This window comes from Anguilla rostrata, chromosome 4, assembly GCF_018555375.3.
Source record: "Anguilla rostrata isolate EN2019 chromosome 4, ASM1855537v3, whole genome shotgun sequence".
Classification (NCBI taxonomy): domain Eukaryota; kingdom Metazoa; phylum Chordata; class Actinopteri; order Anguilliformes; family Anguillidae; genus Anguilla; species Anguilla rostrata.
Window position 1 is genome coordinate 32,840,041 of NC_057936.1, and position 60,948 is coordinate 32,900,988.

Genomic DNA, 60,948 nt, shown 5'->3' on the forward strand with positions numbered 1-60,948 from the left:
TCCCTTCCTCAGAGGGGCTGCAGCCAGTGACAAGCTTGGCTTTGGTTCACCTTCTGAAATAGTAGCACCACTTCTTGATCTCAGTGACTTCTAGTGCCCAAACTGCATTTACTTTATTTGAAATGTCTTCTCATAGCGCCTTTTTACACACTGGTAAGACACTGTAGCAAAGTAATATTTGGCTTATCTCCACAACCAACAGCAGTTCCACCAAGTTTTTCATTCAGGGCCATCATGCAATGTGCATTGTCAGCCTCTTATAATTCCACCATCGCAATTAAAATGAATAATGTGCACCTGGGTACGTTTGCATGCCATGCCAGTAGATACCTTGCACAGGTGGGACCAATTGCTCACATAAACAATTCTGAATCTGAACCTGTGTTAGTAGATCCGGTCCAAAGTCTGTAAAAATGTATTAAGAATTAGCTGTGAAGTAATATCAACCGGACACTCCCTTGATTGTTTTCTCTCTGGCTTTTAATAGCAATGGACCCAAATGAAATCGTAAGTCAATGACAATTTTTGGAAGGATATTATGGGCCTATATATTTTTTATGAACCCTTACCCCCCATTTGGAATATTGGGTTCAGCTGGCTAACTGCCTCTTTTATACTGTGCAGTGCACCAGTGTAGTGACTGAACCTGCTGACCATAGCACTGCATAGGTAAAGCAGCTGATGGAGGCAGATGGCAGGCATCCAGTCAGCTATAAGAATTGTGAAGGATGATGAGGTGACTGATACTCAGCCAGCTGAAACCCTTTGTCCTTAAGTGAGACAATAACCAGTCATGAGTAAGTCCATGGGTCTCCGAGCTAGTTGCATTAGCATGGTCTTTCTTCAATCCATGTATCTGAACTCATCACTGAACCTCACAAAAAATGCATTAAGTTATGTACAGTATATGTGCCACTTGGGAGCTCCCGTTCTTAGCCTGTTATGTTGTTAGGACAGCGCACTTAAGTGCAACATGATATGATAAGAACTATTTCTTATGAACTGCCTCTGTGTATACACCAGATTATTATTCACCATCTCTTATTGACAGTCTGTTGAGTTCTACTGTCAGGGTTTAAGATTTGTTAGTTCAGGTGGTTTAACACATCTGCTTTCATATGAGGGCATGTTTCTGATAAGAGGTCATTTGCTTAGGTTCTGTCTTGTTGACAGGTGTGAAAACGTGTTTCATATCACAGTTTTAAGTAAATAAAAACAGTAAAATGAACAAGAACCTGACTTTGCTGTAGTTTCACCAGGAAAGTGCTATCAAGCTTTGCATGAACAATTTGTTGCTGATCGGATGGTTTGATAACCGCTGTTTAAAAGCAATTTACCATCAGGGGCAGATACTTTAGGCTGTTAAGAATTTTCCAGAGGTTTAGCCCATGCGCATTGTATTCCTAGTTCATTATGTTAATATGTACTGAGAAACTAATCGATTTATGCCTTATTATTATTGCATAATTACACAGTACTTTTGTATTAATACAGCATACACTGGCTTCAGTATTTGCTGAGAGAGTACGTTATCTTTGCAAGCCGGATTTACACATCTACCTATTTTACATTTGGAAGCCATATTAGCAGTTGTAGAAAATTATTTAATTGTTGTACTGAAAACTAGTACATAACTGTATAGGTTTCTAATATTTTTTCTATGGTTGAGGTAAAATTGTTTCAGTGTTACAGAAGTGGCCAGATATTTTGTGTGGAGCCTGTTTCTGATACCTCTTTCACACCTAACCAGTCACCCGTGAATGACCTGTGTTTGCCGTTAGTGTGAACGTGTCAACCCATGTTATCGAACCTGGGTCCATGACCCTGGTCATGACTTGAGTTTTCTTGGATTTGACACAGGTTTTGACACAAGTTATTCTACGTGGGTTTCAATCAAGGAACCTCATTGGTTACGGTCGCTGTTTGTTACTGGGTTGAGGCTCACAATAGTAGCCACTGAGGACAACAGAAAAACTCTTCATCTCTAGATATTGGTGGCGACTTATAGCCCTCTCAGCCAAACATTCCTGTCTACTCAATCACATAAGCTTCCATTAGGTGACTGAATAAAGTAAAGAAATGCAATAATGTCAACCCTGCTCAGCAGTGACGTGTACAGAAGTAAACGTGGACCCGGTTCTTGTGTGAACAGTGAGGACCCGGTAATTACACATGCCTATAGTGTGGAGTGAATGGGTCAAATGCAGACTGAACCCATGTTAAATGTCCTACGTCAACCTCAGGTCTTGTGCATGAAAGGGCTATGAGGGAGCAAGACGAACATGTTTCATATTTTCATCATGCAACATAAACAATGGTACTCACAACACAACAATTATTTTAACATCTTGATTCACAAGTTAATAGATGCATTAACTGTTAGACTGCTCCCCCTCATATGCGCCCTCACTATATTGTCTTATGAAATAGCAAGAACCATCACTAGCTTGCACTGAACTAGCAGTTCACAGTGGGAAAGCCAACAATGTTCGATATAAAAAAGTATGCAAAACAGGCCAAAAATAGCAGTCACTGAAATTGAGATGAAGGTTATGGTACAACATAGGAAAAAATGTTGTAATGAGGGCCATCTTCCACTTGTTTAATTATAAGTTAATAACTTAGACCAGGATTTGTAACTATAGAATGAGCATAGCCTTTTTAAATGAGACTACCCTCAACCATTTAAGCAATCGTGACGATTAAGGAATCAAATTCTTGAAAATGCTGTGTTTTGACTTCACTTTCTCAGTTCCAATATTTCAGTTCTGAATAACCTCTATTCCAAAAGTGTTCATATCTCATCTATTCCAATGTAATTGTAGTTAACATATTTTCTAATAAAATAGCCAACGTAATTTTTTATTTTTTTGCATCAAGTAAATGAGCAGTGGCAAGTACAGTGACTGGTTGTCATAAAACAGAAAAATCCATAGGCTCCCATGAGACGATTTGTGTTACTGACATTTTTTATAGCTGAACTTTACATAGTTTAAGTAGCTACAATCATTCATAAGCTGTGATTTCTACTTTATAAATTGCCTGCCTTCCTGCTGGTATACTTATAATGTTCCTACGAAAGTCTTATTTCCATCCAAGGTTATTTTGCCTCTGTGTGCTTGGAAACGCTTCTACCAAACTGACTACCAGAAGGCTAAAGAAGATTTTAGCAGGGGGACAGGAATAGCTTTGAAGTTCTTAGTCATTGTTGATCCTGTACAAATTCTGAAAATCAAAGCAGGGCTCAAAAGCATATCTAAACTATTAAAGACTTGTGCTGCCAAACGGTGTGCTGATGGCCACAGCAACACATATGCCAGAGGTTGTCCTTTTAAGCTAAAACCATTAGCCTCCTTCTTTTTACCACCAACAGTGGGACCTGTTGAGTTGGCAAACACAAAAGTCTCTCAATGTGAAGTTAAATGCTACAGTGTGAGCATGACTTGAGAGGCGTCCTTGAAGAACTTGACAACCCCAGATTCTTTGAGCTCACCCTATTCTGACCTTATAGGACATGTGATAATCATCTTCATATGCCTGAGATATTTTAAAGCACTCCTCAAATGAACCAGAAATGAATTGGCAGGCATTCCATAACAGCAAGAAATTAATTTATGACTTGTTTATTTCATTACTTAGTCATTGCCCAGTAGGCCTATATTCTGTCTGAAAAGGCTGCGTTGGTTTTGCATTTGACTAAACAAATTAAACTACGCTTTATCTGTGAGCAAATTCATGTCCGCCGGTAGATTTTTCATTGCTGTTTATTATTCTTGTACTTGTGATGAAAGTATACATGTCTAGCCATACATTCATAATCACTGTAGTTCATTACTATTACATTACAGGCATTTAGCAGATGCTTTTATCCAGAGCGACTTACATTGTGTCCAATTATACTGCTGGATATATACTGGAGCAATGCAGGTTAAGTACCTTGCTCAAGGGTACAACGGCAGTGTCCTACCGGGGAATTGAACCTGCGACCTTTCGGTTACAAGACTAACTCCTTAGCCATTATACTACACTGCCGCCCGCAAGAGTTCACTCTCTTCATTGTAACAATAAAACTTGGAGATGGGAGGAGGTGACCCTATGATTCACAGGTCCATAGACCAATGCCTTAAGTACCATTCAATGCTGCTACCCAGCAGTGTAGCTGTCTCTTTCCTGGTGCCCAGAGGGATTGTTTGAGTGTACTGAAGTCAGCAGGGCCTGAAGCTGAACACCCCTGACTGTGGGATTATTCTCTTCACCGACATGTACTGGCCTCCTTGCACTCAGGGTTAGAAAAGTGCTAAATGCATGCCCCTGATTTAACTCGTTCTCTGCAGTCAGCTGTTTCCTACTATAGGGCCTGTCAGCTCTTTAATGGTTATGCACAGCTGAGCGTTAGAGAAAAGATGGGGGGATGGACTCATTGTGCCCTTCCTCCGGATTAACACTTTTCATTTTTCCCAATATGTCAGTATTACATACATCCTTGTGTGAGTGTATGTGTGTGTGTGTGTGTGTGTGTGTGTTTGTGTTAGCATGCACGTCCACACTGCCCAAAAGAAAATGACTTTTGCAAGCAAATTCCTCCAGAGCAAGCATCCTCCCATGGGAAACCACTGTATTCCCACTATATCACTATTATCTACCATCTAGCCACTCTCTGTGCTGTTCAATTGTATGCAAATGCATTATTAATTTTTTTTTATTAACTAGTGGTATAACATTGGAGCACATATTCTCAGTGTCAAAAATAGGACTCCAGCATGATGCAGAGGAACAATCAAAAGAATACATTACATTACAGGCATTTGACAGATGCTCTTATCCAGAGCGACGTACAACAAATATGTACAACAATACATGATACAAAAACATTTACTGAGATTAGCTTAACATCCGCTGCACTCACTGAGTCCACTAAGTAAACAACGGACATGCCAGCTTTGCTCATTTAGTGACACATAATCTATTGCAGGACACACACCGCCTACTCACCATTCACCCACTTATGGGCAATTTAGAGTCTCCAATTAGCCTACCTGCATGTTTTTGGACTGTGTAGGAAACTGGAGCACCCAGAGGAAAGCCACGCGGACACAGGGAGAACATTCAAACTCACACAGAATGGCCCAGGCCGTATTCGAACCAAGGACCTTCTAGCTGTGAGGTGACTGTGCTACCCACAAAGTATGTTTGGTATAATTGTCTTGCCATAGGGTGAATTGCCATCCAATGAGTTTGGAGGCATTTGCTTGAATTTGAGCAAATAAGACGTGTCTGTATACTTCAGAATTTGTTCTGCTGCTGCTGTCAGCAGTTACATCATCAATGAAGACAAGTGAGCCAGTACCTGTGGCAGCCATACATGGCCAAACCATAACATCCCCACCACCATGTTTCGCAGATGAGGGGGGGTGCTTTGAATCTTGGGGAGTTCCTCTTGACTTCCACACTCTGCTCTTGTCATTCCTCTGATACAAATACATCTTGGTCTCATCTGTCCTCAAGACCTTTTTCCAGAATTCTGCAATCTTTTAGGTCGTTCTTAGCAAACTGTAACGTGGCCATCCTGTTTGTGCAGTTAATTAGGGGCTTGCATCTGGTATTATAGCCTCTGTAGATCTGTTCATGGTCTTCTATAGACAGTAGTCAGTGACACATCCAAGTGTTTCTGATGTAAGGGCTCAGAGCCATTTTTACTCAGCGGCTTAGGCTGACATCACAATCACATGATCATGGTTGGACAGACTGATCACATGGTGACTGGATGCAGTACATCTGTTCCTGTCCTGTGAATGTGCATTTCTGTCTCTCTTTGCCATTCTCCTCTTTGCTGCTCAACAGGAGAGATATGTGGAAAGCAGGGTCTCAAGATACAGGCCTAAAGAAAGAAAGGCCCATCTGTAAAGGAACCCATGGAAAGACACACTTTCTCTCTCAGTTTATAGTCACGATCAGCGGTTTATAACTCCACATAAACATGTTAGCTACAGTGCAAGTAAGCTAAAGAAACCATGAAGGACTCTATTACTAACATTAGCCAACAATCAGCCTTCCTTTTAACCAAGATCTGTGCATGCAGTCTCTCCTGCTCTAATATATACTCAGTCGATATATGGTCTTGGTAAATTTAGAATGCAAAGGTGCAGTGAGATTAACTAGACGTAGCTAACTTAAGTAGCTCTTTGTACACGCCATTCCCCTGATTTCCAGGCCATATTTAACACCACATGCTAAAAGCTGATTCATAATTTTGCTCTAACAGAGGAGCTTTTGTCCTCTTGCTCCATGTGTGCAGGTGAACACACAAGACACACACACACACCATATATTCCGTCCTTTAGCCTTTTAGGATTTTTGTTTAAGGCGTCTGTTTCTTAGTTTAATGAATTATGTTTTCTGTTTTATTAAAATTTGCCATCAGCCGGATTATTTGGATAAATGTTTGAACCTACCAGTTCAAAGACCGTATGCATTTTGTGATATCATTAGTAATTATTTTAATATTCAATATTGAAAATTGTAATCGTGATTTACTACATACATTTTATGAGACTGATTATACTTGTGCACCAATTAATTTATATATTTATGGATTGTTGAAATGGACACATTTTAATTATCTGTCCTCACTTTTGAGGACAGATAATTAAATAGCAATTTGTAGAGGTGTTTTCCCCTACACTGATCTGTAGGCCTGTTTGGGAGGTTTTTGTTCATTATGGTGAGAATTATTTGGTCATCAACCGGAGAGGTCTACTTTGGCCTACCAGGCATTTTGTGATTACTAAGCTCTCCAATGCTCTCTCTCTTCTCAATGATGTTTAAAACAGTTGATTCGAGTAAGCGTAAGGTTTGGCTTATGTCTCTGACTGTTTTTTAAAATATATTATTTCTCAGCCTTGCAATGGCTCCCTTGACTTTCATTGGCACGACTGTGGTCCTCATGTTGCGAACAGCAATAACAGACTTCAAAAGCAGCTTAAATTTGAGACTATAAACTGAAAGCTGTCATAGACCTACACTAACGAACCTTACTGCTCAGAGACACCGATCCAGTAATCTGTCTCAAACATTATGGTGCCCTGAAACGGGGGGGGGGGGCTATGTATAAAAGTCCAAGTACTGTAAGTGATGTAATTTCTACATGTATAAAATGTGTAAAAATACCCTTCGATAATCGGCATGATGGCAACCATATGTGAATTGTTTTATTGCATAACTAAAATTGTGGAGTACTGAATGAAATCAGGAAAAAACACATCTTTGCCAATAGCATTATGGTGTTCACTATGTACAGGCTTAATTATATGTTTATAAAATTGTCTGTTCAGTCACTTGTGAAATATTTTGTATTTTGAGGAAGGTATTTTGATGGTCTAACACTCATATCTATTCTAACCCTTGATTCCACATATGGACTGTAGTAAATTTGACTATTCAGCTGTTTGGCCTGCTCTTAGGGACATATACTAATACCGGTAACACAGATTGAGGATGTTACAAGAGGGAAATCACTGAAACGTTCATGCATTATAACCAGCAGCTTTGAGGATGACTCTTCACCAAAAAAGACCTTGAGCATGTACTTTCATTTTAATGAATTCAAGACAGCAGACTAACATTTCTACTGCTGACTCAAGGCCATTGTTCAGGCCCAACAAAGCACTCCAGGGGTGTAAGCAGCCGACCCAAAAAGCCTTGCTCCCACAAGCCCAATGTGATGCAAGTTATGATTGTCCTATTTTAAATAAGCCTGAATTTGGTTAACTATCTTTATTCAAATTAATGGTCACATAACAAAACACTGTCATTTTGTGCATCTATACTTTGAAGACAAACCACACGTATGGATTTCAATTTTAATAAAGAAGAGCCTTTAGACGTTATCTGTAAATTGGAAGTTGCTAAGTTAAAGGAGTCTGTCTAGTACAAAGCTCCATTAAACAAGGGGGTAGTAGCCCTGTGGACCAATATTTCAGTTCTATTTCATCCAAAAAATCTACATTTTGTATGACTTCAGGGTGTCATTTAAAGCAATTTATCATTCAAAGTGATTTACGTATATATCTGGGTATTTTAAAATGTATAAGTTGTTCACATGTTAACCTTTCATCTTTTACACATGTCTGCCTGTTTTTTTTATTTTCAAAAGATGGAAATTGTTCCTGGGTGTTCATAACTTTTTTTAAAGAAATTGTAAAGGACCTCGTGTGGAGAGAAGTTGGGGTGTGTGTGTGTGTGTGTGGGGGGGGGGGGGGTTGAAATATTTCCCCTGCTTTGGTTTTTTCACTCCATGTCATGTAATTATAACCCAAACATAGGAAGTGCTTTCAAAGAGAAAGGAAGATATACGTTTATTGTGTCTACTTGATAGAAACCTTCACAAGTGAGGTATCTAAATTGGCCTATTCAAGAAAAATGCCCCAAATGAGCTGTGAATGTTAACTTTCAATTCCATAAAAACGTATGTGTTTTTTACAGACGTGGGCCACAATGCTTCGTAAAAGCACAATTGGGACATTTTGGTTGAGTGTGAAAAAGCTCTGTGTTCTTGGCTAACAGAATGAACTATGGCAGACTGGAGCACATGAATGCCCATTTTACAGGTCACAGGTTCCATTGAGAGAGCTGACATTGTTATTATCTGCTGGTCATGGATGGGCCTAATTAATATTCCAATCATACACCAAGTGAGCCTTTTTTAAGCAAAATTATCTTCAAAGTATTCCTTCTTTCTTGGGTTTTCTACTTGGTGTTATATGTGTATGATTAATGTTGTGCAATTATGCAGAGTGTACTGGCATGCTTTGGTCACACTATTGTTCCTTATTGATACAAACACAAGTATGACAATATCACTCTCTCTTTTTCTCTCTCTCTCTCTCTCTGTCTATCTTTCTCTAAATAAAGTATCAATGTAAAACATGTATTCATACCCCTGAGGCATACTGTAAAACACTTACAACTCTCTTGCCTACAGTTCCCCTTATTTCCTTTTGACATCTCTTGTTTTACATGTACAAATTTTGCTTCCCCTACCTGTAGTCTATAAAAACATGAACTACTTGAAAGCAAAACCCATTTTTATGTGCAGCTTTAAATCACAGTGCTGATAATATTGTGGTTTATTTAGGTGTCTTCAGTAAAATCGGAATATTGTCCTTCAGAGAGTCGGACAGAAGCCTATTTATTTTCCCTGTGGATTTTTTAGATATTACATATATTCACTAAGGTAATCTACCATATAAAATGTTAGCATTTTCATTTTTATGTGTTGAATGTAATATCTGTAACACTTACAGTTATATTGCACTAAGCAGTGTAATTAACTGCATCTGTTGCAAGTAACCAAAGTGAACCAGTCTCATAAATAAGCGCAGCTAGAATTTTTTCTTTTTTCTTTTTTTACCAAAAAAAAACATGGGTTTCTGTGTCCTGAAATGAAAAAGGAAAGGGTAAAAAATATAATCAAGAGAACCTTTGTTGCTTGTCACCAATTTTTGACAGACCAGGGGACATACAATTCTTCAAATAAAACATTTTTGTTGTGGGCAAATGAACAAACCATTTTCATTTATTTTCATTGTAAAACAAAATGTAGGCTATTCATTCATGTAAGTGGATTCATTCTGTTATATTGGGGAGGTTTTAGATGCAAACTCACATTACGCTTGCTACCATCAGAGTCTCCTGACAGCGGCACTTCAGATGGGGGAATGGGCCGACTGAAATGTTAATTTCCTTATAATAAATCTGTCGTATGAAACTGTTGGTACAGGAACTTTGCCCCGAGGCTGCAAATTATTGCTTTATTCTATTAGGCTGTTATTACCAGCAATCATACAGCCCCCCCACCCCCCATAACGGGCCTCCCCTAAAATATAATGTACAAACCAGGAAAACATATGCTAGCAAACTGCTCCAAGCACTAGGTCTCCTCCATGGACCTGGGATTCAGCTGCATGGGCCCCCCCCCCCCACACCCACCCCCCACCCCCCAGCTGGCTCACGGCACATCTATTACCCAGGCCCATTTGAGCCTGGTCATGACATCAAAGAGAGATAGAAGCTTTCACTCTTTACTCAACTCTTTGACTATGCTTGGTGGTGGATAGGTGAGTTTCCCTCCATTACTCTTAAGCTCTTTGAATTTATGAGATGACACGTGCTGCGTACGTGTCATCAATTATTATTATTTGTTGTTATGCCACCTATAATTCCTGGAGTATTACAATGAAAGAACTAACAAATCATGTGATACGCTCCAAAGGGGAAATTATTTTATAATCATAATTTTTAAAGGCTTTAAATTATTTTTGTTTTCTTTTAATTACTGTGAGAATGGGAGTGGCTGTCATCGGTTTCGCCTGGGGTGTGGAGACCGCAGTTTTGCCATAAGTTTGCCGCCATTCTCAGTAGGTGGTTTCCCTTCTGTCCCAGTCTCGGTCCTTTTTCTTCCTTCGACGGAAGCTACAGCCCGAAGCTATTTACCCCAAGATCTGCGGAGTAATTACCAGACTATTTAATATAATGCCAAGGCAATCTGAAGGTGATAACATGCAATTAAGATGTGTTCTCAGATTAAAGAGTTGGTAATATTTATACAAGGGATCTCGCTTCTCCATCCCCAAGACAAAGTGCCCATCTCGCAAAATGTCAAACTGTAGTGATTTAATCTGATTATTTTCAATTAATATGCATGTCTCCCAGTTCTTCGTTCCCTGGCGTTATTGACATTGATAAATTGAGCTCATCTCGGCAGAATTTGTCCTGGAGACATGCGATTTTCGGTGAATGTCGGTTCTTTTTTCCCTCCTGTTTTTTTTCTTTCCTTTTTTAAAATTCTGCCTGCAAGCTGTGCATGCTCTAACTCAAATCCTTTACAGTCATTTTTTAGGATTAGGGCTATGTGTCATTTTTTTTAGTGAAACAATAATCTGAAAGGGCATCTTTACAGTGTGTTAAAATACAATTGGTGGCCATGTCATTTATCCCCCTGCTAATCCCTTCGAGTCCTGTTGGAGGAAAACAGACAGGCGTGGTTGACAGGAGCCCAGAGATAGGTGTTTATAGTGTTGCCCCACTGGGAAACACTGACTTGTGCCTTCTGTGTCTCTGGTGCCTGCAAGAAAAGCACAAAGCGGTGTGCGAGTCTGTCTGCCACTTTTCAAATATTTGTTCAAGCATCTGCTGCAGATGCCATCTATCTGAAGGTTAAAGTAGTTTTTATTTCTTTATTGCTGGGATAATGTAGGTCAGTTTACTTCCTACATGTATACTTACATCCACTTCATTTGCTGACTTAACCCTTTCATAGCAGGGAGAGTGAGCACTTCCTCCAAAGAGCTAGAATGACCATATTTGACAAGCGGTGCTGTCTGTTTCAGGCACTACTGTATTCATTGTCATTCAGTTAAACAGGCCAATGCTTTTTTGTTTGCTCTAGTGGCAGGTACACGTGAATAGCATTTTCTCTCAGATCAAAGCTGATTATTGCCGGGCAGTCTTTACGTACCTTGTGGGTTTCATGGTGGTCTCAGACAGAGCCACCAGTGGGGAGAAGAGATGTTGAGCGGGTCAGCCGGCGGCGTGCTTCTGTAGATGGGCCATTGTTCTGCCCTGCATAAGAAGTGATGCTTGGCTGATTCCTTTTTCTTTCTCCTTCGATGCATTTTTTTCAGTGTTTTTCCTCTGCCTAATTGTGAGTGGTCTGCAGCTGGACCAGAGACTGCCCAGACAATTCCATGCATCAAGTTCACATCCAACCACTTGCTTCAATTGGACTTTTTAGAATCCGACCAATCGCCATTGCCAATTGCCAAAGGGAATTGAATATGAACGGAGAGCAGCAGCTTATGTTTTATTATGAATATATATTGTGAATGAATCACTTGGATCACAGAAATGAATTCATGCACACTGTATGGGAGGGAAATGTTGATTTTTGATGTTATTCTGTATAGAGCGGTTAGGCTGCTTCTGCCTGGCATACACTCACTGAAACCCTAAACTGCCATGTTTTTAGGCAACATCAGGGAAACTGTAGTTTCTGTATGGGATTTTTCAGACATGTCTTATTTGCCATCAGCTCTGGATACTGCTCTTTCAGATGCTGCCTGTACAGCATTCTTAGATCACTTTCTGTTGGATGTCAACTATGTTCGGTGTTCTTAATCAATACAACAGCTAGGCATGTATGGTAAATAGGCCACTTCCTGTTCAGAATAGACCCTGTAAAGCGCTCTTTAACTGCATGCTGACCATTTCAGCAAAAGTGCAGCAACTGCAGAAATCTCAGACAAATGAAGTGAAGGATTTTCTTTCAAATCATTTCAGACTCACCGTATGAACAGTGCGGATTATCTATGCGCGCTACATGGTATTAAACCTTGAATCGATGCAGAGTGTCCAGAAAGCCTTTTTTTTTTTGTTTTTTGCTTTTCATTACATTTTCTTCCAGTCTTCTTTTGTTCCTGCGATAAAGATCTGAAATGATTCATTCAGCACCACTGCCTCTCACTGCTATAATTATACCACATGCATGTCAGCTCTCCTGAGTGCATGATCATTACTGTTCTAGCCTCACTCAGATGATAGGCTCACTACTGCCTCTGTGGCATGCAATGGTGGGCACCAGCAGAAAATGTTTGATCTTATTTTTCCCGCATGCAGAAACAGTCAGGTAGTCAGAACTGCTCACCTGTATCCTAAGGTTGTAGCAGTTGTTTCATGTTTGAAAAGTGCATGACAGAATGTTACTTATGACACATTTTTGTTCTGTTCTGTGAAAAACAACAGTTCTGAAAGATCTTGTGAATTTTAAGACTTTTTTGGTCACAACTGATAAAAGTAAAAATATTTTGGCTTGGTATTAGAAAATATAATTAAAATGGTTGCCTATTTCACAGCCTATGTGTACTATTGGCAACACAATATACCTTTTCAATTGAACGACCACATTTTTAAATTTTTAGAAACTTTAAAAATGATTTGATACACAAATGCATTTATTGACACAGACACAGGATTCAAGAGTCCTCATAAAAAGATAATTTTATCTTATTTTCTTTATAGGGAAATACATGTATTTCATTATTTCAGAACCCATTAAGTGCAATACACATTTTTGGATAAAAACATATTGGACTGAAATTTCAGTTTAATGACAGCCGTTATTAGTTCACCACTGGCAAACATTAATGCAAAGACACCAGAAGGACCCAGAATCTGCCCTACCTTCTATTAAAGAACTTTAAAAATGAACCTCTTTTATGATAAGCTCTTTTTTTCTGTTCTGCCTGTTTAGACATTTTTGAGATCAACATATCTGTGTCTTTATATAGCTTTGTGTTTCTCTTTGCATTGTTTTTGGGAAGGGAAAACTGCATGGGAGCATGTTTCATTAATGAAATGTGCACTTCCTCACAGCTGAATTAGTCTTTGTGTTTGGAATTGTCCTCTCATTAAACAAGTCACTAATCTGATCGGGGACTGTAGTTCTGAGAAATGGTTCGGTATGTGTGTGTGTGTGTGGTATACTGTCAGTTTTCCACCACACACACACACACACACACACATACACACACATACACATTATGGTCATAAAAATTATTATTAAGAAGTCATATCCATGAATGGGTATGTGAGTATGATTTATTGCACGAGTACAGACACATTTAAGATGCGTACATGAATGAACGCTTGATATATAAAGCTTCTTTTCTTCTTTTTAGAAATATCCTTTTTTTCCCCTTTTCAAAATTAACCCATTGTAAAGAGGAGGAGCAGAACGGCCCATTAATTGGCTGGGCAGGAGTTTGCTATGGGAAGGGTTCTGCTTGAATGAAAGCCGGGCAGAGAGCCAAATTAATAGAAAATCTCGTTCTCTTCCCCTCCAATAGCCCCGATGCTCACTCATCATTAAGAGAAGCACGCGGACCCTTCCGGATTTGATTTTAATAACACCAACATCTTCATTACTCCCTGTTTTCTATTCAGCCTCATTACTTAGTTACTCTAGAGTTAATGCAGTTCCTTATTATTGTAAGGTCATGAAAATCCCCTTTTATTCCCCATTGAAGGGCCATCAGGTGTGCCTGGCAGCCTTTCTTTATGGCCAGTGTCACAGCTAGGATGAGCAGCATTATGCATGCCTGGTAAAAGAGACTCTATTTTTACCGAGCCACATTAAAATAGCAAAATATGGAGGCCATTTCTAGGCCTGGTAATTATTTCCGAGCCCCTCACACTGGTAATATGTTAAATACACTCTTAACATCATCTGCAAGTGAGCTGATATTTCTAGAATCTTCAGCAGGGCCTTCCTTTTCCTATTCAGTGCCCCTTGATGGCAAACAAGCCTTTGTGTGTGCACAGAGCAAATACTGGCTTTTGTCAAGCACAAGTTCCTAAACAAACTGAATCTCACTAACACTGTGACAGATGACATTAAGACGACCTTGTTACTCTTTTTAAAAAAGAGTTTTTATTGACAATTGTGGAACAAAGAGAGCCCCAAGATAAAGAATAGTGTTTTATGACCCCTGCTAATGACACTGCGTCTTTTAGGCCCGGCCTGAGTGTCGCTGGATGCCGGAGGTAACCCCTCCATTTTCCTCTGTGTTGCCGCATCACCATAGCAACGGATATAGAAATCACAGAGTGACTCCTGGGAAGAAAAACATGGTGACACACAGTAGTACTTTGGTGACACATGAAGGCAGTGGGGCTTCATTCAGGGAAAACGGTCAAAGATGTGCTTTTGCCCAGCTGAAGGGGTGGATTTGACAGGAAGCATAACCGCTATGGAGTCAAGTAGCGGGTATTAAGATAATGATGCTATTTCCTCCGCCGTGTCTGTGGCTGTTTGAAGATGGGAGGGAACATTCAAAGCCTTATGCCGAGAAATAGCTTTCACATCGTATATCAACTTTATCAGTCTTTTAATTGTCTAATTAGGTATATAGACTTTAAGAATGAACTAGTATTTTGCTTGTGAAGAAATGCGCCGCTTGGAGAAAAGCCTTTGGATAATGGGGCACTTAAATCTTTAAACTGGGGATATTTAGAAAAATGTTTCATCAGACAAATGGGAATTACTTTGTACAAAGCATGGGAGGCCTCTACTGGCCGTTAAGGTTCTCACATCTGTCAAAAAGTAAACTTGAAACCAGTATGAACTGAAGGAAATGACAAGGCTGTTTGAATGCTTGTGTTAAAAAATCATAGAAAATACACCCTCCAACTCAGAATTAACCCTTGAAAGGTGCGTTGGATAGACCCATTAAGTTTCCAAGCACGACTTCAAGCCTCCTCTCCTTAGGAGTTCAGTTGGAAAGCTGGATTTTTTTTCCACTATCCAAGGGTCATATGTCTAAATCAGTTAACTTCCGCTGCACATTTTGGAAAACTATCTGTTCAAATAAAACTGTCAAAGGCTTCACATAGTTCATTGAACAATAAAAATCAATAGCATTAAACACTTCCGAAAGGCAAACCTAAGCATTTCTCGGGGGACCCAAATGGGCTCTTATGTATAATATTTTTGCGGACTTGTCAATAAAATATTCCAGAGATCGTGAATACTTCATTACGTCTTTGAATCCGATGTGTGTTTATTTTATTTTTTTTACCCAGTCTCATAGGATCCTTTAAAAATATTTGAGAACTCGGTGTTCACATAGCGAGTTGCAGGTACATGTGTTTTTTGTTTTTCGTACATTTGTGAAATTTATTCCACATCCCAATGCACTGACATGATTGGCCGTGCAAGCAGGTTTTTTTTCCTTGGTCTGTGACGACCTTTTTCTTTCCTCTTAGCGCTCCGGGTCATGCATAAGCAATTTTACCATTAGCTAAACCCAACTCAAACTGCTCAGCATAATCTTACACAAACAGACTCTAAAACCCGTCCGTGTGACGGTTGTGCCAAATCCCCTCCAGAGCTCGAGCACAGTTTAAAACTCTTATGACGATAAACAACAGCTCTGAGCGTCAAAGTGGACCGCTGCTCCAACCTTTATACAGCGTGACCCAGCCAATCACTACTAGCCCTCAGATGCTTTTTTTCCATGCCATTTTTTCTCTTGTTCCCTTGCCCGTTGTTCCCTGTGCCAGTTGACTTTTGCGGATGAATCTATGCGTCGCGTTGCCCTTTACAGTGTCACAACTGGCATCGAACTGACGCAGAGTGCATCTCCGTCTCGTTTTCTTGTTGAAATTTTTTAAAATATTACTCTTAGCTGTGCAATGTCTCCTTTCCTAAGAAACTAGCAAACATTTTTGTAACCATGTGGAAAAACATACACCTGCCACATCAGCCACATTCGCTTGCTGTGGTTGCAGTGGTTGTGATTTTTGGGATTGTTGACATGCCGTTAAACAGATTATGTGTTATGCACTTATCTGTACATTTAGTACATCAATCTGCAAAGGGTTGTTCCTGGATTGTGATGATCAATCTTTATTTATAGCTCTTAATATGTCACACTTTGGTTCATATTTAAAAATTCTTGTTTCCATTCAATTGTAAATACACCTTTATGTGATTTAGAATGCACTTTCTTGATTTATTTGCCTAGCTTAATAGATGGTTGAGAATATGGCATAATGTGTCAGTATATTTTCTCTCAAATGTCTATACAATATAATTCATTGTGTTTCATATTTCAAAAATTCCATAAAACCAGATTGTTGATGTAATTGATTATCATCTCCCCATAACTTCATCTTTCATAAATCTAATGCTGAGACAGCTTGTGTTAGAAATGAGAGAAGTCATGTTAAGATTTTCACATGAAGGGTTAAAGTAATTGTAATTGAGTGCTCTTAAAACCATTAATGATAACATCAGTCATAACAACTATGACAGCTGCTGAGGCTGGCTCATTCTGAATTGTCCTGCGAAAAACTGTGGATCGTTTTTGTTCCTCATTTAATTGGGACTCAATTTCCCAACACCCCCAAGAAAAAAAACCCCTCTCTCTCTCGCGCGCTCCCATTTTTTGTCCCCAGAGGTTCTTCAACCATGTTGACTGCAGACAGGTCCACAGCTAAGGTCTGGGGTCTCCAGACGAATCATTCTCGCTTCCCCTGTCCGAGTTTCATCAAAGTTAAAGAAATGCAGGGATCGCTAACACCTCAGAGGGTACCTCCGGCCCTAACAACCCCAAGGTTCTGGAATTCTTTGGACCAGACTGAGGTCATTTTTTTCCCCTTCGCTCTCTCTCCTCTCCCCCTAATGCTTTTCTCTATTAATCAGAGCTCACGGCTCAAACCGGTCTTCAGCTTCCTCCCGATCCTTGCTAAGCCTGTCATTTCTGGCCATTATTTACTTTAATGGGCTTTGGCTGATCCCTTATGAAGCCTTGGATCTGAGAATAATAAGGCCGAGGGTAGCGGGCCCAGACATGGGTGCAGGCAGGCCTGTAGATTAGCCATGGCAGATGGGCTTTACAGGGGTTTCCTGTGTAGAGGAGTGTTGATTGAGAGTGCATAATGAGAGAGGTGGTGTCCTCACAATGGACTCAGCCACCTCGCTGCACCTCTCGCGTCTAAACAACCCCATTTTCCGAGCCCCTCGGCTCGCCGGTTTTTTTTTTTTTTTTTTTTTTTCCCCCGAGGAAGTCAGAGAACAAGAACAAGCACAAAAGCAACTGTAAATAACCATGAATGTTAATCCAGCATTAATTGGTTCCCTCTTAGACGGGGTGTGCACTTTCGCTGAGTGTATTCCTCCGCAGGTCATTAAAAGGATAGCCCCTTCCATTGTTTTCTTAACTAGGCATCTATATTTTGGAGGGAGATTAACAGAAACATTTTGCTTTAAATTTTTTAAATGCATTGATTTTTATATTTTTATTTTTTTAAATATTTTTTTGCATGGAGTTAATATAAAAGCTTTTGTTATGATTTGTTTCTTTACCTTATATATGTATATATGACATTATCCAGTGGTGTATTGCAACGTAATAACAACAAAATGTCCTTTTTAAGCATAAAAGACTTCAGCTATGCAATTTCATAATACCGCGTTCATTCTACAATGGATATTGCAACTAACAGATATAATATTGCATGTTCTATATTTTTTTGTCTAGGTTGCACCTGGCTTTATTTTTAATTGACCATTTTGATTCTACTGCATTATTGTCATATAGCCCCAAACCCATAAAATGATATCTGAAAAAAGGTTGTTACTTGGAGAGCAGCTTCCTTTGTGGGAAGGAATTATATATATTTATTCTTTTCATCCCCTGAGCGTTGGCCTGTTTAAACACTTTCATCATTGCACAAGGAGTACACAGGGCACTGTTCTGCAAATGAACTGTTGAAACCTGGAAAAGTCTTCAGGTCAAGTTTGTGTACAAGAGTTTAATTTTTTTGGTGACTGTTTTCTCTCTCCCCCCAGTCTGAAAGTTTCCACACAAGAGATGCGGCACAATCCGGCAGCGCCAATTATCCCCTGCTTTGAGCGCCTTTTTTTCAACTTTTTCAAAACTTCTTTCACTTCGCTGTTGTCAACCGATGAAAGAAAAACTAACCACCATGTCAAGAGAACTCAGTTGCCTGGCAACGGAGCCACAGTTTAATTCTGATTTGCTTCAGGTCTTGAGTAATGGAAATTGACAATGTTAAGCCAGTCAGGAGTGTTGTTTGTCACCTCTGAAATGCAAACAAAACTACATTGTTTTCCCCAAGTACTGAGCATGATTGATGTATAGAGCTACAATAACATCATTCATTTTCCCTTGTGTTTTTGCTAGGATTGATGTCATATCTTTTCATGGCATATTAAATGTTTTCGAAGAGCATGAAAACGTGTTGCTTTTCATCTTGGGGAAGAAGCAGACTCCTAGAACTAGTGAGGTTTAATGATTCCATTCAAGTTGTGTCCACTCCACCCATAAATAATTTAATAAGAGGGAGGCCCATGAAGAGCCACTGTGTGTCCCATTGTAATCCTGAGAGAATAGACAAAAGCAACTTGAATATGACAGAAAACAAGTTCAGCTTTTAGCCTGAATGATTTTGATTCCTTTTAGAGGTGTTCATTTTGTCGGTCTGTGTTTTACTTTCCTACTTTTGGCACCGTTTCATTTGTTTTGTGTTTTTGTTCACATTTATTTGTAAATATATTTTAACAAAACTTTCTAATAACATTTTAATCCAACTGAAACAACCTTTACCAAAACGCTATAATGATTCAGTTGATTAAAAGAAAATGCATTAAACTTTATATTTCTTTATAATTTTAAGTAGTGTACATTTTGTGAAAGATAATTGATTCAAGGACTACCATTATTTTATTTAGTCTGTAAATACACATTTCTAAAGAATTTACATAATTCTTTTAACTGGAAAGTTAGGCCGCATGACATAGAGTGTGCAAAACATAATGCATCCATCACTCCACAGTGTATTTTCCAGCTGTTTCAAGCATTGTGGGAAAATAAGTAAATATCTTGACAACAAGGTTTAGTGAGGTTCTGCGCTGTCCATACTACACCCACTGCTTTCTATATCGGCTGTGCATAGCAAACAGCAGATAACTTGCAGTAATGTGATATAATAATTCCCGATTATAAACCTCACACTTGATTGGTAAGGGCAGATTGGTATGATCCCACAGCAGTATGCTATATGGCCCATTGCCTACAGTTGATTTTATTGTATCACTCTTCTCACAGGTGATGTAGATCCAGATCAGGTGAGTTTTTGAAAAAGTGACCTATTGAATTGTTTACATTTATTTGTATGTTTTTATTATTTATGGCAAATAACCTTTGTGCAAAATAAGTAGCCTTTATGCATGTAAGCTGTTGTATATTTCAAATGCATATGTGTTTTGGTGGAAATTAAGAGGGAACTTCTACAGGATGTTTTTTTAGATCTTCAATGCGTGATCTGCTTATTATAGAACAAATGAAAAACACACAAAGAGGGAAAGCCCGACGGTACGATCTTCCGAGCCGACAATTTCATCCGCTCCAAAGGAAACTTCTCAAAGGGCCGAGTGGCACAATGAGAAAGCCATCCATCATGGAGACCGAAGAATTAGTGTAAAATAAATGACACTCTTTCTCCGTACCATAAAAAGTTCAGCTCGCTATCAGAGGGACACCCGTGACAATAGTAAACACGCTCACATCAAAGGCTCGGGCGGCAGCATTGAGGAAGGCCGTGGTGGGCGATGAGAAAAAACGCCAACGGCCAGCCACAATGAAAAAAAAAAAAAAACATTTCTTCTCGCCCGTGTTAGTCTTTTTTCCAAATTATAAATCCAGAACTGTGCTAGTGCGATTCGCATTACTGCGAAGGACGGCGTGCCTTGTGGCGAGAAAGATTTCAAACGTAATCCTTTGGGTAAATAATATCCTCCCGCCTTCAGTTTGATACGAAGCACCTCCGTGTTTTGGACAAACTGATTCACCTCTTATCAAAACAGAACATAAAAGAGTGATGCTTAGTTGCATGAGATTAAGACTTTTATTTCCAGACGTTTTTCCAGAGTTTTTCGTTTTCCATGCTTTGACATCTTTCGGTGTATTTGCATATATATGTGCATGTGCATTTCTTCCGTCTCTGGTATGGGTGAAAGTTTGAAAGAGCACCATAGGGAACATGTACACTATTAAAATGGCAATTAAACGTATTCTGATATTCTAAGCTCTTTTCATTGTTATTTTGGTAAAACACAGATTAAGACATTATAAAGCATAAATTTACATAGCAAATATATTTTACTCAGCACGTGTGTTGATGTGTGTTTCCATGTCTATTACAAAAGTTCACTTGCTTCCTCTAAATACAGCAATCGTTAGGTTAGGTTGTTTGAATTCTACTGTAATATTTTTTTATTGGTCTTTGCGGCCAAAAAATCTAATTATTAAGACTGATATATTTGCATGTAATTAATGCCCGAATATATGGTGTTTTACACCTTAAATTTAAAACTCAGTTTTCGGTACAGCACTGCAATGCCTACTAATCTCAACCGCGTACTGTAAAATATCTCAGTAAGGACCGCGTAATAAATGCATATACATTTTCAATATGCAGTGAGGTGGTTAAATGATGTCTGTCATTTTGAAACAACAGTGTTTATACACCCCCTAACAAAACAATTGTAATCATGGGTATGCTTTAGAGAAATAATCAAAAGCCATACTGTCACGACAAGTAGCATTTTGTGGGACAAACATATTGGATGACTTTAAGATTTTCCACTGTCTTAAATGCTTTCATTCTACATAACAAATGGTATTTTGCACTTCTGCCATCTGTTCTTAATGAGTCCATTTTTTTGTCCCTATTTTCCATACTGTATTGTCTTGCTATACAGCCATTTGCATAATTGTTCAAAGATTTTCCTTCAAAATTAATATCCCGACTGTGAGCGTGAGAGGCGGAGGCAAAAACAAAACCAAACAAAACAGAAAATCACGGCAACAAAGTTTGTGAAATAAGGTGAAAAGCAAATCAAATTTTTCCTAGCACCATAGTAACCTAATCAGGGATAGCTTTATCTAGTAATCCACATTTAAACTTTAACCTGTAGGGGGGCTCTTTGTGTTGGTTAATGTAAGCATAAAAGAAGAGGCCAGGCTGGCTGGCTAATCAGATTAATCATATTTTTCAAGACTAAAAAGCTTCACTAAAAAGAATCAGAATGAGAGCTAGTTCCATCTGGGTTGAGAGAGAAAAAAAAATAATATAATGAAACAAATGTGTGTGACAAAAAGCTGGCGGAGAATAAATTAATGTTCAAAAGCCATTTTTTCTTTTTTTTTTCTTAATCAGTTCAGTCAAAGATAGAAAGCCAATGAGAAAGTTGGCTCATTACAGATAGCTAGCCTGTCAAGGACAAACTAAAGTGAGACATGTGCAGTCACTTCTGAAGTTAAAGCCATGAAGAGAGGGCATTTCTAAGCACAGAAATCAGGGCCAGCAAACTGATGGTCCTCTCTGATCTGCTTGGACAGCTTAGTTAAACTGCTTAAACTTAAACTCAGTCAAAAAAAAAAAAAACTATGGTAATTTTTAAAAAGATGAGTTTATATACTCTGCAACTGGTTTACTGTTTGAAGATATTAATGGTTAATAGTACCATCAATGTAAAATGATGATACCTGTGGCCATTGTACGTATTATTATACTTTATAGCAATAATGTAGGTAATGGACATTACCTTCATATTTGATATTTGACTGTACAGTATTTACAAAAATATTACTATTCACACACACACACACACACACACACACAATGTATCATTAGAATTGGTTGTCAGTTATCTCTAATACATACTGTAGATGTAAAAGAAATCAATGTCAAAGCACCATAAGAAGCTAAATTATGTGATTTTTACAGACTGCTTTGCCACAAGAACAATATTAAGCATTTTCAGGTCTGTCTCTAAAACAGCTGGACACAGAAACCTTTATACCTTTGGGAATGACACCCTTAAATCAAATTCAGTTTTCTCTTTCCCAAGTACACTGTTGCAAACAAACTAGCCAACAAAACAAACTAGGGAAATTATTCCATGCAGCGCTGTATTGATAATCTAATCCAGACAGTTTGCTGGTCTGAGAAAGTTGTCAAAGATGTGAACATGGTGTCCAAACATCAGTAAAGTACTGCTGGTAAGTCATGCTGTTTTACACATAAAGTCTGTGTTCTAATTTGTTTTTTAAAGGAGTTTGCATTACATTCAAATAACTTTGCACCCATACATATATCTTGGTTCACATTGTACAACAAATATCTTTATAAAATGAAATATTGTTCTTATAAAATCTTATCCATATGAACTTTTCATCCATATTACACAAGAAACATGATTTTCTTTTTGAGGGACAAGTCAAAACAGGCTACTTTTGTGCTTTTTGAAATTCTGAACTGTAACTTCTACTGTATACATTTCCTTAGTTTTTTTTCCCTAATTCACCCATATGATCTAATTTTAATAGCCTTCTCCTACATTCCTCTCGTCTACTTTCGACCTACACGCATTGTATGAGCCAGGCTAATTTCTGGGTTGGTGGGGCTTGTTTCTTCAGTTGCGTAATGAGTGTGTTTTTCTGAGCTTTCAATACAATTAAAAAACATTCTACATGAGGCCTGGAAAACTCTTATGGGCAAAATGAAAGAATATAAGAACTTATATTAAATAAAGAGCATCTAATAAAGACATAGACAAGATAACTTCCAAAGTCGTATATACATAAAGCATGTACACCTATAGCAAAATATAGTACATATGCATTTCATGTATACGTGTGAAGGCTGTAAATCATTATAATTGTTTCTTCTAACTGTATACCAAAAAGGATATTTTTTTTTACCAACAGATATTTTTAAACAGATTTCTCTCATAACAGCTGTTAAAACCAAACTTATTTTTCAGGAATGTCTGAAACTTAGGCGTGTATAAAAGAGAAGAAAAGAAATGCACAGCTGCAAATGGAATTCAAACAAATAGCAGTTAAGTCGGTTAGGGGAAGCCGCTCGGTGTGGTGCATGCTGAATCTGGACACTGAAGAGACGGAGCGGTGTTTGCTGAGGTTCTGGCCCGTTGCTCTCTGATCTGAAAGCCTGGTGGAGCACAGAGGCGAGGCTGGGGTCCCTGTCCGGCACTTTGGCAGGATATGACTCCATCTAGTGGCCCTTCTGGTCCATTCCCTCTCCTCCAGAGGAAATACGGCACTCCGCGCACAGACAAGTGTGACAGGCAGTAATCTGCTGGGGCCTGAACATTCCAGAACCCTGCTCCAAACCACAAGAAGTTCTAAAACCCAGTTGTGCTCAATCATGCCAGCTTTTCATCATATTGGGTCGCTCTTTTTTTTAACCTCAGCTGGCTCAGTGCTTTAAATACCGGTGCCGTACCTTTCAGTTAAGAGAAGATCTGGGTGGGAGAAAAAAAAAAACAATTTATGGGGCAACACTACAATGGAAATAATTACAGGGGCTATCGGCTGAAGCTTAGCCTGTCCCCTAAAGCTTATTATTATTCTAATATTGCAATAAAGTTGTCTGTCGTATTAATTTTCATGTGTCATCTGTACTTTTCAAAATTCGAATGAAGTTGTCTCGGTAATTTTAATTTAGCAGATTACTATATGTAAAGAAACAATAAACCAGCTAAGGCTTTTCCTCCATAATCATGCAATTTACTATCCCTCACAAGCCTTATTTGACAAGGCAATTTTCACAGTTATTAAGCTTCCGACACACTTGAAATAATCGTATTAGCGTTTTCTTTAAATTAGCTCGATTTCCGAAGGAAGTCTCTAATGCAGGGCAATGCACTGGCCTCACACAGAAGTTCTGATGTCTCCATTTCCTCTCCTCCATGCAGCAGGCATAGTAGGAGACGTAGGCCACCAACCACCAACCAATCATCAAAGGCCTGCCTTCCTATCAACGTCGAAAAGCAAGGTTGATGTTTTTTTTCTCATTTTAATTTTTCTTTTTCTTTCCTTTTTTCAGTTCATAATCAAGGCGTTTGTGGTTAATGGCGGTAATGAGCTAAGTGCCCAAGCGCCTAGTAGCTATCGGTGATTTTAATGGGACCGGTGGCTAGCCTGCTGTGGGGCGAGAGTCCCCTGTGCCCTGGGCCGAGGCTTCAGAACCAACTTTCACCTTGTTTTCACCCACGGGACTTCACGGGCTTGACATTTCGCTCGAGTGACATCGGTAAACAGTGTAAAAGTGGTGGGTATGAAGTTGGCGCATCATAATTCATCCGCATGAAATGGGACCCCTGACTGGGCGAGGCGGGGAGAAGAAACGAGAGCCTCCTCGCCGGCCGCCCCCCTCTGGCGAGGAGCGAGCACGCTGGAAACCAGTTACTTGTTAGGATACGCCACGTCCCGATACTTTTATCTTTGACCTTTGACCCGTCCACATCTGGAAACATAGTTTGAGCCAAACAGAAGGAAGTTTTCTTTTCTCTTTTCAAACAGTTTATAGAAGAGAAATGTTTAAGGCTGGACAATGTCGCCTTTCTCAGAGAGGGGAGCTGTTTTTACGGCTGCACTCGCACTGAACTCTGAGATATTGACCGTTAGCACAGGGAAGAGTACGCGTGAAGGCCGCTTGGGCCGAGGACACTGGGATAGTGTGAACAGTGCATTGTTTCTCTCCGCTGGATGGATTCCAGATTTGGGACAAGATAAACATCTTGTGGTGGGTGAGGGGTCAGGAATATAAAGCCTTTCAAGACTGGGCCTCTTTGATGTTCTTGGTTAATAAACACCCAGTTCATAGCCAATGCAAACACTCCATCACAGGATATACAGTGACAGATCTACTTGTGCCCTACTTTTACATTAGTTTTTCATTCAGTCATTTGGTAAAGATGAAGCATAAGCTGCTTACACTGCTGTCAAGACTTTGTTGAGTAGTTGTGTAGTTCAATATTGCAGAGCCACCCAGCTTTACATCCCTGTTAAATCTCACTAGGATGCAATATCAGCTTATAAGTTAATAAACATTCATTTACATTTTCACAATAAGGTTGATCATTTTACTCTGATTCATGTCCATAGATGCTTGGTTTGTTGTTCAATAAATACACATGCATTAACTAATTTATTCTCTATCAAAGGTAAAAAACTAAATAAATAATTAAAAAAAAACAGGAGGCCTAATACTTTTGCCCGGTACTGTATACCAAATATACTATATGCTGCACCAAATCCTTCCTGCTTAAATTGCTCTTGGACAAATGTTACGTTACATTCTGCTAATCTCAAATATTGTTTTGAAGCACTCTAGAGGTTGAATATATGTGTGGGAAAAGCATTGTCATGTTATGCTTGATGACATTTTCTAACATAGGGCTCTATTTTCTGGAATCAATGTCACACGATGCATGGGCACAGTCAACAGCACGGAGTGTGGGCGCACTGAGCATGACTGGTGAATGTTGGTATTTTCAGGACCAGAGGCAAGTTGTGCACTGTGCAAAATTCCTGGTGCACCTTGAAAATGGGCTGGATTATACTGAATATATTATCAGTGTGATGTAGCTGGTTTTATTAATAGCCAATCAAATTACCCCTTCTCATTCCCTTTAAAAGCTGAGCACATTGTGCAGGGGGTACTGCCAATTTCAGTATTCAGGCTGCAATGGAAGTTGAGGATAATGAGATGTTTCTCAGAAGACATTTTTTTTTCAAGAAGTGCAGAGTTGGGCTGCACCACACAAGTCCACACAAATCTCATATATAAGTGAAATTTGACTTTATTTGAATGTTCTTCCGTCAGAATGAAAACATTGTCTAAATGTTTATTATGGGCCAGTTTTAATATTTCCCAGTAAATAGCTTAAACACAGTATGCCATAACTAAGAAATAACGGCAACAGTATCTTGAAATTTTATTAAACAACATAAAACCACGGAAGGTCATACAAGGCTTGTGATCCCGTTCATAGCAGTAAAATGACCTAGCATTGCTCAAATGAAAGGAAAAAAATTATAACACACAAGAACTTCATTAATTCACAAAAATGGCAATGCTTAACTGAACTAAAGCTGGATGAGCTGTGGTTTCATCATGTTTTAAATACACTTTATCTCTTGGTTCCAAATCAGCATAGGTTTGACTTGTATTACTTACTCATAGACATTGCTAAGCAAGGAAACAGCAAGTTTATCCCATAGACAAATATAATTTAAATAGAACATACATACAGGACGGTATAGACCAGGTAAAATCAGGTTTCAATCTCACACAGGATTAGTAAGTAACTGGCCAACAAATGATGTAAAGCCTACAGAAAATCAAGATAGGCTGAAAAAAGTTTCTTTACTCTTCACTACTGACATGACCACAAAGACAAATTAAGTGTAGATATGATGAAACCACAACTAATCTAATACCGCATACATACTGTTTTTGAACCAACAGCATTTTGTCCTGTAAATTCTGCAGATATTTATGATTTATGCAATTATTTTTCATTGTTACGATTGTACCGCACCTGTATTACAACTGTCCTGCACATACTTCACAGTTGTAACGTCGGACTACATTAACGTTTGTTTGAATTGTACACAAATCGTTTATGATCATCTCAAGCCTAATGTGACTTATTGTAGCAGACAAGTATACACTCTTTCTAGTGATATCTCACAGCTTTGATCACATTACTTCTAAGTAATTTAATAAAAAGTATGAAACATATAACAGGTGGTCGTATATAAGGAATAATCCACAACAAGGTAGTCTGCTATCAAAAAAATAACAACTTCAGCGGAGGCTTGACAGTCTGCACTTTAACCTCATATTAACTGTTTCATTTCAAGCCCCATGCCCTGGAGTACAGAGCCAAAATGACAAAAATGGTGTCACTGTCCAAATACTTACAGACTGCAAGTATGTGTAGGCCGGTTAGTTACGTCATTGTTTAATATTACCTGACAAAAATTCTAATGATTCTAACTGCCTTGGGTTGTTTCTGAGCTCGCCACACACAGTGTTTTAACCAGCATTTTATTTATTTTTGTTGCTTGGGAGACTCCAGTATGGGGGTATGGAAGCCTTCCAGGAAAGTCTGGCATTGGTTTGAGTGCACAGAACACGCAGAAATGTTCTCAGGCTCCAGGACCGTGGCCAGGATTACCTGGACTGCAACACAAACAGGAAGCACTGCTGACGTTCGCAAGCACATCTGTGAAAGACCCCTCCTGTCTAACGCTGTCCAGCCTGAGCCAACAGCTGCCTATTACTTATTTTTCACAACAGCAAATAAATGCTTTATTTTATTTTTTACGAGTGAAAAATATGCGGTGCTCTACACAAACACATACTTGCTCTTTCCAAACCTCGCTCCCCTGAACGTTCACCAGCAGATTGAAGCTTGCAATTTAATTAAAGTCTTTCACATGGATTGGGAGTGTGAACAGAGCCCTGGGTGAAATGTCTCCTGATTTTATTTTCCTCTCACCCAGACGAGCGAGTCGGTGCCTCCAACTCGACGTGTAAATGCTGTGCTACATTTGACATGTTAAGGTTTTTTAAACCTTCTATCTTAAACTGCTTTGGTTCCACCCACAAAACACCCTCGCCTGTAAAATAAATAAATGTATTTAATGAGATATGAAATGCTAATAAACGTCTGCTCTCTTCATGGTTAATTGCTCCTTGTCACCCCAATGCATTTCATGATATATTGTCAAGCACAGTTCATATATCCAATATGTGTGGTATATGTGATATATTGTGGAGAGCATTGTCATATATATATATACATGCAGAGACATACACACATTACATATGTGTATGTGTTATATGTATATGTACATGTATAATACATTCACGTAACATGTATAATTATTTCCATTACAAATTCGATTAGAGGTATAATAATAAGCTTATTATCACATATATACAATTACACCAGTAGACTGCCTTTTTGCAGAGCTAGAGGCAGGAGCATTACAGAAAATTCACAGAAAACCCCGATTCAACTATCAGAGTTACATTTTGCATATATGTCTGTTTTGTCAATATGTTAAATGCACTGTCTGCATTTTACCTTGGTTAAATGTGCCTGCTAATGCCTCAAATTATACATTTAAAAAAATAGGGAAGGTCCTGCCAACAGGTAGTGTAAGGCATGTGCCACTGTACTGTCAAAATGTGAGTTGATTGGCTCAGTGGCTGGTCACAGACTTCATAGGCTCCCTCTATGGAGGAGGCCAAGGCTAATGTTTTATCTTAAGAGGAGACATCTGAATGGGCAAACATTAGGTGAACTAGATAAGTAGTCAATATCACTATAAGCATTGCCCATCTACTCTCACCTATCATAGTAAAACATGGCACAAAGATATATATTGCTAATATTGAATACAAGCTTTTCACATTTCAGCATTAGCAGCCCTTGATGAGAGCTTTGGCTTTCCCCTTAACAAACAGCAAGTGTTGGTGGACTTGCATTTGCTTCAATTGTAAGATTAATCAAGCAGCAATATTTATATCTTCACAGTCAAACATATTTAAAAAGACTGACATGTATCACTAAACAAAGCCAATAACAGCATTTGCCATGCTTTGTGATGCTGCTGAAATTAGCTAAGATTGCCACTAATGCCCGTCAAAGCCCTCCCTGTAAAGATAAGGGACAACTATCTAACTGTATGGGGGCCAAGGACATCAGAACAGCAGTTACATGTGAGACCCCCTGCTGTACAGTACCTTCATTGTTGTGCTATCAGTTGTAGCACATCAGTAGCAATCTCTGACCTGCAACCCTTCCCTCCAACTGGCTTTTTAGATGTTTGAATTCACTCAGATTAGAAGAGGTCACCACATCCTAATGAGAATCACTATAATGATAGGAAAGACTAATTGTCAGATTATTTAGACACACACAACACTCCCAAATCAAATTGTTAATTTTATCTGCGTTATGCTCTTGATTTTAGATTGAAGCCTGAATATGTCTTCTCTCCACCCCCCTCCAAAAAAAAAAAAGAAAAGACAAAGAAAAATCCTTGTCCGGTCATGGTTGCCTGCTCGTTTCTTGATAAGCTTCAGGCGATGACATTCACCGATTACTTTTCATTTTTACAGGAAGTGCAACACTGTATAATTAGCAAAGATCATCAAGCAAGAGTTTGCGTGGAACAGTTTTCAAAGTTGCTCACCCCGTAGGGCTCTCAGTCTGTTTACTCCTCCCAAATTAGATCGGTTTAATTGTTATGAAAAGAGACCGCTAGGATTGTGCAGCCTAATTATGCAAATGTTCGAGTGTTCAACGACAGTGATGCGTTTACTCTGGCAGCCAATGCATTTCCTTCAGCATTGTCATGAGCCGGCTGTCATCCAATCATCTGTGAGATGTCTGCACCTGAAGGCAAGACAAAGAACACATCAATCCACCCAAACTCATTACCCTTAGACACGAAAGGAGACAAATATTGTTGCAGATTCCTCACTCGCTCCAAATTACATTTCTCAGACCAGATTTAATAAATGTTTGTGGGCAAGTTTCACAAAGCTAGCGGTTAGTGCCACAAAATCTTAATTTCAACAGTGAAACTATAATTGAAAATAAATGAAAAACAGGTGTTATTTAATTGATTCCTCAGCCACCATATGCATAAAAAAGAGATTACAATTTGCTTTGTTTAATGACAGCTATAAGAGCTATAAACAGGACTTTCTGCTGAAATATTTAAGTTGCATTATGGCCATGAAAATGCATAATAATAAGGAAAATAATATACCTCAAATTATCTTATTGTCAGTACAACATCTCTTATTTGAATATCACTGTACAAGACATGTATTTTACTGCCTTTGATTAGATTATGGCTCATTGATCCAACATACAGTATACTCACACTTTGAATGATAATTTCCAAGTAGGCTTGAAGTAGAAACCAATAGAATAAGTAATTATTACCCCTGCTCCATTAAAGAGAGCTAAATTGCTTCCTTTGTGGAAATAGACATAAGTGGTGTGTGAATGTATAGTCAGAGGCATCATGTTCACTAATGAGTTGAGTTTATTTTTTGTTGTTGCTTGTTTTATTTAAAACAAGTGGTCTCTCCTCCTATGGCTACAGAGTGAAGGTTAATGTAACGTGGAGCATAATGATAGAATAATTTAAGCATGTGCTTATAGTAACACATTTAAGTCTGACTCTTCTTCTATACAAAATATTGTGATTAAACACATTATGATGCAATATTATTCCCTCCAGTTATTTTTGGTGAACACGGTGCTCTTGAATTTGCATATGCATGTTTTGTACCGGTGTTTCTGTGATGGTCAAATTTGATTTTGGGGTCACCTTAGACCCTAAAGGGTCAGTGAAGTGTTCAACATGTGAGAGACACACTGGCAGATCATGTTCACCCCACTTTGATCTCACAAACCCTGCAATCTATAAGAATGCCACTAACGCTGAACAGGCAAGGGTCACAACTTCAGCAATCGCACCAGTTATTCATTATATTTTGCCCCTAGATAATGTTTGTTTGCATGTTGATGTGTGCATGCGTGCATGCATGTGTGTGTATGTGCATGCAAATGTTTGCATGTGTGTACATACAGGCCAGTATGTATGTCTGTATGCATGTGTGTGTGATCATGTGATGAGATCAATCATGATTTCTCATCTGTGTCCCTGAGATTCAAAGGCATTCCACTGGTGATAAGCAGAGTTGTGCAGTAGAATGCTGGATTCTGGGGACAGTTCTAAGCACCATCAAATGCTAAAGCAGAACACATGCACAGAAGATACTGTCACATAGTAAATGCTTTTTTTCTTCTTTTTTTTTTTAAAGCTAAAACAAGCCTGGCTTTATGAGGTCCCACTCGAGTGCACCCAATTTTTGGAGCTCAGACAGAGGGACTTTAGCAATACCATAGTAGGAGCATCTGTTTATGTGGTGTAAATTACACTGCTAACACAATGAAAACTTTAATAGTGACCATACGACCAGAGAAGAAAGCGTTGCTTTTATGGAGTGCCTGTGCTGGGTATTTTGCATGAGGGCTTACCAACCCCTAATCAGAAGCTAAATCATTTAGGGGCAACGGACCAGCCTCAGAACTGTGTGCTTTACTGCCATTGCAGTGGTGCAACCATTGCTCACTCCCGCTAAACTAGCGGTAGCTCAGAAAGCATCCCTCGCAAATGCATGGCGATTGTAATAAAAGTTAGGCATTTGAACCTGTTGCAGTCCAGCGTGGGCTTAACGGCACTCTGCGGACCCTCCAGCAGAGCCAATCCATATTTATGTTGGCAATATTTGCGAGAGAATTAAGATCATAAAACCCGGTGGCCACACAAAGCTCTCATTAACTTTGAGGGGCCCCTGTTTTGGAAGGAGAGGCTTATTTATGTTCCGTGGACCGGGGCAAAATCTTCCTCAGTCTGTCAATATTTTCTTTTGTCTTTGTTGCTCCTTTTATGCATCGATAAAGGTAGGATTTATTGCCCCCGAACATTCTCTTTCTATTTTCATAGATGGATGCTCTGACAATTTTGTTTTATTATTACACTGAAAAGAGACACGTGCGTAAACATCTTTGTAAAAAGCTCACACAGAGATAAATGCTATAACACTCACGGATTGCTGCTGGAAAAGCATGCGTTGCATCATGTTACGTTTATTCTGCTTCAAAAGCAAGGATGGAAGAGGAAGAAAAGACCTTCTACAACTTAAAGCTGAGGCAGCACTTAAATGCTGAATTAGAAAGAAATTATTTTTGAGTGAAAACTACATGTAAATTTAAGTGTTTTGCGGTGAAGAGCTGGTGATACACCTTCTAGCTGCTCTGGTAAAAACCCAGCTACATTTGGTTGAAAAGTGAATGTTTTCTAGCCAACTAGGACATAGCCAGGCCATACCCGGGCAACGCCTGAGCTATATTGGGGTTAATCTGGCCCATTTATGCCAACATGTCAGACATGGAATTGAAATTTGATTTATTGTGGATGACATAAGTATTTTTTGTTTTGAGGAGAATGTGCAACAGCTTTTGGATATGGTTACCAATAAAATGATTCAATTAAAATGGTGGTTTGATATAAATAGATTGTCATTAAATCTGCGCTAAAACATATCTAATACTATTTGCTAAATGTAGGATAATTTTACATGTGAAAGTGATGATAGATAATATAAATATTGAAAGAGTATATGAACACAAGTTTTGGGGTGTGATATAAACACTGCTAGAAACCTCCTATGGCACGTGAGAGCAAAGCTTGCTAGGAGCATTGCAGTTCTGAGGAAAAATAGACATATTAAATCATAGTGTTTTATGCACTCTGTCTTTCTCACTTGTTTTACCATATCTGACTTACTGTGTAGATGTGTGGGGTAACACATACAAAAGTAGCACACATTCATTGTACATACTGTATAAAGAACCATTAAGATTGTAAATAATGTAGGATTTTGTGAACATAAACAGTTCTTAAAGAAGTTTATGGACCTAGTAAAATTTAAGATGGTGAGAATATTGTAAAAAGCAAAAAATAATTTAATTCCTGGTAACATACAAAAAAATAGGTGGGGGGGAGGGGGGTTACAAATTAAGAGGAAAATGTAATTTAAAAAACATGGTGTTCGGACCACACTGAAGAGTATGTGTATCTCAATTTGTGAGGTAAATCTTTGGAATGGGTTAGATGAGGAAATTAAACAAAGCACAAATGTAAACAAGTTCAAGAAGAATTTTTGAGAAGTACCAAAATATATAATGGCAATATGCCTTGTCTCTCTTTGAGCAGCGACGCTCGTCAAAAATGGTTATGAAGGGACATTTCCTTGTTATACATGTATAATTGTGTACAATATGTATGTATGTATGTGTAGGTATACGTATATGTAGCGAGAGAGAGAAAAAAAATGAGTGTTTACTTCTTCCTACATGCAACATTTACTTATTAATTATTAAGAATTATCTCACGTGATTTTGTTATTTTAATGCCGACTTTGGTTCTGTTACTTATTTATCGTTTGATACATTTTCGGGATAAACTCAATTAAATTCAAATGCAGTTCAATTAGATTCAATTCAATTCAATTCAATTCAAATGTCTCTCAGCCCAGATTTCCAACCACTGAATGTGATTTTCTCACTGAGTAGTTTAATGTCAAGCCCCTAATGTCTTGACTGTAAATCTGGTTCTAAGACCACTCCTCCCTCACAATTATGAGCATATACGTGATTAATGAAGGTAAGTCCAGTTTACCATGGATGACAAACAAGGCTAAAGTTTGTACCAGGATGAACTGCTCAATGGCTAGTTATGAGGCTGAAACCTCAAAACAGCTATGAAAAGCAGGCAAAAAAACAGCAGGTAAAGTCAGTTCCAGCGGGTTCCATGTTGGGTTGGAGAATCCCTGTGCCCTGACGCATGTGTTTGCTTGATGTTAATCACCCAGGAGTTTATGGGTCTTGCCTGGTTCTGACAGTAGTTAAACATCGCTGCCCGGAGATGTGCTGGCTTTTACTGCGCTGCCTTATTATTCTGATGACTCATGGTCCAGGTGGTCGTCACTTTTTTTTTTCTTTCCCAAACGTCAATCATTTGCCCGGGGGGGCGCTGGCCACGCCCTCGGTTCGGCCCGCGGGAGACCCGGGGCGCCGCTATGGCGGATCAGAGCCCGGGAGACTGTGTACCGTTCCAGTGGCCCGGAAGAACCTGCACACTGGCCTTCTACTGTCATTGTTTTCACATGAACGTCTCATTTTATGGGCAATATGTAAAGGGTAACGTGTAGATGCGTTCATGTTTCAGGCCAGCAGATGAGCTTTGGATTGCATACATGACATAAATGACCATTAGGCAGTGAAGGAGTACGAGAAGCCTCACGTGTTCATGCATCATGTTGACTCAAAGCGCACAGACGGGGGGAGAAATGATAGCCCCGGCAACACACAAGCATGACCTCAGCTGCCAAGCTGCCACCAATCACTGAAGAGGGAGAGTTTATAGGGCAAAGGTCAAGTCTAACAGTGAAATTTATCATTTTTACCTTTTCTATAGAATTGGGTAGTATGTTTACCAACGAGCAGGGTGTCAGCAGGACACGGTGTGTCTGCGTGTGTGTGTTTGTGTGTGTGTGTGCTTGTGTATTTCCCACATAATGAGCACAATTTGTGTGTGTGTGTGTGTGTGCTTGTGTATTTCTCACAGAATGAGCGCAATTTCAGTAAAAGCATATCAAGGCATCGTAAGTTTTTTCTTGGCTTTGTGACTGCCTCTTTTCTTTTGAAACTGCAGACTCTTCAGCAAACCTGGCTTTTATGCAAAACATGCAGATGAGCCCTCATTTCCTGGCCCTATTGTGCTCCCCTCCCCAGATCTGTTTTTGGACCTCCAAGGCTCGTGTTCTGTTTGGAGTTGGCATGCTCAAAAGTGAGGAATGGTGCTAAAATGCGTTAGCAATTAGTCACTTCCCCAGTGGAAAATCTTCTCATTAAGCCTCGCGTTAATGAGGAAGATGGTGAACAAACTTGTCAGTGTGCCATGAATCAATCTGGTCTGTGCCTACTGTCAAAATATAAACCGAGCCCCAACATAAACATGTTGTGTAAAAAGACCTTTGTCCACTTCTGTAAACCCCTCCCTCACAGCCTGATTACCCTCAGTGAAAATACCGCTGGTTTATTCAGAGGTTAATCGGATGCACGTTTCCCCAGCGTTTGCTTTGTGTCACAGTACATACAGCCTACCGACGCACTGGTTTGAATAGGCATGAAAAAAAAAAACTAAATGTGATCCATTTTAAAGAGAAGAGAGAACACTTGAAACTGCAAAAGGCTTGTGCAAACTGTGCACGCCGGTCACCATGGTGACACGCACTCGGTTAGCAGCGTGCCCCCCCGACCCGGGGTGGCGAAGGACTTCCCTGGCGAGCGCGCCGCGGGACCCTCGCCCCGTCGCTCGGCTCGAGCCCCACCGCGAGGAGAAGGCGAAGCGGCGCCTCGGCGCGCGCCAAAACGGCCAGGCCCCTGGCCGCGGCCCCGCTGCGTCACATGACTCCGTAAGCGCTCGGCCATATGCGCCTCCCGGCAGCGCCGCGCCAGAGGAGCGTGCTGACCATCTGCAGCCCCGGGTCACGTGACCGCCGACGCAGCCGGGGCCGGGGGCCTCAGTCGGAGCCGGCTCGGGTCCAAGAACAACGGCGGGCCGTGGAAACTCTCCCCCCACCGCACCCCCCCCCGTTTCCCCCTCCCCTTCCCCCCCCCCCCTCACCCGCGACCGCACACACCTCTGAGGGGACCTTTCCATGCAGCGGGGGGGCTGCTCGCGGCTCGTAAAATAAACACAGAAATCATTCTGAATGCCTTCCCTTCCACCGCGCCGGGAGCCGGAAAAAAAGGAAAAGCAAAGACTGCCGGGAGACCCGCTTCTCTTTATTCACGGGGACTCCAAAAATAATAAAAAGTAACATTATCGCATAAAAAAATAAAATCCTGAAATAAAATTTTACACGCTGCAGATATGTGGGATTGCCACTTCATTAGGAGAATGGTGGGCTGTTTCGTAGCGGAGTACCTCTGCTGCTAGTTTATGTTCACAGCACCATGCTTAGCGCGTAGCAGAGACGATGGGGGACTGCAATCTGTGTGGAGGCTGTTATATAGCCGGAATTTCTCTCTGTACGCTGCTTAACAATGAAAAAAGTACAGATGTCTTTTAATTATCAGTTGTTTTATTTTAATCAAAATAGTGTCAATGTGCTGCTGCCTCAATAGTGAGCCTGCATGTTTATTGGATATGCTTTGTTTTAAAAAAAAAAAACCCCAGTGCATTTGTGTGATAACAATGTGACTGCAGTTTACCAAAATAGATGGATTTAAAATTATATCCAGTCTGTCTATTTTCTGCACTGCATGACACCAGATTGCTTTTGGTGCTTTTGAGGTTTTTTATTTTTTTATATTTTTTATTGGCTTTTAACTGTTTAATATTGTGATGTGGCCTTTTAGCCTTTGGCAGGTAGTTTAGTGCTGCGTTCATAAGAACACAAATTATTCTCACTATATGGTAGCTACCTCATGTCGTGTGTTTACTTGATGGGAATTTCATTTGCATATTGTCAGCAAATTGCTGGTGTTAAGCCCTCAGATAGCCAGTGAAATATGGATTCCTCATTAGATTCAAGAATGTATATTTCTGCATTTTCATAACTACTAATCAGGTCCAATGCCTCTGCTACTATTCCTACAGTCACATGATAATGCATTTTAATATGATTTTGATCTGACTTTCGATGTGTCTGTAAATATGGTTGTTATTATTTGTATATATTACGTATAATGTTTTAGACAAAGGAAGGCAAAGGAAGAAATGCAACAGCACAGTGAAAAAATTTTGTTTTTTTTTAACCTAAATTGTGATTTCGATAGGAAGTCAGAATGATTTGTCGGAACAAAAAAAAAAGACATTTTCTGAGAAAGAATGTTGAGTGACTGTAGAACAGGTTGTTTGTCAATGTTTCTGCTGCTGTTATTATTGGTGGTGTTGGTGTTCCTGCAGAGTAAGCCTACTTAGTAATGTGTAATGTTCTTGTTTTTCTGTTCTTGTGAGTGTTTTTGTTGTTAATATTGGTATCTGCTGCTGTTATTATTGGTGGTGTTGGTGTTCCTGCAGAGTAAGCCTACTTAGTAATGTGTAATGTTCTTGTTTTTCTGTTCTTGTGAGTGTTTCTGTTGTTAATATTGCTATCACTGTTGTTGTTGTCTGCTATTGTAGCTATTGTCTGTTGTAGGTATTATGTTGGTGTTTTTTTGTTGTTGCTGTTTGTTTGATTTGATTTGTTTTTTGTTTTTCTGGCTTTTGTTTTAGCTCTGTAACATGTTGTGCGTTTTTGTGGCAGCTGAATAAGCTGTAGTCCCTTACTTGTCGTCTCTGATGTGGGTATTGTTGTTGTTACACTGTTGTTGTTGAAATGTTGAGCACAGAACGGGCTTGGGGACTGAGCAATGAGGAGCGTGTCTGATTTGATTTGGCTCCCAGGCTGTCAGTGGGAATCCCAGATATTAATTTCTTTTATCCATGTTACAGCTGTTATCTACATGACAAGAGTGAACAGATTGGCCATGCTTAAAAAAATCCCCCAAATCTAACTCAAGTAAAGATGCCTGTAGCAAAATAAATACATAAAAAGATACCATCGTGGCATGGTCTAATGACAAATAATCCATGCCTTCAGGCAGGTCGGTGTCTCTGAAAGCACCTTTGATACAGAGAACACTGACTGGTCCTATTGAGTTGGCGTGTCTTCTACAGTATGTGTTCCAGTCTCTGATATTCCCCTGTGGTTCTGGCCCAGGAAAGGTTTTCCCATCTGATCTACTGTTGTTCCACTCTCTGTCACTCCTCAGCAACATGCAACTGTCAATCTTTTTTTTTTTTTTAATAAGCACAGCACCCATTTTCCTGGCACGCTTTCCACCGCATCTGAGATGTTTTTGTTCTAACCATTCAGACTTTTTTTGGAGAGATGAAAAGTAAATTGGCGCATGAGGTGAGAAATAATTTTTAGCACTGCTTTTAGTAATTAATTATCTTATCAGGCAGTCTGATCAAGCAAAATGGGAAATTCTGTCAAACTTTAATTACAGCTACACTATTAACTTTAGTAAGTAAGGTGAAGTTAGTCAAGAATGTATGTAGCATGCATGTATGTATGCAAGCATAGACATTTGTGTTTGTGTGCATGTGTGTGTGTGTGTGCATGCGTGCGTGTGTGTGTGCGTGTGTTTTGTTTGTGTGTGTGTGTGTGTGTATGTGTGTGTGTGGGTGCCTGTGTGAGTGTTGGGTGCCTGAATCATAATGACATGCATCACTATGGATGAATTTCCTTTTTGCTTCCATCGAGCCTGTCCTGAGCCTGTCTTAATGAACTTAATGTATAAAAAAAGCAAATTAATTTATTGCCACGATTATACCGCACTAATAAATTACCAGTGCCGATTTTATTACATCTCATGCAGATGGAATGGTATTACTTGCGCTCGTGCACTCCTGTTTATTTTATTACTACCTTTCTAATTGGTGGGAGCTCAGACTCCGAGCCCAGGGCCTGCTCTCTGCGTGGCGACACTGGCAGCATGGAGCTGGAACTTTTCCATGCATCATAATTGTTTTCTAATTCACTATGCTAATTAACTAATTAATTCGGGAACAGGAGATTAGATCACACGCGCGCACAAAAAAAAATGAACTGCAGCAAAAAGCGGGGCGATTGTTTCACTTTGACATTATAAATGCAAAGCATCTTTCAATTTCTGCTATGTCTTTTCTCCCCTAGGCTACGGGAGTGATGGGGTTTTATACAACTATAATGTGAGTGGAACAGCCTTCCCATACTGTTCAGATGGTAGAGATCAAGACTTTAACCGTTCCACAGACTACATGACATTACTGTAGTTCTTATAATAGATTCAAGTGGTCTGTTTATAGGCTTCACTGAGCATAGCCAGCTGTCTGGCAAGTATATACTGTACATGCGCTGTTCTGACAAAAATCTGTAAAGCCTCCCAAAATGGAGCGATTCGTTCAACAGCTTCCGTGACTTTGCTGGCATTTTAGACCTCTGCTGGTAACATTTTGGTACTGCAATTAATTCTGTAGGGAGTTAGTAAGTGTGAGTGCATGAGTCAGCGAGTGAGAAACTGGTTGTAATTTTTTTTTTTTTTTTTTTTTTAAACATCCCTTAACTTTGACTTACAATTAAAAGGAAGAATTTATTCATTTATATATTTTCTTCACAAAAACTGTGTGGCGAGTTCAGTAATCACTAAAACCAACTTGCCAAACTAATTCTGTAAAAAAAAAAAAAAGTGTAATCCTTGCATTTACTTGTAAATTAAAATTAAGGACAAATTTCTAGAGGCTGATTCTTCATGTTGCACAAACAAATACATTTTTTTTTAAACTAACGTGCTAACACTAACAAGATTTCAGTGTGGATGGCTACAGCACAAGTAAAATAATCTTTGTGCTTTTAAGATGAGCAGCTGAGAACTGTGTGGGAAAAAATAACTTCATATTCATTACTGACATTAAGGCAAAACGGACTGATGTTCATTGTGTCCGTTGCAATTCAGGTAAAAACCCACAAGAGGGCAGCCTCCCATCTACACCTGCAGGTGCATCTCATTTACACAGGCCTAATGTTTAGTACACATTTGCTAACCAACACAAAGTGCACAACAACGCATAATGATAATACATATAATTCACACAGAAAAACTTACCACAAGCCCCTTCAAAGTCCTGCATTCATCCGAGATGGAGAGTTAGTGGCATAGCTCCACAATATCTGTTGTTAACATTTAAACACATTTAATTTGAAGAAAAAAAAAATAATCTGTATAATTCTACTGTGTAAATGCTTAGGCTCTATGCACACTGCAATTTTTAACAATACGATTAGTGGTTCTTTCTCACGATCGGTGTTTTCATTGTGATCTCAATAAGACAGCTCAGCCATGCAGCCGGACATCCACTCCCTTTGTGAAGTTGAGGAATATGTCCACCAGCAGGCAGAGTTGAGACATGAGAAAATAAGAACCCAGTACCCTTTGTAGCCAAATGGAAAATGAAGTTGGCCACCTACTGGTATCTATTAATTAAATAAAATCAGTTAATGATCACATGAATTCATTCAGCGCCTTCTTTAATTAGATCAATGAAATGTATTCTGTATGTATTTAATTTGCTCATTCTGTTAAACTCAGCTGGAATGTGAAAAGATTGCCGTGCTGAATATTTGCAGTGCAGGAATAATTGAAAGTTCTGAACTGTGAAAGTAAAAAGACGAAAAAGAAAGATTTTTATTTATTTTTTTTACCGGGAAAAACAGTCGCTTGTTACAGACGCAATGTTTATTCATGATTACCATTCATTTAGGCATCCCAACACTTTTAATGTTGTTTCTTAGAGTTGTTTGGCCATGCATTATTAATGAATTAGGTTTTTACTTCAAAGAAAACATACCTGGTTGAGATGAATACACTGAAATATGGAAACGGCAATTTTCCATATTTACATAGAACAATAAGGAAAGGTTTCTAGTAGAAGGCTGTGAGTTTCTCCAGCAGTCAGGGCAAATATTTTATTAAAAAAGATTAATGAAATATTCTGCCCTCACCATAACTTTTCACCCTAACAGTTTCAATGTCTCAGGCAAGTAAAGCTTTATAGCTCCAGTAAAGGGGTGGATGTTTTCAAATATGTTTTAATAACATATTCCATAAAACAGCCTTGAAATAGCAAATTGCATTTGTGTTTTCGATTTGCATTGACCCTTGAAACCTCATACTCTAATCCTAACCAAATATATATCTTATCACATTCAAAACTACTACATTACCTTTCAGTTGTAATACTTAAATACATATCCTTGGTGTACAAGGACAAGAATGGCTTCCCAACACAATTTAGTTCATTGTCTGTTTTTTGTCTTTTGCGTATTTAACAGTTCACATATTCTTTGTATGTAAAGATCCCCTAAAGCTCATCAGTGGATCTTGCATACTATACATACGATCTCGCATACTACCATGCTATACTGTGTTCCCTGAGCACTTATTTTCCTTCTTTGGTGAAAAACAGCTCACAGAGAGGTGGAGGTTGACTCTCCCTATGGGGGCGGGCTCTAGGGTTTATTGACCCATGCGTTTCTGTGATAGCAGTGGCAGTGAGGGAGAGGGTGTGAGCATAGCAATGGATGAACGCTGTTGTTTGGCAGTTGTGTCCAGATGACGAGTGTGTCTAGTGGAAGTTGGGCAAAAACTGTTCATATGAAACCCAATGGATGGAAGATAAACGCGCCTTTAGCAGGTGGTGGTAAGGCCGGTTTATTGTTCTTAGTGAGTAGAAGAGCCCTTGTTATTTCCCCTGGCAAATTCCTAAGGCTGTGAAACTTGATTCTGATATGTTTGAAAGGGAACGGGCATCACACTGCTTAAAATTCCACTTTGATGTGTTCACTTTCTCCTCCATACAGTTCAAATTATGCAAGAGGCCATAGATAAGACCCCCAAGACTCTCAGATGTCTACATCTGACAGCTGCATCTTTTGATTTGAATTCCAGTTCATATCAGTGGTGTTAGGATGAGAACTATTTCAGAAAGAATTGTGATTTCTTTGGTTATGTTTTTTGTTGTCATCAAACTTTATACTGTAATTTTTAAAGGAGAGTTTTGAGATGCTGAAGTTGTGAGCATATATGTGTGTGTGTGTGTGTGTGTGTGTGTGTGTGTGTGTGAGTGTGAGAGAGTGTGTATGCAACAGATGCAACTCTTCTGTCCCTTTGGAGTTAAATAATAAACAAGACAAAATGATTGTGAGTGGCCTATTGTGGCTTATAAGCATGAATAAACCAGCTTGGACTGAGCAACTCCAGGCATTACAAAGTACATTATGTGAGGAATGACTGCAGGAGCTAAAGATCTCTAGTTGCAGCGCAAAGCTAAATCTAATTTAAAATGGGAATAAAACTCTCATGCGGACCATAAACTGACACTTGATGAACAACAAAATAGTTTTTATAAAATGTATTTAAAAGTAATGAGACGGGAAATTATGTTAAGTAATGTTAATGGCTTTGATACTATTTATATTTAAAGTGCAGGGAACCATTCTTATTATCTTCAAGCAATTTCAATGAGTTTTGGAAATTGATTATAGATTGGGATGGCAGGTATGCCATCCCGCCAAGTTACGCCTTGGCGGGGGCATGCCCTATGCCCCATACCTATACAGCACCGAGAGTTTGGCACTTTTCAGGGTTCCCCACAGAAATAACCACAACAGCCACAGACACTCAGCCCTTAAAAACATTAAATTCTGTACATTCTGACCCCATTTCAACAGACAGAATTCATAAACAACTTCACATGTCCACACAATAAAGCCCCAAACTAAGGGGATTTTGCGTTTTCTCCTTCTTCTTCTTCTTCTTCTCTTTCTTCTTCTTCTTCTTCTTCTTCTTCTCATTCTTATTTTTCCTGCCGCCTATCCCACTAACAACATGTCTCCCCATTGGACATTTCACTGACACCAGCCAAATCTGCCAAATCTGCACCTACACGACCCAATCAGAAACGCGCATACACACGCAAAATACCCATACATTTTTATGCTGAAACATTTCCAGTTTAAACAGCCAGTCCGCCTGTGGCCTAGTGGGTAAGGTTACAGTCTTGGGAACACGGGGTCTGAGGTTCAAGCCCAGCTTGGAACATGTTTCTTTAACCTGCTTCAACCCTCACTAATAATTGTCTACTAGCCTATTTATCAATTATTGCTTTTGCACCATATTTACCCGCCGTTCACCGCTCAGTTATTAACCGGCTACAATATTGCTAAGCCACATGGATTCAACGGGAGCTCTTCTGTGCTTACTGGCCTGTGTTCTTTAAAACCACCGGCAGGTTTGCTAATGATATTTCACGCATTGCATAGCTATGGCATGGTGCTGCACTAACGAAGTCACAAACTGGTAAACCTCCGGTTTGAGGATTGAACCCCGACTCGCCCTCAGGCAGATAATTTCCTCTTTTACACTAATGTTTTCTTACGCCTACATTTGCTTTACCAAAACTCACTCACGACCACCCATATGCATTTCATCACGGCAAATGTATTCCTTTTATTAACTTAAGTTACACCAGTTCACCACTGTGCCATTTCTACTAACTATATTTCTTCACTTGGCTACCGTACAAAACTTTCATATCAGCAAACGCCACGTTTCTATTTCTACATTCATGTTACCTCGCTCTGTTCTTTATCTAGCCACATACGCTACAAACAATTACTACTTATGTACATTCTGCAACTCCGCAGTTTGAACAGCTAATCCGTCCGTGGCCTAGTGGGTAAGGTTACAGTCTTGGGAACAGTGGGTCGTATGTTCAAGCCCAGCTTGGAACACGTTTCTTTAACTTGCTTCCACCCTCACTAATAATTGTCTACTACTTCTTAATTATTGCTTTTGCACAATATCTACCCGCCGTTCACCGTTCAGTTATTAACCGCCTACAATATTGCTAAGATATATGCATAATGACTTACCGTCTGTACGTTCAGTTATTGACCGGCTACAATATTGCTAAACCATATGGATTCAACGGAAGCTCTTCTGTGCTTACTGGTTCTTCTTTAAAACCACCGGCAGGTTCGCTCATGATATTTCACGCATTGCATAGCTATGGCATTAGCTAACGAAGTCACAGAATGGTAAACCTCACTCACTCACGGCCACCCATATGCATTTCATGACGCAAATGTATTCCTTTTATTTAAAAGTTACACCGGTTCACCACTGTGCCATTTATACTAACTATATTTCTTCACTTGGCTACCGTACAAAACCTTAATATCAGCAAACGCCACGTTTCTACATTCATGTTACCTCACCCTGTTCTCTATCTAGCCACATAGGCTACACACAATTACTACGTATGTACGTTCTGCAACTCCGCATTAAAACATTACATTTAAAATCATGTTTCACTCATAAGTATAACTACTAGCCCTGAACATGAGAAAAGCACATTCGTGCAATAGATTACATTACAGGCAAATAATGTGTGCAATGTTATTTAACCCTCCACTTCAACAACTAACGTTCAATACCGACTGTTATATACCATTTGATAAGGAATATAAGCTCGCTCATGGTCACTCCATTTCCTTCGCACTATACTCCGTGATCATGTCAACCTTCACATACATGCCCATTCTGCTAAAAACATATTGTTTCAACTACGGAATTTCGTAATTTCATTTTAATTTCTCTCACACTGTTGTTATTCTCTCATATGCAAAGCCTGCTGGGACATACGCGTCTGCTCCTATTCTCCACTATCATGTTTTCCGGTTCTAGTTTAGCAAAACGGCGAAGAGGATTCCTACCTGCAGATAAGCCTATCAAAATGCCTTATAAACCTTACAAACACTAAAAGTGCATATCCACGAAATAACAGACAATGGAGCAGGACAGAAGGATAAACCTTACAAACACTAAAAGTGCATCTCCACGAAATAACAGACAACGGAGCAGGACAGAAGGCTACACAAGTTGCGACCTAGGGAGTTATAATTCTACGGGCGTGTTGATTATTTTGTCAGTCAAGGCTCGTTGGATGGACGTCAAATCCGTGAGTAAATACCATATTCCATCTGCGTTTCTCCTGCGTTTACGCTTACGCCACTGCATCCTTTCTCACAGCCACTGTTTTACATATATAGCAAACCGAAACTGCTGAACGGTACACGCTCATCAGACTGTACAGATTCACACAACGATAGCCATAATCCACAACCGTTTTTTGCAGTGTCGCATTTCTCACTCTCATAATAAAACGCTTTGCAAAAAGAACTGATATCTCATAAAAAACACGTTTTCAATGTACAAAAATGCCAAGTTACTAAAAAGTATTGATATCAAAATGACGCCAAGTTACGATACTACAAAAATATAGGCTATCTTGCCTCACCGAAATGACATAAGATGTATCTCAAAGCAATGCTACCCAATATTTCCTCAGTTCTTTCAAGTCACTTGGCCCTGTGTATAAGCATGCACTACATGAACAGGCCAAATATATGTGTGGATGGCTCTCTCACAGTCAAGATTGATTGAATAGGTGTGTGTATGTCCAATTTGTATTGGTATGTAGGCCTATGTATTTCGCTGCCCAGGCTTTCTGTTGCGTGGATGATAGTATGTTTCTTGGTACAAGTGTGTTCGTGAATGTGAATGTAAGATGCTGCCAGGGAAATGTCCCCATGCGGATAAAGAAGTTCTCTATGTGTGTATGTACAATGTGTTTTACATGCAGTATTTATTGTACGTAGCAAATATACAATAACTTGCACATGTACTCAAATTCAGTTCAGAAGCAAGTATAAACATGTTTTCTGGAGAAATGTGCTTCCTGTCGTTGCTCAGCAGCAGTTCTGTACATTAATGAATTTATACATTAATTTCAATGTACAATGTTCAATGTGTTCCATGAGGCAATTCGAAATATTTGTCTCTTTGATCTGACAGAAAGTTTGCATGACATTGTGAAATGGTAAGATTAGAAAACACAGGGCCAAGTGACTTGAAAGAACTGAGGAAATATTGGGTAGCATTGCTTTGAGATACATCTTATGTCATTTCGGTGAGGCAAGATAGCCTATATTTTTGTAGTATCGTAACTTGGCGTCATTTTGATATCAATACTTTTTAGTAACTTGGCATTTTTGTACGTTGAAAACGTGTTTTTTATGAGATAGAATATACACTGCCTGGCCAAAAAAAAAAAAGTGGCAAACTCTAATATTTCGTTGGACCGCCTTTAGCTTTGATTACGGTGCACATTCGTCGTGGCATTGTTTCGACAACCTTATGCAACGTCACAACATTTATTTCCGTCTGGAATTGCATTATCTTGTATTGACGACTGGAGAGTCGAACCACTCCGTAAAGTCTTCTCCAGCACATCCCAAAGACTTTCAATGGGGTTAAGGTCAGGACTCTGTAGTGGCCAATTCATGTGTGAAAATGATTCCTCATGCTCCCAGAACCACTCTTTCACAATTTGAGCCCGATGAGTCTTGGCATTGTCGTTCTGGAATATATCCGTGTTGTCAGCGAAGAAAAAATCAATTGATGGGATAACCTGGTCATTCAGTACATTCAGGTACTCAGCTGACTTCGTTTTATTGCCACATAATGTTGCTGAGCCTAGACCTGACCAATTGAAGCAACCCCAGATCATAACACAGCCTCCAGAGGCTTGTACAGTGGGCACTGTCCAAAAGAATCCAAACGGAGACTTTTTTTTTGGCCAGGCAGTGTAGAATGTAATATGTAACTTGTTGTATGATGCATGTTTATAAATAGAGTAGATAATAATCATATAACTTAGTATTTTCTATGTATTTGTAACTGTTTTTATTTGACCAAAACCACAGTATCACTTCGGGTTTGTGTTCATAATACGCAATTCCCTTCTTGGTAAAGTCACGTGTTTTAAGACAGGTGCAGAATGTACCGTGTTGTCTTATCCACGATGGCCAGAGACCTTTAAAAACAGAGATAAATGAACAAATTGGAATGATTTTATTATAACACTGCGTAATGGAGCAAAACAAATGAGACATTTCCAGGCCGCTCTGTGCGTATGCCGCACAAAAAAAAAAAATTGGACTTCCATTGTGCCTGTTCACGAGCGGTGGTCCTACGTGTTAGCTCTGTCCCTGGTGTCTTCTGCGGCAATCGCATCTGATTCAATAAAGAAGAATACAGGGATCGGTGTGACCACGAGGGACGAGGTAGTCGTGCCAAGCGTGCATGCCTGGGGCATCTGTTCCCTCTTCAACCCGCCCAACCCAGACTCCCCAATTTGTCAGTCTGGGGCTGTTTACTGCAAAAATCAAACAGAGTTTCACAATTTCTCCAACCAATTAGTATTTTTTACTCTTTTAGGATTTATTTGAAGTTGCTTGGTTCATTATCCTCATAAAATTATTTGATTGACTGCTTTATTATTGTGTGATCCAGCTTGTAATTGTGTGGTTCACATTGCATCCGTGGACCAGCGACGATGAGGAGACTATCTGCGCATGTGCTGGCTGGCCGGGCACCCAGGGGTCTGTGGACCCCGTGTTATAAAACCCAGGAATGACACTAAACAATCGCACAGGTATTATGCAAATTAAAGTTTTACAAGAAGGCAACTTTAATTTCTGGGGCAGCCTACAACATGGCACATATAAACTAGGAAAGCGAGCATGCGCTAGCTACTCCTACAACAACTACACCAAATCCTTGCTTGTCAAATCCAAATTCTTAAATCACTCTAGACATACAACCTCTCAGCTCAAGTAAAGTTACATATAGATTCCCACAAACAGGCAAAGTAACAGTAGTCAGCCATCAGCAGTTCACTATGATGTGATATTTATTGGCAAGTTTGTCAACTCATTCAGTCAATTGATTGAAGTGAGCCACAACACCATAATATCTTTTCTGTCTGGTCTGTGATTTTGTCTTGGCCTAAACAGATAACAGGCTTTCATGTACATTCTACCCAAGCTGACTAAGGCACAAGGCAAAAACTTCACCACTCATCACATATTGATTAGCCTTATCCACTGGTGGGATGTCAATGTCCCATTTTTCTTATAGCAGCGCTACTCAACTACAGGTCCTGTGGGTCACAGTGTCTGCAAATTTTTGGTCCAACCATGCACTACCTCACCAGACTTCTCTAATGAGCTTACTTCCTGACAGTGGTAGGTGCTGAGCTGAAAGTAGATGGGGCAGAAACTATCCCTTTAAAGTGATCATTGGTCTCAACCTGTTTTCATTAATTTTCATTGATTAACATGTGTGCCAACAACCTGAATAATCCATTGGTAGGTAAACACACAGCTTCTTTCTTTGTATGTTTGGGAGATTAAATGATAAATCAATTTAGGAAAATCAGGTTTAATCACTAAGAACACAAATAAAAAATGTATTCTGTTAAAAAACACATTTGCTTTCAGCACAACCTTCAATAAAGGCTACAAAACCTGTGCTTCAATATTGTTTAAATCGCAAAATCTTTGCATTGCATGTTTTTCATGAATATTCAGGTTAAGGGGAGGTTTTCTGCCCTGTCAGTGTTCAGCTGAGCAACCGCCACTGTTTCCTGAACGAAGGCGGTAAAATAATTAGTGAAATCAGGTGGTGCAGTGCTTGTTTGGAGCAAATATGACAGACACTGCGGTCCACAGGACCTGGATTTGAGTAGCGTTGTTTCATATAATTCATATAAATTCGCTGAAGTATATAGGATTGTTAATGCATTGTAAACATCTTGGAACATTGGATGACAAATAAAACAACAAAAACACATTGAAGGTAAAAACTTACATATATACAACATTGTAGCACAGAAATGGAATACTGGGGGAGTTATGCAAATTAGTCATTCAATAGAAACAACACTGGTGCTCTTCGTTAGCTTGATGGCTGGCTATTTAACCACCAATAATGCTATATCGCTGCCTTTACTTTCAAATTTAGTGCATGTCAGTTATTTGGCTAAATTTAATTTCACTTTAATACTTCCTTAAATTAGATTACTAACATGTGTTTGTAGTCTTTATTAATTTCAGAATTAACCCACTGTGCATGTTTGGCAGGATGCTGAAATTATAACATATAACAGGTATCTTGCTTTCTTTCTCTTTCTTAAGTCTCTTCTGGAGTACAATGCTCTTTTGAGTCTGATTCGGTTTATTTTACACAGGTCATTTCAATTCTACCCATGGCCTTTTCTTTCATTTCCATGCAGAAGATGAATTGTTCAAGTGACACATTGCCATCATACTACTCTCTCCAGTCATTTTAAATTCTTCATGATCTTTCATTTCCTCTACAGAAAATAAATGCTTTAACATAGGTTGGAGATTATCATTCAGGTAACAAGCGACATGAACCTCGCACTCGTGGGGTACACACAAAATGCACTGCCCTTGTCTTCGGAGCCGCTAGAACCCTTCATTGTTGGAAAACTTTTATTTCCATTTTTCCCTACCTATACTTCACATGCATATGCTAAATACTCATGGATCTGTTCTGTGCAAAAATCCAAATGTAAAAGTGGCTGTATGCCATGCTGAGTGTTGATTCTAAGGGATCCTCGGCAGGTGAATGTGGTCCCCACATGCAGTTCCTCTGGCGGACAATGCTAACTCATGATTCATTGGGAACAGCGAGTGGAATCAGTCAATCAGCAATGGTGACTCCAAAAATATTTACAGAGCTCTCAGTCTGGAATTTCATTAGGACTGCTGTCTGATGAGAAGAACCGTCAACGAGCATCCCCATGACAACACCACACTGAGAACGAGGGGTTCTTAAACTCACCCATTCCAGCAGAGGCATGCAGAGACTATGCGTAAACAGATACACACACTCGCACACACCCACACACATACCCTCACCGAAATACGCGCACAAGCAAACTGAGCACCTCCGGAGTCTGCTCTCATTAACATTCTCTCAAACAGCTCTGTCATATGTATGGAGGTTCAAGGCCAATTCAGAAAACAAATGAGGCAATATGAATCCTTGTTGTCCGTGGTCCTTTTAAATGATGTTAAATGGACAGTTTTTTATAGTACATGTGAATTATACTAATGTGTAACAACATCATAGAAATTAGAAAGATAAGTATGTAATCTGTATGAGTATGCCCAGTAAGAATACTCAGTAGATGGACTGCTCTCTTTCATTACATGCATCATTACATGGTCTTTTACATTGTCAATGAAAGTTGCTATATAAATGCATGGAATTGCTATGCACATTGACTGCGACAGAGTTTTTTTGCTTCTTCCAGAGCCATTTGTTTGGAGTATGTGCTCTGTATCACTTGTTTCAGCTCTCTGACTCCTCTCAACCACTTCCGAGATTACTACAATCCATGCAGGCTTCAAAAACACTTCAAATTAGTACAAAGATATGAGTGAGAGTGGATATATGTCTTTATTCATGGGATTGGTTTGTATGCTTATCTTCTACACTGAAGAGTTACAGACTTGTGCATGTGGATAAGGTCTATTTGTATGCATTAAACGTGATTAAGGATCAGAGTCTTCCTGAGCTGGTTCACCTGCTGCCCAGACTTCTCCTATGGATGCTGTAAAGACAGATTCTCCAGGCCTGACTCACCACATCTATATGAAAGGAAAGGGAGTTGGTTGAGGCTGTAGTGTAGCATAATGGCAGGAAAACAGGGCTTGTTACTGAAAGGGGGTTTGATTCTTGTTGCACCCTTGAGCAAGATACTAAATTTTAATTTCTCCTGTTGAACTATGAACTTGAATTCAATTTCAAAGTCTGCACAGACCCAGAGATCACAAATTGTTTTGTCATTCAGTTGGAGGCCACAGAAAATACGACGCAAACATAATGCAAATATTATCTTAAACCCATGTCAAAGAGATGCTTGTCTTGTCATGACCAAAACATGGAAAACATTTGAAAACAAGCAACCACAGCTAGAGCCAGCCAGTCTCCTTGAGAAAGGAAATGTGCATTTGGATTGTAGTGCAGTTCTGAATGGCCCACACGTTGTTGATTCAGCTGGGACCCAGTATCCTCCAGAACCAGAAAGAAACAAGGAAGCATCATGGGAATGGGATGAGACAAAGAGAGAGGGGGGGGTTTGGACTGTGAGGTGGGACAGTGGTCCACACCGACAAAAAATACAGTGAAGCCACAACAGATCTTTCCAGTTCACAGTATTCTCCACTGACTTGGATGAGTGAGAAGGCAATAGGGGAGAGGGTGGGCAGAATGTTCTTTGCACAATGTTCACGCAGGCAGACTTTGACAAAAGATGAGAAACAGGTTCCAAACAAACAATCACACACCTACATACCTCTCTCTAAACAATGTCAACCCCCAGGTAAAGTTTAGAGACTAACCATTTCCTCTTCTCGTTTTTTTCAGATTTATTAAATCATTTTTTATTTGTTTGTTAAAAAGGCTAATTGGCCTTGTTTATTGATAAAATAATTATGAGCTTGCACAATTCGCTTTCAAAATTATTTGGCAGGGAAAACTTGAAGAATATATTGAAAAACAGACAGGGCTACTGGATATCTCAATCGTCATGGATTTGTAATGTGTATTTATGTCTTTGAATTATTATTGCATTATCACTGAGCATTGATTGAACACTTAAAACAAAATATTCTTTTTATCCATTTCCCCTGCTTTGCATTTAGAAAAAACATTTTTTTACTGTCAGGGAACTGTCAGGGAAAAAGAGCAAGTTGGAGGGCCGGGCAAGTATTAATATCCATTTATAGTCATGAGTGGATCTAATTTATCACAGGAGGAACCTTTGAATATTCCCTTTTTTGGCACAGGTCTTCCATCATTTATTTTTGGTTTACATTAACATTATTATTTTAAAGTGTTTAATTTTATTACTTTTGTATTTGCAAAGCTCATACCTCACAGCATCGCTTCACGAGGGAAAGTAAAAGAGTCAGATATATCTTGAAACCGTCATATGTTTCTCACTCCATTGACTGAAACGGACCAGGATTTGACAACATTGCCCTTTCGGTGCTCTGGCCACTGTTTCCCAGACCAGTTCAACTTTGCAGCCTAAACACTGGAACAGTCGTTGTTTTCTCTTCCCTCCTTCCTCTTCTTAATTCCATTTTAGAGAGACTTCCTGTTTGGTAGAATTTGTTGTTTTTTTACATATTTATGCTTTTTTAAAGATGAATAGACGCAGGGAATATGACGCAGCTCATAAATTAGACATGCACATTTTTACAGTAAGCCGACGAGGGTGAGGGCTTTCCATGACGTTGAAGTTGGTCAAGGCCGGATGGGGCCCAAAAGCCAGGATGTGCATCCGCAGATAAGTGTCCAAGCCTGTACTCCTCTCATGAACTGTGCTCACGAGGCCCCAAGGAACACATTCAAGAGGTTTACAGTTATGCATTTGCGCACATAATGTCACTGGGTCCTGCTGGATACAGGCTTGCCAAGTTGACTACAAGGCAGGAATTATCCCATGGCTCCATTGCCAGTGCCATGGATGTCCAGGAATGTGGCCACCGTGCCCTCCAAAAATTACCCAAACAGTCTGCTTCAACAAGGCCAAGGCATTAAACTAACAAACTTTTCCATTTTAAAGCTACACATGCAGCACTGGCAATGCAATTCATTCAAATTCCAATCATTACATTTCATTGCAATCATTTAGACTCATGTTTATCGGGAATGTTTCACACTCACGCTGTGATTACGTATCAACTGTAAAAATACCGTAGCTACATAAAGCAGTTGCTAGCCAGCCAGTGTAAGTATGATAGCACAAAAATAGTGATTCTGTCTGGAATTGCTACATATATTGTTTATTATAATTGCAGAGATTGTGTTAAATCATTTGCCATCGCCAACTGTGAAAATCTGCTGGCAGAAGCATGTAATTATGACAAAATAGATGCAATACTGTGCCAGGTATTCATTTTCAACTGGGAGACTTGTGTACCACTAAATTACTTGCAAGGCTGGTAACAGCTGCATTGGTATGGATGTAATATGCATACATAAATAAATGCACTAATATGTACGTTCTATAGTTCATATTAGATGTTAGCTATTTATTTGAGTGTCCAGTTATGTAGCCAAACAACCCAGCAAATGAAATGTTGTAGCCATTCTAGTTATCTTATTTAATTACTGTGTTGGTTGTATACGAATGTAATTAGGAAAGCTGTGGAATATGATTTACTTTTGAGTGAATGAGAGCTGAGTATGTGTGTTACAGTATTACTAACCTTTCAGGATCTTTGAGTGATTTATTTACTGTACACTGCTATTTCTGTGGTAATCTTGTTTTCCCACAGATAACAGGTCCATAATAAACTCTGTCAACTGTTTTCTAATCATGTACTTTTTAAAATGATGTCTTCATAAAATGTAAACATAATTTGTTCATTGTTATTATACCCTTGGTTTGTGCCTTGGTGCTCTACCTTCTGGTCATGGCATGCCACTGAATTTTGACTTATCTAAAGCATAAGTGGCCTGGTTGTAAAATTGACTTACTGTAATTCCCGGCTAAAATTGAGACTAGATCAATGCCTTCATCAGTGAAATAGTATTCTTTGTGTCATCTAAATCTTCTCATCTATGTCTGTCAATATTAATCTCTAATCATCTACACCTGTGGTGATTTTTCAGATTGCCATCACTATATGACACTATTTCACTGGTGGTGGCCAAATGCAAAAATGTTTGATTCTTTAGTCTCATCTTAAACAAAAAATGAGTGGAGATCAATTATTAACACAGTTACCGAATCATTTTGATCAACATCTTGCCATTTTTAATCTAAAGGGTGTGATTAATAGTCCATTTTATTTTTTTAAAAAGTTACTCTTTGGATTTGTTATCGTGAGTTAACAGCTTAACTTAAGTTTCAAACTGGAAATCCAGGCCCTAATGAACCTGTACAAATGTGGTGTCATTTTGTCTGCACTCATAATGCAGTTCCTTATGTTTCTGCACATTTTCTTTCTCTTTTTATAGAAAGCAGTTTCCTTAACCCCCCCCCCCCCCCCCATGCCATGGTGAGTACAGTATGCAGCGTTTAGTAGCCATGTAGTTTGTCCATTTTGTGTTGAGTGACAATCACTGATTCTCATACCGTGGAAAGCCCTGAGGAATAAAGTAACATCTTTAGTATACAGTAGATATTGCCTGAACCCAGTCCTTCCTGTTATACTGTATAGTATTCAGTCATTAAAAAGTGTCATTTTCGGTGGTTATCCAATTGTTCCAATTGTTCGATTACTGACCAAAAATACCAGACGTGTGGCGAAAATGTTACAAAAATACTTCACAAAAAAATGGCCAATTTGTAACTCCTTGATCATTTCCAAATACCACACTTGGTAAATGGACTGCATTTATATAGCACTTTTATTCAAAGTGCTTTACAATTAATGCCTCTCATTCACCAGAGCAGTTAGGGGTTAGGTGTCTTACTCAGGGACACTTCTACACGCCCAGGGTGGGGATCGAACCGCCAACCCTCCGACTTCCAGACAACCGCTCTTACCTCCTGAGCTATATCGCCCCAACACTTGAAAACACATACTGCTACATGTTATTTGAACTTCTTTTATTTCTCCAATCAACTTAAAGTATTGCCACGAATAAGACATGCAAAAAGGTAATAAGTCTGTCCAATAGTTACTTTCTAATTTAATGTAATAAACCCTCTCTTCCGATGAACAACCGCAAACACGCCCTGCCTGTAAACAGTAAGCTAACAGTGTAGTGCTAAATTTGTTACAGTAAAAGCTGTGAGTATTGTTTAGACCTTGACACTAATATAGTGATGGATCTGGGAAGCTGTCCTTGACTGTGAGAAGAGGCAAAGAGGCAAAGCAAAAGGAAAACAATGACTAAGAGTTCCTGACACTGGTCAACCTCAAGAGCACTGTGTGGGTGGTATATGGGTCCCAGCATACACACAACTTATTTAAATTGTAAGAAATGTGACCTGTGATATCTGTCTTTCACTTTTTATGACTTGAGAATGTGTAGGCTCATGTCTGAAAGTGTCAGCTTCATCACTAAATTCATCTTTTAAAGTGCAGATCCTCTTAAGCACCATGGTGACCACATGAAACATGGAGAGTGCATGCATTATTCAAAGAACATCCTGTTTGAAGAACATTGGATTAAAGCACAGGTCATAAACTGAGCAGTGCCAGGAAGCCGCTTGGGCGCATGCGTGCGATGGTAAACCGCACACGGCCATAGCAACACAATGAAGCAGGGCTTCAGGGAACGGAAAGGCAACCAGTCTGAATGAGGGGTGCCAAGGCCATGCACATTTCAGATGAACACATGCCAAGGAAAAACGGCAAAGGACATTCAGCATGTCTGAGTACTGTAAGCAGTGATTTATAGTGTAAGCCTGACTGGAAGAAATATAGGTCAGAACAGATGGGGGTGGCACTGGATGTGTCAGCACATTCTCACAGCATTTGCAAAACAGAAATGTCTCCAGTGTTTCAGTGTTACCAGGAAGTATCTTTATTTACCTGTGCATCTGCTGAGATACTGCAGTTTTACTGTAATCAATGAACAATTAAGAAATAATAGTCTTGGCTTCCACATTTTATATGGGTGTTATGGCATCCCAACAGATATTGGCTAAATGCAACTCACCTTGTTCTGTACTGGCCAGTTTTCCAGCTGTACTGGGGAAATATGGGAACCAAATGACTTTAGCCGCGTTTCCACCGAAATTACCCGGAACTTTCAGTCCCAGGAGCTACTTTACCAGGAACTAAAAGGTTCCTTCAGCCAATGGTTGTCTGCGTTTCCACCGGGGTCTAAAGTACCGCGAAGATTAGGCAAATTAGCCCACTGACGTTGTCGTCGGTCCATCTGTCATATGATTTCTTCTGTAACCCCATACTACCACCGAAGTAGCCTACATTATTTTCTAATAACCGGGACAGCCCGGAGGGGTTTATTCCACTTATATACAACGGGTTACCAACAATGACTATATATGGTTACTTTTGTATTTATTGATTTTCATATATCCTCTCAAACACATTCATTAACAGCAGAAAACATGCACACGTTGTAAACAATTTGCTGTTTTATTACTTTCTCGTCGTCAATTCCATATAGGCTAATCGCAAAATGACAAGAATAGAACGAAAACTCGGACTTGCGTGAAAATGTAAATTAGTAGTGGTACAGCCACCGTTTGCTTTCCTTCGAAGTTAAGCTACTGCTAGCCGAGCAGCGAAGTGTGCCCTCCAGATGCGAACCATGCACCATAAATGAGTCCATAGTCTTCCTGGTCTTTTCGTGGAATTGAAAAATGGCAGTAAAATTGAGTAAAATTACGGCAGTCTGAAAAAGCTAAAGGGAAGATTACTAGAATGAACCTGTTATTTTACCCGGATAAAAAGTGCGGAAGGTGATTTCCAGTTTGCTTGTACTGTATAACCAATGTTAATTATGCAGAACTACCGCATACCTCAGATAACTGTATCAAACGTTTTGAGTCAATTACAACGGGCTAACAAAGAAAATCCGGAAGAAAATATTCAGCAACCGAATTAATCCGTTTGAATGTTTTGGTAGCCTACGTAATATGCTGTCCCAGCACGAATGCTTAGCATTTTATAAAACGAATACTAAAGCAAGAAAAGAACAGAAGAGCACACGTTATAATTCCAAGACGTTGACAGGCTATAACCAAAAGTAGGCTACTGCGCCGCATAACATACAAGTTTGATTTGAAGTTATTATGAAAATAAATTGGTTTGCCGCTGCATATTTTCAAACATGGCGGGTAATGGCGGAAAATAAATACAACACAAATGCTACGAGTACTCGACCAATCAGAAATGTCCAGCACTGCAAGCTCCACCCAAAAGGTTCCTGTACTTTCGGAAAGTACTACCCCCCGAGCAGGAACGTTTTGGGGGGTAAAACAAAGCCCCCAGAACTAAATTTAGACCCTAGTTCCTGCGGTGGAAACGCACTGAGTTCCTCAAAAGGTTCCTAGTTCCGGGGTATAGTTCCTGCGGTGGAAACGCGGCTTTTGTAGCATAATTATTGCCTGTCAGAATATGTACACCATATGGATACCTTTTTTGAGGGTGGGGAGGGTGGTGCATGGGGCAAAATGTAACAGCCTTTTTAAGTGGATGTAAGCTTGAATGATGCATTCAGGTAAAATGTACAGAATTACCCTCTCTTTGTCTCCAAATATTTAGGAAGTTATTGCCAAAGGTCTGCCAAAAGTGAACTGTTTTTTGGATACTGTATTGTGTGTTTAGGTCAAGGAATCAACATCATAATCGTAAACAGTCTTTTAATGACTAAAAAATTGCATAGATTTGATATAGCATGCTAGGCTTAAATCTAATAGGATGTTTCATTTATGCTCTAACTGATCAAAAGTACTAGTAGATGCAACAAGGGGAGACCGTGGCTAGTTGGCACAGGGGTTGGTTGATACACAGCTATTATCTGGTCCTTGGGAAAGTCACAGACACAAAAAAATAATATCAAAATGTTTATTTTCTTGAACTGCAGTCAAGTATCAGGTTACATTTGAAAAATGACTCACTTTTTTGTGGTCAGTCTGTGATGAGTGATGTAAGCTGGGTAACATTATCACAGAGGTGGGTCCCAATGTGAGTGGGGTTGTTGGGCCCACTGATTTTAGGGTTGTGCCACGCTACCCTCGTATAGGCGTGCAGGTAACCTGATAAAACATGCATTATACATGTATAATGCATGTTATCACATTATTAACTGCATGCCTATACAAGGGTTGGTTTGCAGTTTCGTATTTTCTGGTTCTCATTTGACATTAACATGACATTGATCACTGGTGACCCCATTTTGGAAAACGTTTTTGGACATTAAAATATATGCATTTATAGCTGAGACCTTAACGTTTCATGTGCTACTGGTTAGAATATTTCTAATATAAATCATGCCAGATAAATATGGCAAAGAATGAAAATTGTGCCAACCAACCCTGATTTGTATGCCACCAATGACAGAATATAGCAAGACAGAGTGTTTTCAATAGACTCTATCATGACATTTCTTAAGCATCTAAATACAATGCACAAAATGACCTACAATGACAAAAAAGGCTAGACATACAAACACGTAGCTACACAGTATAGAATAGGTCACTCAAACAATCAACAGTCATCTTTATTTGTTCACAGAAAATGAGAAATAGAATGAAGACCACTGGAACTGTATGTTTGTGTTAACTTTTAAAGCTATTATGACTGTTAGGTGTGCCTCCCACCACAGTTTTCACCCCACCCTCGGAATTAAACGTGACATTTCACTTTCAGTCAGATTGCTAGTGAATAGTACAGTTGAGGCCAAAAGTTTATACACCTAGGCTAAAGACATTCAAACTCAATTTTTCACAACGCCACACATTTCATGTTACCATACAGTTCCAGTGTTAAGTCAATTTAGGGTATCTACTTTATTTCCATAATAGGTCATTTCAAACTCAATTTTTCACAACGCCACACATTTCATGTTACCATACAGTTCCTGTGTTAAGTCAATTTAGGGTATCTACTTTATTTCCATAACAGGTCATTTCAAAATAATAGCCAAGCGACAGATTCATTTCAGCTTTTATGCACTATATCAGATTTTCAGTGGGTCAAAAGTTTACATACACTTATTCAGTATTTGGTGTCATTGCCTTTTGATTGCTTAACTTGAATCAAACACTTGGGGTAGCCTTCCACAGGCTTCTCACAATACTTTGCCAAAGTTCTTGCCCATTCCTCCTGACAGAACTGGTGTAAGTCAGTCAGGTTTGTGGGCCTCCTTGCTCAGACACACTTTTTCAGTTCAGTCCACATATTTTCTATGGGATTCAGGTCAGGGCTTTGTGATGGCCACTCAAATACTTTCACTTTGTTGTCTTTAAGCCATTTTGTTACAACTTTGGAGGTATGCTTAGGATCATTGTACTGCTGGAAGACCCAGATGCGACCAAGTTTTAACTTTCTAGCTGATGTGTTGAGGTGTTGCTTCAGTATTTCTAGATAATCCTCCTTCTTTCCATATATTTTCTGAAGTGTACCAGTCCATTTTCCAGCAAAACACCCCCACAACATGATGCTACCACCCCCATGCTTTACAGTTGGGATAGTGTTCTTTGGATTAAAAGCCTCACCCTTATTCCTCCATACATAGTGCTAATCATTATGGCCAAACAGTTCAATTTTTGCTTAATCTGACCACAGAACACTCCATCAAAAGGCTAGGTCTTCGTCCTGGTGATCACCTGCAAACTTCATTCAGGCTTTTTATGCCGATCTTGGAGGACGGGCTTCTTCCTTGCGCGACAGCCATTACGGCGATGGTAATGTAGGATTCTCTAAATGGTGAATGTAGATACTTTGGTACCTGATGCCTCCAACTCCTTCACCAGTTCCTTTGTTGTTGTCTCGGGGTTCAGTTGAACCTTTCGGACCAAAGTTTGTTCAGCCCTGGGAGTTAATTTGTGCCTCCTTCCTGAAAGATGCAGTGTGTGGTCCCAAGATTTTTATATTCTCATATGAGACCACAGGACACAGACCAAACTTTTTGGGATCTTTATTCTCTGACCGATCTCAGCCAAGAACAGCATTAATTGTAGTTTTGAGCATTTAGAACAGGATTGGTATTACAGAACACACTCTGAAGTTAAAATGTCTTCTCTCCAGTACTGTGCAGTACCCAAGATACCAGGAATACAGCCACAGTGAATACCCTTTTCACACTCAGTATCCTGGTTATCTACCTACACTTGATGTGCACACAGAACACACGGACCATATATGCTAACTTCATTACGGGCCTCTGGAAAATCCAAACACATGCTATCTAGTCTATAGAGATTGGCACAGACAACAGCACGGCATAGACAATGGCAGGCTATATCATTCAGAATAAAGTATATTCTTAACATTATATGCATCAACTTCCAATAATGTACATAGCTGCCAAGAATCAAATACATTTACAAAATAAAAAGTGTCATTAAACCAAGACTCACTGTAATGCAACTCATGCTACTTAGCGGCATACATGGAACACAGCATAGTAAAACTCTCCCCTCTGTATCAGACAGAAGCATACAAATTTAGTATTTTCCCCAAAATAAACGTACACATACAAATATAATGCAGCTTACAACATTTTTACATTGAATGTTGACAACTTACCCTTTTGAGTGGTTAAAGACAATATTCCCAGACGAGTTTAAGTGCCACACCGTGCAGCCAGTCTAAAAACATTGGGCAGATACAAAATCATCCTTCATCAATCTTAGTCTGCTAGCTCTAGTACAACCATATTTATCCATAATCATACCCCATTTGGTGTTTTACCAGATTTTTAAATTGATATTTACCTTAGTTTGGGTTGATGTTGCATACATTTCCAGTACGATCCGTTCCTAATCAAGTGCGTTAATTACCTCTAATTGCACTACATGACCGGGCTGTACAAATGATGCATTGCGCACGCATGACATCAGCGGACTCTTAAAGGGGTAGTACCATTTTAGGGTAGTCTATAGGAACTAGTAGGAATTAAGTTCTCCGCCTGGCTACTCATACAGCTGTTTGTACAGATGCTCGTGGTACCTTCAATTTTTTGGAAATTGCTCCTAAGGAGGAAATGTATTCAAAAATGATTAATCTACCTCTAGTAATATTTTCAGAATTGAGCCAAATATTAAAACCATGAGTTATTTCCCCACTCACCCCTCTTTATTACACTTGAGCTGTGAACCACACTGAGAGGGTTAAGATCCAATTTTTTTAATCCAATGGTGTGATTCTGAAAATGTTTGGAACGTTGATACAAATAATCCCTTTAAATAAAATTGTGCACAGTAGCCAGTTTTTACTATGAGTTCTCAGGCTGTCCTGTTGTTAGCAAGATACTACTAAATTTCTTTAGGGAGATCAGGTGTATGAGGTGAGGATGATAATTATTATTTATGGAGTCTTAGCTATGTTTTTTTCTTTTTGTTACATAACAATAACAATAAATTATCGAAGGTATGCATGCACAAATAATGGCATTCTCACTTGATTTAGGCAGTGCTATAACTTTGCATCGTAATATTTATTTGATGTGATGTGGTTATGTTATTTTCATTCTATTGGGTGTATACAGTATGTGACAACTTAAGTTCTTTGATTTGTTAGGACTGCTATGTAGTTTCCCTCCAGGAAATATATATTTAATACAGCACTTAAGCTCTTAACTCAGTTCCAGCCAACAGTTTTGCTCTTGGCTTCCTAAATTTTGACATAATTTTA

At 39.3% G+C, this 60,948-nt stretch overlaps 3 long non-coding RNA genes across 3 annotated transcripts in view; all 3 read right to left on the reverse strand.

Moving 5' to 3' along the window:
* The window catches only part of LOC135254289 (uncharacterized), a 2,113-nt gene extending 1,898 nt beyond the window's left edge, over positions 1–215 (reverse strand). The window contains exon 1 of the long non-coding RNA XR_010329816.1: positions 1–215. This exon is cut by the window's left edge and continues 516 nt beyond it. This is a non-coding gene — a long non-coding RNA (uncharacterized LOC135254289).
* A 27,275-nt stretch (positions 216–27,490) lies between these two features.
* LOC135254290 (uncharacterized) lies at positions 27,491–29,986 on the reverse strand. Its single transcript, XR_010329817.1, has 2 exons — positions 29,215–29,986; positions 27,491–27,642 (listed from the first exon to the last, which is right to left on the reverse strand). It is a non-coding gene; the product is annotated as an uncharacterized LOC135254290 (long non-coding RNA).
* A 16,621-nt stretch (positions 29,987–46,607) lies between these two features.
* Positions 46,608–60,591, reverse strand: LOC135253249 (uncharacterized). Its single transcript, XR_010329565.1, has 3 exons — positions 60,030–60,591; positions 59,842–59,903; positions 46,608–46,792 (listed from the first exon to the last, which is right to left on the reverse strand). It is a non-coding gene; the product is annotated as an uncharacterized LOC135253249 (long non-coding RNA).
* Positions 60,592–60,948: the final 357 nt, after the last annotated feature.